Genomic DNA, 72,089 nt, shown 5'->3' on the forward strand with positions numbered 1-72,089 from the left:
CGCGAAAGAATAAGAGAACACCTTTGTATCATAGAAAAAGGCAACAAGGAAACACACCTATACAGACACTTTAGAGAGGTCCATAATAACCGACTTAAAGACTTTAAATTCTGGGGGATTTCGAAAGTCAAGCCAGAATGGAGAGGAGGGAATTTTGAAACAAAGCTCCTAAAAAAGGAAGCCGAACTGATATATACCATGAAAACACTGCACCCATTAGGCTTAAACTCAGAACTTGATGTAGCTCCTTTTATGTTTGACTAAAACTTCCCCTAAGGGTCTCTATTAGATATGCCTTTTAAAAACAATCGGAACCTCCTTTCATTATTTGCCCAAATATGCAACCACCAAATGCAAAACTTTGGAATAGTCTGTCTACATTTTATGTCATATACACATATGTGTTTAACTTTTACCTATGTGTTTAATTTTACCCCTAATACACTAAGAACCGTTTTTTCATAACTAACTTCCGTTTGCAAGTACCAAATGTAAAACTTTGGAATAGTCTGTCCATGTCATATACACACATGTGTTTAACTTTTACCTATGTGTTTAACTTTACCCCTAATACACTAAGAACCGTTTTTTCATAATTAACTTCCGTTTGCAAGTACCAAATGTAAGATTTTATAACATTTATCAAAAAGAGAACAAATATCGACATATGTGTTTAACCTTTAACTATGTGTTTAATCATACTATCCTCCTCCAAACAATACTGACTCTTGATCAGATAAGTATGCCCCAATATGCAACCACCAAATGTGAAATATCTAGAATGTCTGTCTATTTTCTGTATATTATACACATATGGGAAAAATTCTTTACCTATGTGTTTAACTTTAACTCTAAGACAATGAGAACCCCCAGTTCTCTCTTTTTGTCCCTAATTTACATCTGTTTGTAACTATCAAACGTAAAACTCTGTAAAAACTCTAGATTTCCTGTACAATACTGACATATGTCTTTTACCTCTACCTATGTGTTTAATCAAATTGAAGACTCCAAAAAATACTAACTCGTGAACAGACTTTACTCATAATTTAAGTCTATTTCACTTGACATCATGGATGTGACCATATTACACGTATGGTTGTTCCTTTCCGGAGCAATATGTACTTTTATTATACTAGTTGTTAAACTAAAATTAACAACGGGACATTTCCAAAAAACTACAAGAGACAATAAGATACCTCCTTAAAAGTTTAAGGGATATAACTCAATTTCCACCTTAACTGGGATCACACACCCCTTTTGAACTAACCAGTAAGGATACAGGATAGCCCTATAAAAGAATACCTGCCAGCAATGAGAACACATCTTGAAAAAGCCCCAAGTGAGGGGAGAAACCGGTTGATGACTGTGTCTCATTTCCTACAAGAAGAACTATTGCTAAGCTGAACTCCTTTAAGGCTTGTGAACTTGATACAGCCGCCGAAAGGATCGCTATTGTGTTGAAAAAGCACACAGGACAACTACCAATGCCTGGCTCACTACCCCCAAGGCCTGTGAATTTGAATACAGCCCTCTGAGGGAGTGCACCAGTGTACAAATTGAATATACTGCCAGATGATCTAGTACCTGCACTAAGCACCACGGAATAAGAGTGCCTTGAAGTTACTATCTACCATCATCTAAAGGATTGCTATTACCCCAGAGATCGTTTACATTCTGTTCCTCCCGAAATCAGCTGGACATTTTCAGAAAGGGTGATGTAAGCGGACTACGCTAGGAGTACACACCCACCTCCAGAAGATCACCCACCTACAGGATGAACAATATTCAATCTGTGCTCCACAGATTAGCGCAAGGTACCTCACTCGCCCTTTAGCTTGATCCAATGCTATTAGTATGATCATCTAGTCACAAGTGTTTTCGTTCACTATAGTGCACTTTCAGGTTAATACTGTTTTAACCCCTGATTAATACTGTTTTAACCCCTGGTTTTTATGCTGGACGTCCAGTTATTAAGTCTGTTTGTATTGCTATTTGTTTTTATTTATACTGTTTGAATATCTCTGCCCTTTTTATACTTATATTTATTTGAGTATAATTTTCTTCTATCCTCAATCACAGTATATATATATAGATTTGTGGTTAATCTTTCCCCTTTCTGTATGTTTTTTCAAACTAATTTAAAGGGCCCCTTTAATTACTTTTTAGTATATATGTACTGATTTTATTAACACTGATTTTATAATCTTGATTGTATTGTAATTTTACACTGTTAAATATATTTTCTTAGATATATTTTAGGCTATTACTATTTATATACTTTTATTACGATTATATTTCTGCTAAGGTAGACCCTTTTAGGTTACCCGTATATTGTATTTGTGTACTACCCTGCTTTCAGCTCCAGTATTTCCGCTTAAATTATTCTACATGCCAAGCTAGTGCCATGTGCTTTTTTAGGTGTGCACTTTACAGCACTGAATACTAAGCCCTAACTCAGCATCCAGTAAATCCCACTGCATCAGAAAAGGTCCTGCTGTGGTTACCACTGTTACCAGGTAACTACTCTGGTGGTGGGGATTGTTCAAGGTAGGGCTGACTGTAGGCGCATGGAGCAGAAAGCTGAAGTGGCAGGCATGTGAGGATTTGAACATCTGTGCAGCTGCAGACACTGCTCTTTTCAGTCTTGAGGCTGTGTCATCTCACACTGTATCCCTGCTGCCTTGGATAGACAGCATCCAGTTTGCTTGTCCCCTTAGCCATGCTCTTTCTGCTGTGACCATCAGATCAACTAACTGAAACTTGTTAGGGGAACAGTGCTTTGTAGGAAGGTGTCAGTGGGAAGAATAAGTGAGTGAACACACGCCCCTCCCCCATGCAGCAGCATCTAGTGCATGGTGAGAGGGAACTTGTTCCTAGCAGAGAAGTGACATGTGCTGCTGTAGCTGATGTATATTGTCATGATGATACTTCACACATTAAGGTAAGGTTTATTTTAATGCATTTTTTTCTCTCCGTCTCAGATTTTACAGCTTCCCATAGTAGTTCTGCTGTTCTAGTCAGTAAACTTATATTTGTCTGCACATTCATGCTTCCTCATTTTTTTACCTTGCTTTGCTCCTGGTGGCTGCCCTAAATCTCTTTAACAGCCCTAAATCTCTTTAACCAGCCCTAAATCTCTTTAACCAGCTAACCTCACACCAGAATCACATTCAAAAGCATCAGCTTGATTAATTAGATGATCCATACCTGATCTGATTCTCCTCAAATTTCAGGATTCCCCCTTACAGGTCAGAGACACCTCCGTATACTGCACAGTGCACACATACTTTGTATTTTTAATATTGGCCCCAGTACAGATTAGCAGAGCCTTTTTCACTTTCATTGGAAATAAAAAAATACCCCATCTAAATGAATTCTGTGAGATGCCATTTAGTTGTTTTGCTCTTTGTTATGCCAAGTTTGGTTACATTATTATGTATGCTGTAAAGTATATGTGTGTAAGAGGGAATGTGTGTGTATGATTATTTAGAGTGTGTATACATAAATTTGTGTATGCTCTGTAGTGTGTGTTTGTGTGTACATGTATATGTTTTGTAGTGTGTGTTTGTGTGTACATGTATATGTTTTGTAGTGTGTGTTTGTATGTATATGTGTATGCTCTGGAGAGTGTGTGTTTGTGTGTACATGTATATGTTCTGTAGTGTGTGTTTGTGTGTACATGTATATGTGTATGCTCTGGAGAGTGTGTGTTTGTGTGTACATGTATATGTTCTGGAGAGTGTGTGTTTGTGTGTACATGTATATTTGTATGCTCTGGAGTGTGTGTTTGTGTGTACATGTATATGTTCTGTAGTGTGTGTTTGTGTGTACATGTATATGTGTATGCTCTGGAGAGTGTGTGTTTGTGTGTACATGTATATGTTCTGGAGAGTGTGTGTTTGTGTGTACATGTATATGTGTATGCTCTGGAGTGTGTGTTTGTGTGTACATGTATATGTGTATGCTCTGGAGAGTGTGTGTTTGTGTGAACATGTGTATGTGTATGTTCTGGAGAGTGTGTGTTTGTGTGAATATGTGTATGTGTATGCTCTGTAGAGTGTGTGTTTGTATGTACATGTATATGTGTATGCTCTGGAGTGTGTGTTTGTGTGTACATGTATATGTGTATGCTCTGGAGAGTGTGTGTTTGTGTGTACATGTATATGTGTATGCTCTGGAGTGTGTGTTTGTGTGTACATGTATATGTGTATGCTCTGGAGAGTGTGTGTTTGTGTGTACATGTATATGTTCTGGAGAGTGTGTGTTTGTGTGAACATGTGTATGTTCTGGAGAGTGTGTGTTTGTGTGTATATGTGTATGCTCTGGAGAGTGTGTGTTTGTGTGTACATGTATAGGTGTATGCTCTGGAGAGTGTGTGTTTGTGTGTACATGTGTATGCTCTGGAGAGTGTGTGTTTGTGTTTACATGTGTATGCTCTGGAGAGTGTGAGTTTGTGTGTACATGTGTATGCTCTGAAAAGTGTGTGTTTGTGCGTACATGTGTCTGCTCTGGAGAGTGTGTGTTTGTGTGTACATGTGTATGTGTATGCTCTGAGAGTGTGTGTTTGTGTGAACATGTGTATGTGTATGCTCTGATAGTGTGTGTTTGTATGTACATGTGTATGTGTATGCTCTGGAGAGTGTGTGTTTATGTGTATGCTCTGGAGAGTGTGTGTTTGTGTGTACATATGTATGTGTATGCTCTGTAGAGTGTGTGTTTGTGTGTACCTGTGTATGCTCTGGAGAGTGTGTGCTTGTGTGTACATGTATATGTGTATGCTCTGGAGAGTGTGTGTTTGTGTGTACATGTGTATGCTCTGGAGAGCGTGTGTTTGTGTGTACATATGTATGTGTATACTCTAGAGAGTGTGTGTTTGTGTGTACATATGTATGTGTATGCTCTGGAGAGTGTGCGTTTGCATGTACATGTGTATGCTCTGGAGAGTGTGTGTTTGTGTGTACATGTCTATGTGTATGCTCTGAGAGTGTGTGCTTGTGTGTACATGTGTATGCTCTGGAGAGTGTGTGTTTGTGTGTACATGTGTATGTGTATGCTCTGGAGAGTATGTGTTTGTATGTACATGTATATGTGTATGCTCTGGAGAGTGTGTGTTTGTGTGTACATGTGTATGCTCTGGAGAGTGTGTGTTTGTGTGTACATGTGTATGTGTATGCTCTGGAGAGTGTGCGTTTGCATGTACATGTGTATGCTCTGGAGAGTGTGTGTTTGTATGTACATGTATATGTGTATGCTCTGGAGAGTGTGTGTTTGTGTGTACATATGTATGCTCTGGAGAGTGTGCGTTTGCATGTACATGTGTATGCTCTGGAGAGTGTGTGTTTGTGTGTACATGTCTATGTGTATGCTCTGAGTGTGTGTGCTTGTGTGTACATGTGTATGCTCTGGAGAGTGTGCGTTTGCATGTACATGTGTATGCTCTGGAGAGTGTGTGTTTGTGTGTACATGTGTATGCTCTGGAGAGTGTGTGTTTGTGTGTACATGTGTATGTGTATGCTCTGGAGAGAGTGTGTTTGCATGTACATGTGTATGCTCTGGAGTGTGTGTGTTTGTGTGTACATGTGTATGTGTATGCTTTGGAGAGTGTGTGTTTGTGTGTACATGTGTATGTGTATGCTTTGGAGAGTGTGTGTTTGTGTGTACATGTCTATGTGTATTTTCTGAGAGTGTGTGTGTTTGTGTGTACATGTGTATGCTCTGGATGATCCACTGCTGGTCTAATCATTTAAAAAAAAAAAAAAAAAAAAAATTGATTTACTTGTTATTTGAGATGTGGGGGGGGGAGAGCGAAATTGCATGGTGAGTTGGCAAGAAAATGTTTGCCCAGGGTTCAGCCAATATTAAAGACGGCCCTGATCTTAGTAGTGGTGTATTTGTCTAGAAACGCTCATTCAGTCTTCTGTCTAAGAGTGTGTATACATAAATTTGTGTATGCTCTGTAGTGTGTGTTTGTGTGTACATGTATATGTTTTGTAGTGTGTGTTTGTGTGTACATGTATATGTTTTGTAGTGTGTGTTTGTATGTACATGTATATGTGTATGCTCTGGAGAGTGTGTGTTTGTGTGTACATGTATATGTTCTGTAGTGTGTGTTTGTGTGTACATGTATATGTGTATGCTCTGGAGAGTGTGTGTTTGTGTGTACATGTATATGTTCTGGAGAGTGTGTGTTTGTGTGTATATGTATATGTGTATGCTCTGGAGTGTGTGTTTGTGTGTACATGTATATGTTCTGTAGTGTGTGTTTGTGTGTACATGTATATGTGTATGCTCTGGAGAGTGTGTGTTTGTGTGTACATGTATATGTTCTGGAGAGTGTGTGTTTGTGTGTACATGTATATGTGTATGCTCTGGAGTGTGTGTTTGTGTGTACATGTATATGTGTATGCTCTGGAGAGTGTGTGTTTGTGTGTACATGTATATGTTCTGGAGAGTGTGTGTTTGTGTGAACATGTGTATGTTCTGGAGAGTGTGTGTTTATGTGAATATGTGTATGTGTATGCTCTGTAGAGTGTGTGTTTGTGTGTACATGTATATGTGTATGCTCTGGAGTGTGTGTTTGTGTGTACATGTATATGTGTATGCTCTGGAGAGTGTGTGTTTGTGTGTACATGTATATGTGTATGCTCTGGAGTGTGTGTTTGTGTGTACATGTATATGTGTATGCTCTGGAGAGTGTGTGTTTGTGTGTACATGTATATGTTCTGGAGAGTGTGTGTTTGTGTGAACATGTGTATGTTCTGGAGAGTGTGTGTTTGTGTGTATATGTGTATGCTCTGGAGAGTGTGTGTTTGTGTGTACATGTATAGGTGTATGCTCTGGAGAGTGTGTGTTTGTGTGTACATGTGTATGCTCTGGAGAGTGTGTGTTTGTGTTTACATGTGTATGCTCTGGAGAGTGTGTGTTTGTGTGTACATGTGTATGCTCTGGAGAGCGTGTGTTTGTGTGTACATATGTATGTGTATACTCTAGAGAGTGTGTGTTTGTGTGTACATATGTATGTGTATGCTCTGGAGAGTGTGCGTTTGCATGTACATGTGTATGCTCTGGAGAGTGTGTGTTTGTGTGTACATGTCTATGTGTATGCTCTGAGAGTGTGTGCTTGTGTGTACATGTGTATGCTCTGGAGAGTGTGTGTTTGTGTGTACATGTGTATGTGTATGCTCTGGAGAGTGTGTGTTTGTATGTACATGTATATGTGTATGCTCTGGAGAGTGTGTGTTTGTGTGTACATGTGTATGCTCTGGAGAGTGTGTGTTTGTGTGTACATGTGTATGTGTATGCTCTGGAGAGTGTGCGTTTGCATGTACATGTGTATGCTCTGGAGAGTGTGTGTTTGTATGTACATGTATATGTGTATGCTCTGGAGAGTGTGTGTTTGTGTGTACATATGTATGCTCTGGAGAGTGTGCGTTTGCATGTACATGTGTATGCTCTGGAGAGTGTGTGTTTGTGTGTACATGTCTATGTGTATGCTCTGAGTGTGTGTGCTTGTGTGTACATGTGTATGCTCTGGAGAGTGTGCGTTTGCATGTACATGTGTATGCTCTGGAGAGTGTGTGTTTGTGTGTACATGTGTATGCTCTGGAGAGTGTGTGTGTGTACATGTGTATGTGTATGCTCTGGAGAGTGTGTGTTTGCATGTACATGTGTATGCTCTGGAGTGTGTGTGTTTGTGTGTACATGTGTATGTGTATGCTTTGGAGAGTGTGTGTTTGTGTGTACATGTGTATGTGTATGCTTTGGAGAGTGTGTGTTTGTGTGTACATGTCTATGTGTATTTTCTGAGAGTGTGTGTGTTTGTGTGTACATGTGTATGCTCTGGATGATCCACTGCTGGTCTAATCATTTAAAAAAAAAAATAAAAAAAAAATTGATTTACTTGTTATTTGAGATGTGGGGGGGGGGGGGGGAGCGAAATTGCATGGTGAGTTGGCAAGAAAATGTTTGCCCAGGGTTCAGCCAATATTAAAGACGGCCCTGATCTTAGTAGTGGTGTATTTGTCTAGAAACGCTCATTCAGTCTTCTGTCTAAGAGTGTGTATACATAAATTTGTGTATGCTCTGTAGTGTGTGTTTGTGTGTACATGTATATGTTTTGTAGTGTGTGTTTGTGTGTACATGTATATGTTTTGTAGTGTGTGTTTGTATGTACATGTATATGTGTATGCTCTGGAGAGTGTGTGTTTGTGTGTACATGTATATGTTCTGTAGTGTGTGTTTGTGTGTACATGTATATGTGTATGCTCTGGAGAGTGTGTGTTTGTGTGTACATGTATATGTTCTGGAGAGTGTGTGTTTGTGTGTACATGTATATGTGTATGCTCTGGAGTGTGTGTTTGTGTGTACATGTATATGTTCTGTAGTGTGTGTTTGTGTGTACATGTATATGTGTATGCTCTGGAGAGTGTGTGTTTGTATGTACATGTGTATGCTCTGGAGAGTGTGTGTTTGTATGTACATGTATATGTGTATGCTCTGGAGAGTGTGTGTTTTTGTGTACATATGTATGCTCTGGAGAGTGTGCGTTTGCATGTACATGTGTATGCTCTGGAGAGTGTGTGTTTGTGTGTACATGTCTATGTGTATGCTCTGAGTGTGTGTGCTTGTGTGTACATGTGTATGCTCTGGAGAGTGTGCGTTTGCATGTACATGTGTATGCTCTGGAGAGTGTGTGTTTGTGTGTACATGTGTATGCTCTGGAGAGTGTGTGTTTGTGTGTACATGTGTATGTGTATGCTCTGGAGAGTGTGTGTTTGCATGTACATGTGTATGCTCTGGAGAGTGTGTGTTTGTGTGTACATGTGTATGTGTATGCTTTGGAGAGTGTGTGTTTGTGTGTACATGTGTATGTGTATGCTTTGGAGAGTGTGTGTTTGTGTGTACATGTCTATGTGTATTTTCTGAGAGTGTGTGTGTTTGTGTGTACATGTGTATGCTCTGGATGATCCACTGCTGGTCTAATCATTTAAAAAAAAAAATAAAAAAAAAATTGATTTACTTGTTATTTGAGATGTGGGGGGGGGAGAGCGAAATTGCATGGTGAGTTGGCAAGAAAATGTTTGCCCAGGGTTCAGCCAATATTAAAGACGGCCCTGATCTTAGTAGTGGTGTATTTGTCTAGAAACGCTCATTCAGTCTTCTGTCTAAGTTTTTTGATGAGAATACCTTCTAATTCAGACATCAAATCTCCTAAATAAGTTGTGTTTGTAACATTTTCATTGCTAGTGTCTATACAAACATTGGTGAGTAATTTATCTCTCAGGGAAAACAATTCCATAATTATAGGTTACTTGCAGCAAACACTTTAATGGGAAAGGTATAGAATTGTAAGAAATAGGTTAAGTGTTGCGCTGGTAGACACCCTTGCACACATACAGCTCTGATCCCAAAAAACAGAAATAAATACAAATATGTTTATTATAGTGTCGGTGACGTTGGGGGCGGCAGATTAGAGGTTAATAAGTGTAGGTAGGTGGCAGCAACATTGGGGGCGGCAGATTAGGGGTTAATAAAAATAATTAGGTATGTGTACCGAGCGCTAAAGTTTATAAAAAGGCCTTAAGCTTACTAACAGATTAGCCTCCTAGCAGGCTAAATAGTAGGTAACAGAATAGGGGGCGATAGTAAGCGCTGAATAGCTTAAAAGGCTGGAAACTAAATTCTGGCGAATAATTTATTCCATATACATTCAAATTAAAATCACAGATAAAATGTTAAAACACAATGTTCATATATAAATACAGTAAAATTCTGTTCATGGATCCATGAAATATTCCAGGAGTTTTGTACCTGGCTACTTTAGTTATACAAAACCTTGAATGTAGCTATCTTCAAAGTTCTTATGTGTGTTTAGGATAGATTAATAAGTCGGTTACCTGACTTTGGCGTTCTAGATATAGTTCTATTGTCAGTGGATGAAAAAAATTTGTGGACTGTGGTTCAGATCAGACCAATGTGATGTGTAACAATAAACAATAAACAATATACCAACTTTCAAATAAACATTAAAATCTCAGCACATGATGGTGTAAAAACATTCGTTCAAACTTCAATATAAAATTAAAAAAATAATGCAATAATCAAAGGCGTGTGAGATCCGTTACCGGACCAAGTGGAGGAGGGGCTGTGAAAGAACGTGACGTTGATGCAAAAAGTAGGTGTTTAACCCCAGAGAAATGTGAATCCACACTAGCGCTAGTGAAAAAAAAAAAAAAGAAAAGAAAAAAATATATAAAAAATATATATAAAAATAAAGAAATATAGAAAAATATATATATAGTTCAATGTAGATCAATCTTGAACAGATGAAAAAATGTGAGACAGATGAAAATAATGTGAATCTTCAAAAATAAATGAATAATCCCCTTGAAAAATAAAACAAAATTATCCGCAATCCAAAAGTGTAAAATTACGTAAAACAAATATAAATGGGCAAAAGTCTAAATTGGTAGAGATTCTATATAGGTGCTCCTAAACACAGAGCCGCTTCAGCACCCTAGGTTTTTCATCATTTTATATTTTTACATTTTTGTGATATTGACTTTATGAACAACATTTCTATATATACTATATGGACTTCCATCATAGACACTAACAATATCACTTACCAGTTGGTAACTACCACCTCCGGATCTGGCACCTAGGGTGCTGAAGCGGCTCTGTGTTTAGGAGCACCTATATAGAATCTCTGCCAATTTAGACTTTTGCCCATTTATATTTGTTTTACGTAATTTTACACTTTTGGATTGCGGATAATTTTGTTTTATTTTTCAAGGGGATTATTCATTTATTTTTGAAGATTCACATTATTTTCATCTGTCTCACATTTTTTCATCTGTTCAAGATTGATCTACATTGAACTATATATATATTTTTCTATATTTCTTTATTTTTATATATATTTTTTATATATTTTTTTCTTTTTGAATTTTTTTTTTTCACTAGCGCTAGTGTGGATTCACATTTCTCTGGGGTTAAACACCTACTTTTTGCATCAACGTCACGTTCTTTCACAGCCCCTCCTCCACTTGGTCCGGTAACGGATCTCACACACCTTTGATTATTGCATTATTTTTTTAATTTTGTATTGAAGTTTGAACGAATGTTTTTACACCATCATGTGCTGAGATTTTAATGTTTATTTGAAAGTTGGTATATTGTTTATTGTTTATTGTTACACATCACATTGGTCTGATCTGAACCACAGTCCACAAATTTTTTTCATCCACTGACAATAGAACCATATCTAGAACGCCAAAGTCAGGTAACCGACTTATTAATCTATCCTAAACACACATAAGAACTTTGAAGATAGCTACATTCAAGGTTTTGTATAACTAAAGTAGCCAGGTACAAAACTCCTGGAATATTTCATGGATCCATGAACAGAATTTTACTGTATTTATATATGAACATTGTGTTTTAACATTTTATCTGTGATTTTAATTTGAATGTATATGGAATAAATTATTCGCCAGAATTTAGTTTCCAGCCTTTTAAGCTATTCAGCGCTTACTATCGCCCCCTATTCTGTTAATAAAAATAATGTAGGTGTTGGCGATGTTGGGGGCAGCAGATTGGGGGTTCATAAGTATAATGTAGGTGGCGGCGGTTTCCGGAGCGGCAGATTAGGGGTTAATAATTTTATTTTAGTGTTTGCGATGCGGGAGGGCCTCGGTTTAGGGGTTAATAGGTAGTTTATGGGTGTTAGTGTACTTTTTAGCACTTTAGTTATGAGTTTTATGTTACAGCGTTGTACCATAAAACTCTTAACTACTGACTTTTAAATGCAGTAGGACTCTTGACGGGGTAGGGTGTACCGCTCACTTTTTGGCCTCCCAGGACAGACTCGTAATACCGGCGCTATGGAAGTCCCATAGAAAAAAGACTTTACAAAGTTTATGTAAGTTGTTTTGCGGTAATAGGCCAAAAAAGTGTGCAGTGACCCTAAGCCTTCAATACTTGTAATACCAGCGGGCATAAAAAAGCAGCATTAGGACCTGTTAACGCTGCTTTTTTACCCTAACGCAAAACTCGTAATCTAGCCGATCGTGTGCTAAAAATACAATTTGATCCTGGGTACATAAAAGCACAAGTTAATCCTGGATATGTTAAAGCAACAGAATATTTTTTAAAACAAATGCATAAATGTTATAAAATTATATATACATAGTGTATATGGTCATGATATAAGGTTATGACCCTTTCATCAGATGAATCCCTAGCTCCCAACTCAAATTAATAAATAAACACTAATAGTAGTAACAGATAGACAATGTTCAATCTGATTATAGGGTGGAAAGGCTTCTAAAGGCTTCTAAAGTTAAAAGCTAAAAGAGAGAGGCAAAGTTAAAATTAATATAGGATATAGTCATAACCTCTAAAATGATAGATTGTTGGGTACACACTACATCACAGAATACCAAAAACCTAATATGCACCATTACGATAATAGATCAAATGGGTACAGACCAACCAATTAAAAAAAAATGGTATCTTTAATTTAAGTCAGAAAACACTCACAGAAGATGAGAATAAAGTTTTAAACTTAGGAATTACCTTTGCCCCAACAGCCAAATTAAATAAATTCAAGACCCACATACCTAAGGTAAGGTGCATATATCGCACAAAATTGCTACAATTAATGCTAACCTGTGCTAAACGATTGATCCCCAGGCTTTGGAAGCAACAGCAAACAATTACATTCCCTCAATGGGAAGCTAAAATGAACCATGTCCTTTCTCTGGAAAAGAGACATTACTGTTATATTAGTAAACAAGATTATATCCTTTATATAGTTTTTATTTGGGAACAAAGACCACGTATGTAACATTTAAATTACTATCTGTTTTTAACGTCCATTGATATACTGTTCAAAAGGATGTGTTATGCTCTTGCAATTATCTATATGCATCAAGGTTTTATCTCCATATATGATTACACTATATGTCCAAAGTATAAGATGTAAACTTCCCCTCCCTTTATTCCCTTACCTTTATCCATTTAAACATTGGTTGCCACTATACATGAGTATACAAGATGTAATTGTTTTCATTGTTCTCTGTGCTTATGGTATATTCTTTTATTTCTGTTATTTACAATTGTTCAACCTCAATAAAAATTATTTAAAGTAAAAAGGTACTTCATAAAGAATCCTTTAGAAAAACTAGTTAATAAAGAGAATGCTACTCACAATGGAATTACATTTACAGATCTCAAACCGAAATCAAAATTGTATCCAGTATACAACAAAGGGAGAAACATAGAAGTCCTTTGAGAGGTTAGTTTCACAAGAAATAGCTAAAATTAATACAGAAGATAATAAAAAGACTAAGTACAACATGAGTAGAAAAGAAAGAGATAATTTAACAAATTTACAAAAGGATAAAATATTACTATAAAACCGTCTGACAAGGGTGGCGGCCTAGTAATAATAGACACGGTAAAGTACATACAAGAAGCTAATCGCCTCCTAAATGATATAATCAGATTGTACATTGTCTATCTGTTATTACTATTAGTGTTTATTTATTAATTTGAGTTGGGAGCTAGGGATTCATATGATGAAAGGTTCATAACCTTATATCACAACCATATATGTATATATAATTTTAGAAGATACATTTATAACATTTATGCATTTGTTTTAAAAAATATTTTGTTGCTTTACATATAAAGGATTAACTTGTGCTTTTATGTACCCAGGATCAAATTGTATTTTTACCACATGATTTTATTTATTTTGGCTAAGTATAATATCCACTTGCAAATACTTCCACCTTTAATATTCCACCTTAAAAAATATTCACCAGATGTATAGCAATAACGTTCAACCAATCACTCTGAAGGCTACTTCTTTATAAGGACATTCATAACTGTTGCAATCCATCTTGATAAAGCCGTGGAACACAGTGAAACTCGTTGATGGTGACAGTGTTGATTGTGTTAAGCACAATTACAAAGAAAAGCGAAGGATTGCTTCAGATTCTACGAGGACTCTTTTCTTTAAAGATCTGTTGTAAATTCTCTGCGCAGAGTAAAGATCTTCATCACTCATGGTACTACATTCATCACCGCTACTCCAGGATTGGTCTCTGAACTACTACGTGGGTGTTAAGTGATCATCCAGGAAACAATGGATGGAGCCAGGGCCATCTTTAACACAGGGCAAAAGGGGCAGCTGCCCAGGTCCCAGTCTTTGTTGTGGGGCTCAGGAATCCTAAAAAAAAAGTTAAAATTTGTTTTGGTTCATGCCAGACTGCTGAAGTCATTTGACATGAGGGGCACACACAGTCAGTCCTAATACTGTCACAGTCAAAAGTTCTCTGCTTATATTTACTTGTGAAAAACTGTGCAACTGTGCAAGACCGTGCCGGTGTCATGTGACATGCCAAGCTAGTGCCATGTGCTGTTTTAGGTGTGCACTGTACAGCACTGAATACTAAGCCCTAACTCAGCATCCAGTCAATTCCACTGCATCATGTTATTCTTGAATGCATTTATTTAAATTTACCCAATAATGTATTTGCCTTCAATGACAATTTGTATTAGCAAATACGAGGCACAGCAATGGGTACAAGGTTTGCACCCAGCTATGCCAATTTATTTATGGGTAAGTGGGAGCAACAATTCATTCAGGGACATAGCCTGGGTGTAAACCTCATACTCTTTAAGCGCTATATAGATGATATCATAATTATCTGGAAAGGGAACCAAAATAGTCTTAAACAATTTTTTGAGGATATGAATAACAATGACCTTAATCTACAATTCACATATACCATTAGCAAGGAAGCAATTAGTTTTGTAGATCTCTAGATATTTTTATAGATAAGGGAGAAATAAATGCAAAGAATTATTTTAAGGCTGTCAACGCCAACAACTATGTACACGCTAACAGTTGTCATTTAAAGCATTGGATCAATAATATCCCCAAAGGGCAATTTCTTAGAGTTAGACTCATTGATTATGACTCACAAGTATAAGAAAAAAAATTCTTGAAAAGGGATATGGTGCATACGAACTAAAATCATTAATACTAACAGTAAGAGACTTACAGCTAGATTACAAGTTTTGCGGTATGAGTGAAAAAGCAGCGTTAAGGCTATTTTTCACTACCGCTGGTATTACAAGTCTTGCAGGTATATCTGTACTGCACACTTTTTTGGCCGTAACGCAACGTAACTACCGCAGCTTTCAAAAAGTCCTTTTTCAATGGGACTTCCATAGTGCCGGTATTACCAGTTTGCCAAGGTTGGGAATTATTCAAGCATTACTTATACCAGAATGCCACTATACAATTAACTATTTGTAGACCTATATCTTAGAACTCCAGGTTACATATAGAGACATCAAACCAATTTTGGTAAAATTATATTCAGTTGCCATATAGAAATTTTCTAACAAGCCATACATAAGGCTAGCAATTTGTAGAAAATACATCAAAAAATGGGTACAGACCAACCAATTAAAAAAAATGGTATCTTTAATTTAAGTCAGAAAACACTCACAGAAGATGAGAATAAAGTTTTAAACTTAGGAATTACCTTTGCCCCAACAGCCAAATTAAATAAATTCAAGACCCACATACACATCAAGCAATTTGTTAGGAGGCTCACATTGCTAAAATCATCGCCAATCGCCTTAACCCCTTAATGACCGACGACATACGCCTTACGTCCTCAAAAAAAATACCCTTAACGACCGAGGACATACGGTGTCGGTCTTGGAAAGCAGTGGAAGCGATCCTGACTTACTTCCAGCTGCTTTCCGGTTAGAGGCATCCTGCAATAACATTCTTTACCCCTCTCTGTGCTGGTAATCGATGGCCGCAATCGATGGTGGGAGGGAGCCGAAGTGGGAGGCGGGTGGGCGGCCATCGATGGCTTCTGTGATTAAGAGGGCGGTGGGATCGGGGGAGGGGTCACCGGGGAGTGCACGGGGGGTGGCGGGCGCATGCACAGGGAGGGAGCGGGTGGGAACCGCTGCACTACAGAAAAAAATTATAATTATAAGTGGGAGAAAGGGGGGAGGGAATGGGTTAATAAAATAGCTAAGGGATCTGGGAGGGGGTGGGGGGATGGTCTTTGGGGGGGAAGCTACACTACAGAAAAAAAAAACATTTTTTTTTCTGTAAACTGGATACTGGCAGACAGCTGCCAGTACCCAAGGTGGCTCCAAGTAAGGTATATGGGGGAGGGTTAGAGAGCTGTTGGGGGGGGATCAGGGAGGTTGGGGGCTAAGGGGGGACCCTACACAGTAGCATATGTAAATATGCTTAAAAAAATATACCTTTTATTTTAGTACTGGCAGACTTTCTGCCAGTACTTAAGATGGCGGGGACAATTGTGGGGAGGGAAGAGAGCTGTTTGAGTGGGATCAGGGGGTGTAATGTGTCAGGTGGGAGGCTGATATCTACACTAAAGCTAAAATTAACCCTACAAGCTACCTAATTAACCCCTACACTGCTGGGCATAATACACGTGTGATGCGCAGCAGCATTTAACGGTCTTCTAATTACCAAAAAGCAATGCCAAAGCATATATGTCTGCTATTTATGAACAAAGGGGATCCCAGAGAAGCATTTACAACCATTTGTGCCATAATTGCACAAGCTGTTTGTAAATAATTTCAGTGAGAAACCTAAAGTTTGTGAGGCCAAAGACAATACTACAAGAGTGCTCCATACCCTCCAAGATTCATATAATCAAACAGCCCCCTTATATTCCTCTCTACTGATGCTGAAAAAGCATTTGACAGGGTCGACTGGCATTTTATATGGTCGGCCCTGTCAAAATTCATGTTTTTCCAATAAATTTATATCTAGGGTTCAGGCACTGTACACTAACCCTCAAGCCAAATTAAAAGTTAATAATTATATCTCACAATCCTTCCCTATATCCAATGGTACCCATCAGGGGTGCCCATTGTCCTCTTTATTGTTTGCCCTCATGTTTGAGATATTAGCAATCCAAATTTGGAACAATACAGCTATTAAAGGTATTTCGTTTAGCACTATTTCTCAAAAATATCTTCTTTTTGCTGATGATATTATTTTTACTTTTCAGTCTCCATCATCCTCCCTGCCAGCAATACTACAAACACTTGACGATTATAAAAAAAAGTCTCCAATTACTCCATAATTATAGGGAAATCTGGCCTTATCCCCATAAATCTAGACACTAAGGATTTAGAATATTTATCTCAAAATGCTTCTTTCCCTGTCACCAGATCTCTTAGATATTTTGGACTGAATGTCCCTGAAAATCCCTGTGACCTATATCAAGAAAATTATGTAAAATTCCAAACTAATTTCTATTCTCTACTAGAATCCTGGCATGAGCAGGGCCACCTATCATGGATAGGACGAATACATCAAATGATGATTATCCCTAAATATATATATACTTTCCAAGCACTCCCAATTTTATTACCACGTCATTATTTAGCTACCCAACAAAAAATGATAGAATCCTTTATCTGGTCATATAAAAAACCAAGAATAGCATGCAATACTCTTTATTAAGTAAAGAGGATGGAGGGTTAAACATACCCAATTTAACACATTATTATAAAGCAGCACACCTTTCATGTATAATAGCATGGGACCATAACTCTCCATCTAAACTGTGGATAAAAATTGAAGCTAACCTAATAAAATTACATCAGATGAGGGACATTTGTTGGGTGCCTAAACTATTTAGAGGTAAACAAATTATGTATAACAATTATATTAGAGCTACACTTGATATCTGGGACGCTCTTGTCCAACACCTCAATATACTTTCCACACCAGTCTCACCCTTAACACCATTACTAGGTTATCATCTTTTTTTACCCAGAGTCTTTTTAAATGCGATACAGACAATATATTACGCGAAAATTATACCTTTATTCCTATTGATTGATTCCTCCAGGTTAAAGAGAGAATTTTACTACGGGACAATTTAGGTTCAGCATTTCATAGTTGGTTCTCATATTTTCATATTCGCCAAGCAATAAATGACAGCCCATATAAAACAGAGGTTACCCGTGTACTGAAACCATTTGAAAAAATCTGCATAAACCCCGATATTAAGAAAGCTCACTTATCACTGCCTTATAAAATGCTTAGAGGTTCTTCCCATATACAAAACCAACATATACTTCTAAATTGGAAACAGAATTACAGTCTCAATTTACAGATGTTATTTGGAAACGAGGATTTAAAATGACCCATTCCTCATCTGTATCACTGACCTTAACCGAACTTAACTATAAAATACTTGCAGGCTGGTATCTTACTCCCAAGAGAATACATTAAATCTTCTCCGGTGCCAACTCAAGTTGTTGGAGGCGGTGCGGTTAAATTGGTACACACTCTCATATTTGGTGGTCATGCCCAACACTGAAGACATATTGGTCTCAAATAGAACGGTGTATGAATCACCATTAGATACAGATCTCTCCCTCTCAGCCGACATTATCTTACTTAATCATATACCTAAGGTAAGGTGCATATATTGCACATAATTGCTACAATTAATGCTAACCTGTGCTAAACGATTGATCCCCAGGCTTTGGAAGCAACAGCAAACACTTACATTCCCTCAATGGGAAGCTAAAATGAACCATGTTCTTTCTCTGGAAAAGAGACATTACTCTTATATTAGTAAACAAGATTATATCCTTTATATAGTTTTTATTTGGGAACAAAGACCACGTATGTAACATTTAAATTACTATCTGTTTTTAACGTCCATTGATATACTGTTCAAAAGGATGTGTTATGCTCTTGCAATTATCTATATGCATCAAGGTTTTATCTCCATATATGATTACACTATATGTCCAAAGTATAAGATGTAAACTTCCCCTCCCTTTATTCCCTTACCTTTATCCATTTAAACATTGGTTGCCACTGTACATGAGTATACAAGATGTAATTGTTTTCATTGTTCTCTGTGCTTATGGTATATTCTTTTATTTCTGTTATTTACAATTGTTCAACCTCAATAAAAATTATTTAAAGTAAAAAGGTACTTCATAAAGAATCCTTTAGAAAAACTAGTTAATAAAGAGAATGCTACTCACAATGGAATTACATTTACAGATCTCAAACCGAAATCAAAATTGTATCCAGTATACAACAAAGGGAGAAACATACAAGTCTTTGAGAGGTTAGTTTCACAAGAAATAGCTAAAATTAATACAGACAATAATAAAAAGACTAAGTATAACATGACTAGAAAAGAAAGAGATACTTTAACAAATTTACAAAAGGATAAAATATTACTATAAAACTGGCTGACAAGGGTGGCGGCCTAGTAATAATAGACACGGTAAAGTACATACAAGAAGCTAATCGCCTCCTAAATGATATAATCAGATTGTACATGGTCTATCTGTTATTACTATTAGTGTTTATTTATTAATTTGAGTTGGGAGCTAGGGATTCATATGATGAAAGGTTCATAACCTTGTATCACAACCATATATGTATATATAATTTTAGAAGATACATTTATAACATTTATGCATTTGTTTTAAAAAATATTTTGTTGCTTTTACATATAAAGGATTAACTTGTGCTTTTATGTACCCAGGATCAAATTGTATTTTTACCACATGATTTTATTTATTTTGGCTAAGTATAATATCCACTTGCAAATACTTCCACCTTTAATATTCCACCTTAAAAAATATTCACCAGATGTATAGCAATAACGTTCAACCAATCACTCTGAAGGCTACTTCTTTATAAGGACATTTATAACTGTTACAATCCATCTTGATAAAGCCGTGGAACACAGCGAAACTCGTTGATGGTGACAGTGTTGGTTGAAATTAAGCACAATTACAAAGAAAAGCAAAGGATTGCTTCAGATTCTACAAGGACTCTTTTCTTTAAAGATCTGTTGTAAATTCTCTGCGCAGAGTAAAGATCTTCATCACTCATGGTACTACATTCATCACCGCTACTCCAGGATTGGTCTCTGAACTACTACGTGGGTGTTAAGTGATCATCCAGGAAACAATGGATGGAGCCAGGGCCATCTTTAACACAGGGCAAAAGGGGCAGCTGCCCAGGTCCCAGTCTTTGTTGTGGGGCCCAGGAATCCTAAAAAAAAAAAAAAGTTAAAATTTGTTTTGGTTCATGCCAGACTGCTGAAGTCATTTGACATGAGGGGCACACACAGTCAGTCCTAATACTGTCACAGTCAAAAGTTCTCTGCTTATATTTACTTGTGAAAAACTGTGCAAGACCGTGCCGGTGTCATTTGACATGCCAAGCTAGTGCCATGTGCTGTTTTAGGTGTGCACTGTACAACACTGAATACTAAGCCCTAACTCAGCATCCAGTCAATCCCACTGCATCATGTTATTCTTGAATGCATTTATTTAAATTTACCCAATAATGTATTTGCCTTCAATGACAATTTGTATTAGCAAATACGAGGCACAGCAATGGGTACAAGGTTTGCACCCAGCTATGCCAATTTATTTATGGGTAAGTGGGAGCAACAATTCATTCAGGGACATAGCCTGGGTGTAAACCTCATACTCTTTAAGCGCTATATAGATGATATCATAATTATCTGGAAAGGGAACCAAAATAGTCTTAAACAATTTTTTGAGGATATGAATAACAATGACCTTAATCTACAATTCACATATACCATTAGCAAGGAAGCAATTAGTTTTGTAGATCTCTAGATATTTTTATAGATAAGGGAGAAATAAATGCAAAGAATTATTTTAAGGCTGTCAACGCCAACAACTATGTACACGCTAACAGTTGTCATTTAAAGCATTGGATCAATAATATCCCCAAAGGGCAATTTCTTAGAGTTAGACTCATTGATTATGACTCACAAATAGAAGTATAAGAAAAACAATTCTTGAAAAGGGATATGATGCATACGAACTAAAATCATTAATACTAACAGTAAGAGACTTAGAGCTAGATTACAAGTTTTGCGGTATGAGTGAAAAAGCAGCGTTAAGGCTATTTTTCACTACCGCTGGTATTACAAGTCTTGCAGGTATATCTGTACTGCACACTTTTTTGGCCGTAACGCAACGTAACTACCGCAGCTTTCAAAAAGTCCTTTTTCAATGGGACTTCCATAGCGCCGGTATTACCAGTTTGCCAAGGTTGGGAATTATTCAAGCATTACTTATACCAGAATACAATTAACTATTTGTAGACCTATATCTTAGAACTCCAGGTTACATATAGAGACATCAAACCAATTTTGGTAAAATTATATTCAGTTGGCATATTGAAATTTTCTAACAAGCCATACATAAGGCTAGCAATTTGTAGAAAATACATAAAAAAACAACGTTATAATTCCCAATAACCTGATAGCCCATACAGTTATATCCAACTAAAGAATGAACAAAGTATGAATATTAACATAAAGGAGATGTGTTTTTAACTCAAGTGAGAACAGCAAAACACCAAAAAAGCTGTCTTTTTAACCAACTAAATAAAAGTTATATTTTAAACCTAACCTCAACTTCTTTAGACTAGACACATAATTCAAGACAGTGTATAGAAGCATACCCTTTCTGACAAAAGTCACTTCAATGTGACCTATGTAATTTCAGTGATAATTAATTACTCTATACTCATGGGAGATTAGGAACTACTCGAGGGTCCTCTCGGAGGGTCTATCAACTGTCTCCAAGAGTCACAAATCTGGGAGTGTAAGGCCACCTTGTTCTGTTGGGTGAATATTGGGCATTCCATTTGTTCAAAGTAGGGCATGATCTTAGCTACTTCTGCCCATCTCTGGGCTGTCTTTTGTTTCCAGAGTCTTGCAACTGCTAGCTTGGCAGCCAAAAACAGGTAAATGCTCAGAAAAATTGTGGAGATGGAGTGTGACTTGATGCCTATATGGAATAACATAGTTTGTGGGGAGTTGCCAATCAGAGGGTTCAGAGTCAAGCACTTGTTTAGGATTGTAGACCAGAAAGGTCGTAATGTCGGGCATTCCCACCATATGTGGGCTGGCGATCCCACCATCCCACACTCCCTCCAGCACAACGGTGAGTTGGAGTGGGAAATTTTAAAAAGCCTAAGTGGAGTGAGGTGCCATTGGGTGCATATTTTAATGTATAGCTCCAAGAGGGTTACGCAGTGAAGCGACTGTTTAGTTTGTGTGGCGGCTTTAGCCCAGTCCGCTTGCTCTGCGTGGAATTTTAAATCCCTTTCCTAGGCTATAATGTAAGCTGACTTGAAAAAAGTGGAGGAATTCAGCAGGTCCCCATAAGAGATCGAGAGAGCCCGTGGTAGGACTGTCAAGGAATCCCCAGGATTTTAAAAGGCTGCAAAGCCTCCAGAATTCAAATTGTAGGAGGGGTGATGGGTTATAAGCTGAAATGAAATGAGAGGTGGCTATAAACCTGCCTCTGGGAAACAAGTCAGCTACATAATTAATGCCGCATTCATGCCAGAATTGTGGGTGTGAGTCTTTGAGGGTCAGAAGAAGTCCCGACAGGGAATGTATGGGGGAAGGATGCGGGGCGATTTGCTTTAACGAGCGCAGCCTATCCCAGAAACGTAAAGAATGTAGGATGATGGTATTATGTATGTTATATGTAGATCTGACATATTTAGGGTGCCAGATGAGATCTGAAAGTAATAAAGACTTAGGCAAAGTTGCTTGTTCCAATGTCTGCCATCTATTAGGAGTGGAGGTGACATTCCAAGCAAGGATGTGTGCTAGACGTGAAGCCTCGTGGTAAGTAGCTATGTTGGGGGCGCCAGTGCCCCCACTACAAATCGGTTGCTGCATGATACGAGTAGCTACTCTGGGGTGTTTGTTTCTCCAGATAAACTTATTACAGACTTGTTGGAATTTACCAATGAGGGACTTGGGTATCGGAATAGGGAGTGAGCGAAAAAGGTAGGTCAGCTTAGGGAGTAGCACCATTGTAAATGCTGCCACACGACCCAGCCAAGAGATACAGGGGACACTCCATGTATTCGCACTCTTCTGGAACTGCTGTAGCAACGGGTAGAAATTAGATTCGATGATAGTGTATATGTTGGAAGAGAGATAGACACCTAGATGTTTGATTTTCTGTTGGGACCAATTGAATGAATATGTCGCTTTAAGAAACTCAATTTGTCCTCCAAATTGATGGCATAAGCATCAGTTTTGTTAAGGTTTAACTTATAATGGCTAAGCTGGCCAAAGTGGTTCAGTAACCGGAACAGGACAGGGAGAGACCGTACAGGGTCATTTAGAAAAATAGTTAGGTCATCCGCAAACAGCGCAGTCTTTTGTGTAGTTCCCTCGATCTCTACTCCCCTAATCTCCGGGTTACTCCTAATGGCTTCCACAAGTGGTTCCATAATCAAAGCGAATATCAGCGGAGACAGAGGACACCCCTGCCGGGTCCCATTAGTGATTTGAAAAATCGTAGAGCGAAAACCCAGGCCTTTAACTGAGGCTGAGGGGGCTGAGTAAAGCGATTTAACACAGAAAATAAAGCTGGGGGGGGGAGCCAAAGTGACTAAGGACTTCAAATAGGTATGACCAATTCACCCTATCAAAGGCTTTTTCAGCGTCAAGCACCAGCGCTGTGCAGGGGATAAGTCTTTGTTTAGCCTCAAAGAAAATATTGAGCAGTCTTCGGGTGTTGTCCGGTCCCTCCCTGCCCAGGGTAAAACCAACCTGGTCCTCATTGATAAGTGACGCAAGAACACAATTAAGTCTAATAGCCATAACCTTAGCCAGTATTTTGACATCCGTATTGATTAATGAGATAGGGCGGAAGTGTTCACACCTGTCCGGGGTCTTTCCTGGTTTAGGGATTGTCACTATAACCGCTTCAAGCAATTCCGGAGGGAGGGAGCTAGTTTGTCTGGCAAGCGAACAGATTCTGGTAAGTAGGGGGGAGAGCTGCGCAGAAAAGGTTTTGTAAAAAAGGGCGCTGTACCCGTCTGGACCCGGGGATTTATTGAGCTTTAGGGATTTAATAGTTGAGGCCAGAACTGGTAAGGACAGAGGCTTTAAAAAATCCTGGATTTGTTGAGAAGACAGGGCAGGGGCTTCTGAGGATTTTTGTAGGTTAAATAGGGAAGAATAATAGTGCACAAAAGCGTTCCCAATATCCACTGGGAGGCGAACAGTGCCCTGCGGCATTATCAAATAAGGAATACGAGCTTCTGCAGTGCGCTGCCTAAGCTTATTAGCTAAAAGACGGTCTGCTTTGTTTCCTTTGGCATGAAAAGTTTGTTGAAACCGACGAACCTGTGACTGATAGCATTTAAGTTCTAGGGCTTCTATTTTCAGTTTGGTGTCCTCTATTTGCAAGAGGGTCAGTGGATCTAAGGAAACCATGTGAGATGCGGTTAGAGAGTGAAGATTTGTGTGCAACTGGGCCAGAGAGCCCCCTAGTTGTTTGTTATTGTCTGTTTTCAATTTAAAAAACAAACCTTTAATAAAAGCCTTGAGTGTGTTACATAGACAGAAGTCATTAACAGAGCCATCATCATTTATCTGGAGAAACTCATTTATGTTCCTCTGAAAAAACAGAATATGCTCTGGGGTTGAGAGCAGATACTCCGGGAGTCTCCAGGAGGGCCTAGAGGACAGACAGGTTGGAACTTTTAAGGAGAACTGAACCGGGGAATGATCAGACCAAGGGCACCCCGGCATAGAGACCTGCTGAATGAGATCAAGAAGGCATGGCTCGCAGTAGACATGATCGATTCTGGTATATGTGTTATGTACCGTGGAATAGTAGGAATAATCTCTAGATGTGGGGTGGTGGGACCGCCAAATATCAAACAAATTATATTGTACAAGAAGGCTATTAAATTGCCTAGCGGACCGTGAGGTTTGGGGGTCACATGGTTTAAGTTTGGAGATTGTCTATCTAAGGTGGTGTCTGTAATCATGTTGAAGTCACCTGCAAGCAGAAGGTTTTGGGACCTCTTAGAAGCTAATAGTCTTAAGAATTTCCTGAGCATTCTAGTTTGGGCTGAGTTGGGAGCATAGTAACTAGCTAGGGTGTATGGGATGCTATCTAATTTGCAATTCAAAATGAGGTACCTGCCTTTTGGGTCTGTGAAGGAGCTGACTTATGAACCATGATTGCAACACCTCGCGACTTAGAGTCAAAGGAGGCCGTTTCAACTATTGGAAAGTGTTTGCAGTGCAAGGGTATGGGCATTCCCTGAACCCAATGGGTTTCTTGTAAAAAGACCACTTTAGACTTGGCGTGATAAAGATAGTTCAGTAGTCTACTCCTTTTGTTCGGGGTATTAAGACCCCTTACATTTTGAGAGGTACAGATGAAGGACATCCTGTAGTGCGGGTTGGCTCAGGAGGGAAAAAAAAAAGGGGGGGGGGGGAGGGGGGGAAGGAAGAGAAGGGAGGAGTGAGGCAAGGAGCAGGGGAGAGGGGATGTAAAGGAGGGACGTATAGAGGGTGGGATACCGTGTAGCTGTAGTGTGGGTCACCTGATACACAAGGAAAAAAAAAACAAGCAACTATATTACAGTGGTTGTACTCACATTCTATTGGTTGCGGTATAAACAAGAAAAACCGCTTAGGTAGACCCCCTACTGGGGGGGGGTATTTTGTAAGTTAAGGGATAGGGAAAGCTGGGGGAATAGTAGTCTATTATAGAGGTGATAGGAAGAAGGGAGGGGGGGAGAGGTTGGAAGGAGTGGGCTATATTTATTAGATTCTCTTAAAAAAAGTAAGGAGATAGAGGGGTGAGACTGGATCAATCAAAGAAGGGAGGGGGGGAGAAGGAGAGGGAGAAGAAAAGGGAGGAGGTGGAGAAGGAGGAGGAGGATGGAGGTGGGAGGAGATGAACTGTGTTAATTAGATTTTCGCACAGAAGTTAGAGAGCAGAAGGAAAAGGCTATGAGGGGAGGAGGTTACTTTTAATGAGGGAGATGAGGTGTAGATCAGAACGGCCATATCGCCTGCCTCGTGTTATAGAGGTCTAAAGAACTGGAGATTTGTCAGTGTATCAAGAGTTAAATGAGAAGAAAAAGTAGGTAAGGGACACAGTTAGCAGCCTCTGATTGTAGGGGTATGATACATTATAGGAAGAGGAGACATAGAAAAACAAATTGTTTCCAATGACAGGTACTAACCAGAAATGCAACAATATAAACACAAAGTTCAACAGTCAACAACATAACATTTGACTAATAGACACTGCGAACCCCATCTGAACCAACATAGATTAATGTGCACCCAAGGCTTTGAGCATCTATCTAGGAAGGCCAATACATGGGGGTAAGTACACCATTGGCTTGATTTAATCTTGGTATTAAGAGAAAAGAGAAACCTGGTCAAAGGGGCGCAATGCAATACTATAAGACCATTTCCTACTAGGATGGACCACATTTGTGTTTTCAATGAACGGACGTCTACGTCCACTGCAGCAAGTGGCTAAGTATGCTTTGGGGGTATGAGCCTATCCGTGGACTGTGTATTTTATACTGTTTACTAGTGACCTCGTGTATGAATTAGTGTGGGACCCAGTGCATGTAATAGAAATCATAGATCTGTGTGCATAAACACGTTATTGTAGAAACCAGCAAACATAATTAGGTACAAATAAGGTGTGACATATGTTCTGCTTAGAGCAGACATGGGGTAAATGAGCTTAGTAACTCTTAGTGGCAGCCCAGTAATTGTAAAACATCTATATATCTACACTTAAGCTAGAATTTGAAGGAAATAAACAGTGATATTAAAGTTGGTCTATAGGGGCTGTATTGACAAAGTATAAATCGGAATAGAAACCAGGCAATACAACAATCTAGAGGAAAAACCTAAGCTATAGTGCATATTTAATACCTCAGGAATCAGCCAATATGAGTAAAGATCACAGGTATCAGCAAACATAGGTAATGATAGCATTATAAAAGACAGCACAAACAGTCAATAGGCACAACATTGCATATACTTATCTGACAGCAAGCGGGCTCATACAGATACATTTCGCAGCAGTCAACAAGCAATTAGAGGTCTATCAGCAGGGGCCAAGATGTCCATAAGTAGAAATTAAGGTGACCCTTCAGGATGATGAACCTGATCTGTGTCTTGGAGGGAGAGCTCCCCATTCGTGCCTATCAGGTTGCCTGTGGCGAATAGGGCCATGGGGATCTGCAATCGACCACTCTGGGTCAGCGGGTCTATGCGGCTGTTGAGAGGACTGTCGATGTGGTGGAGAAGACGCTGCTGACCACTCCTCAGCAGAGGCTCGAAGTTGGCTGTGTTGAGGCTTAGATTTCTCTTTACTCAGGGGGAGTAGATTCCACCTCTGGAGAAGTTCATATCCTTTAATTGGCTGATGAACCGTAAACATCTGGTTATCCTTAAAAATCAAGAGCTTAATGGGGTACCCCCATCTGTACCTGACGTTGTTCTTTCTGAGCGCATATGTAATTTCAATGAAGGTTTTCCTTTTTTGTAAAGACCGTGTAGACAAGTCAGGGAATATTTGGAGGTTCTTAAATCTGTCTGGTAATGCAGGATTTTCAAAATGAGCTCTTTGGATGCGCTCTTTGTAAGTAAAGTAGTGGAGGCGCACTATAATGTCTCTAGGTTGGTCATCCGATAGGCCCTTGGGTTTGAGGGACCTATGAGCTCTGTCAATTTGATCCTCTGACTTTGTGGTTGGAGGAGCTAGGGTGTGGAACAGCTCTTGTAGGTATGTTTGCAGGTCAGCTGTGGAGACAGTCTCGGGCACACCTCGGATCCTAAGGTTGTTGCGCTGAGATCTATCCTCCAGGTCAGCGATTTTGTCCTCAATGACATCAAAATGGTCAGATAGACGCTGTGCAAAGTTGAGAAGATTGGATTGCTCTGTGGAGAGGTCCTCTTGTCTCCTCTCTAGGGAGTCTATGCGCTCATTAGTGGAAGATATTTCTTTCTTAAGCTCCGCTATAGATGCTGCAATTTTAGCCGTGAATGAGGCATGGTGTTGATCTAATAGGTTTTTCAGGGACTCCATGATGAATTAAGGAGTGACTTCTTCTGATGAAAATTGCTGGGTGCTCTGCATAGCGGCTGAGGTTAATTCAGAACTATCAGATCTAGGCGATTCAGGTGCCTCTGCCTCAATTAGAGGGGTTGCACAAGTGGGACCAAAATGGTCCATAACTGTCTTTTTTAACGGGAACGTCTGCTTATTCTTTTTCCTAGCAGATTGTGACATTGCAGGGGACCAGCAAGCAAAAGTGAAGTGAAAACAGCGGGAGTAGATATACTTATTTCAGAGATTGCTTGAGCAGATCAGGGTGTCAGCAGAGGCCAATTTACACTGAGTGGTAGGCAGGCGTTAGAGGCCTAGGAGGGCTTACTCCATCTTTTAACTAGGTTTGTAGCCTGAAAAAAGAGAGAATATAGGGAGAGATATACACTGCTGCACTTCTAACTGAAGTTTACTGTGTGACGAAGTTAGGGTATATCTATGATTTAAGTGACTGCGGCCTTCCGGATCACAGGAAAAATGCCTCTTTGAATATGGATGTTATGTATGATTTACACTATGTGCTATAGGACTGGTCTTACAGTGTTCTGTTCTATAGCGCCATGTGGGCTGCAAGTAACATCTGGACTTTGCTTAGGACACCTACTCCAAGCTCTAACTGGTGAACCGTAGTGGAGGTTTTTTGGAGATGTTCACTATGAATGGTTTAGGTCAGTTGTAGCGCCACACCTAAAAATGTGCAAACACCAAGGTCAAATTGAATATTATCAGAGCCAACAGGTGACTCGCAGCTTCAACAGGCGAGATACAAATAAAAGAAGACACACAAGTTAACCCCACCAGTGTCTCTTATTGAAAGTCTGTGACAAGTTTGTTTGCTGATGTTCTACTGCTCACTCAGGTGGCCCTGAGGATATGCTGTGATATCAGTGTGAGTTGGAATATTAGAGAGTCTTTTTGATGCAGTATGTTTCCACGTGGGAGTAGAACTGCACTAGTCTGTACAGCAGGCTTTCAGAATAGGTGAGAAAACAACTGTTTGATAGCTAGTAAAACGCTATATTTTGTAAAAGTCCAAGGTGTCCATTCCGGGGAGTTACCCCTCTACCTAAATTTGGGATCTGTATGAGGGTTTCGCTTTATGTGATATCAGCGTACTGTTTGTAAAGCTGCAGCACTAAGCCGGTATATGAAATGAAAATGGCGTTTTCGTGCCAAAACCTGGGAACAGCAAACAAGGAAGGTAATTAAATGTTTGTCCAAAATATTGTAAGTGTCTCACTCTGCCATCTATAACGTTGCCCAGTTTTGTGTGTATCGGACACTAGCCGGTGTCCACCCGGTGCCTACTCACTGCTGGTTCTGCAACTGCGGTCCGGAAGAGACTTCTTTAGTGGCGTCCTGAGAGCAGCTTAACGTCTCGTACCGGTATGTATAGCTGGGCTCCGGAGCGGATCCCCGACCCTCCGGAGCTAGATGCGGTGTAGTGCTGCAGCGAATGTGTCACTTAGTCAGGCGTATCACAAGTTGAAGTTGGCTGTAGAGCTCTGAAGCGCCTACGGATCTCAGGCCTGTCAGGACCGGGTTAGCTGGTAACAGAGCCTCAGGTAGCTCTACGTACTCCAAAAACTTGATTTACAGAAGCTAGATGGTAGAAGTAGCCTTAATATGTCACTTGGCAAAACTAAATCTCTCAAAAGCTAGATTAAAATGTAATTGTGCTGGGTAGGATACAGGAGCTCTATGAGAATGCGTCTGCTCTGTGCGGTAGTTGGCTCCGCCCCCTCTGACTAGTTAGTAAATAGTTATTAACTATTTACTAACTACCTAGCTAAAATAACTACAAATTTACCTGTAAAATAAAACCTAACCTGAGTTACACTAACATCTAACCTTACACTACAATTAAATAAATTACATTTATTAAATAACTAAATTACAAAAAAAAAACACTAAATTACACAAAATAATAAAGAAATGATCAAATATTTAAACTAATTACACCTAATCTAATAGCCCTATCAAAATAAAAAAGCCCCCCAAAATAAAAAAAACCTAACCTAAACTAAATTGCCAATAGCCCTTAAAAGGGCCTTTTGCGGAGCATTGCTTCAAAGAAATCAGCTCTTTTACCTGTTAAAAAATACAAACAACCCCCCAACAGTAAAACCCACCACCCACACAACCAAACCCCCCTAAATAAAATCCTAACTATAAAAATCTAAGCTCCCCATTGCCCTGGAAAGGTCATTTGTATAGGCATTGCCCTTAAAAGGGCATTTAGCTCTTTTTCCGCCCAAACCCTAAGCTAAAAATAAAACCCACCCAATATACCCTTAAAAAAACCTAACACTAACCCCCAAAGATCCACTTACAGTTTTTGAAGACTCGACATCCATCCTCAACGAAGCCGGGAGAAGTCTTCATCCAAGCAGCAAGAAGTCCTCATCGAAGCCGGGAGAAGTCTTTATCCAAGAGGCAAGAAGTGGTCCTCCAGACGGCCAGAAGTCTTCATCCAGACGACATCTTCTATCTTCATCCATCCGGCGCAGAGCGGCTCCATCTTCAAGACATCTGGCGCTGAGCATCCTCTTCTTTCCACGGCTCTTCTCGAATGAAGGTTCCTTTAAGTGACGTCATCCAAGATGGCGTCCCTTGAATTCCAATTGGCTGATAGAATTCTTTCAGCTAATCGAAATTAAAGGTGAAAAAATCAATCCTATTGGCTGATCCAATCAGCCAAGAGGATTGAGCTTGCATTCTATTGGCTGTTCCAATCAGCCAATAGAATGCAATCTCAATCCTATTTAGTTTATGCTAGGGTTTTTTTTGGGGGGGGGGGGCTTTTTTATTTTGATAGGGCTATTAGATTAGGTGTAATTAGTTTAAATATTTGATAATTTCTTTTTTAATTTGTGTAATTTAGTGTTTGTTTTTGTAATTTAGTTAATTGTATTTAATAAATGTAATTTATTTAATTGTAGTCTAAGGTTAGGTTTTAGTGTAACTCAGGTTAGGTTTTATTTTACAGGTAAATTTGTATTTATTTTAGCTAGGTAGTTAGTAAATAGTTAATAACTATTTACTAACTAGTCTACCTAGTTAAAATAAATACAAACTTACCTGTGAAATAAAAATAAAACCTAAGGTAGATACAATGTAACTATTAGTTATATTGTAGCTAGCTTAGGGTTTATTTTACAGGTAAGTATTTAGTTTTAAATAGGAATTATTTAGTTATTAATAGTAGGTTTTATTTAGAATTTTTTAATTACATTAAAGTTAGTGGGTGTTAGGGTTAGGGTTAGACTTAGGGGTTAATAACTTTAGTATGGTGGCGGTGATGTTGGGGGCGGAAGATTAGGGGTTAATAAATGTAGGTAGGTGGTGATGTTAGGAGAGGCAGATTAGAGGTTAATAAGTGTAATGTGGGTGTCGGCGGTGTAGAGGGTGGCAGATTAGGGGTTAATAAGTGTAATGTAGGTGTCAGCGATGTCGGGGGCAGCAGATTAGGGGTTAATAAGTATAATGTAGGTGTCAGCGATGTCGGGGGAGGCAGATTAGGGGTGTTTAAACTCGGGGTTCATGTTAGGGTGTTAGTTTCCCCATAGGAATCAATGGGGCTGCGTTACGGAGCTTTACGCTCCTTTATTGCAGGTGTTAGGCTTTTTTTCAGCCAGCCCTCCCATTGATGTCTATGGGGAAATCGTGCACAAGCACGTAAAACCAGCTCACCGCATCGCTGGTATTGGAGTGCCGTATGGAGCTCAATTTTGCTTTAATCTCACTTATCGCCTGCTAATGCCGGGTTTTTGCAAACCTGTAATACCAGCACTGTAGGGAGGTGAGCGGTGACAATAACTTGCAAGTTAGTATCGAGCAGCTCTAACCGCAAAACTCGTAATCTAGCCGATAGAGAGGAAAAGATACTTTAAAGAGAACTATCAATGTCAAAGATAATAAAAATGAAGATGTTATAAAAGTGCCTTTTGTAACGAATTATAACTGCCATTATAAAAAATTGGTTCAAATATTAAATAAACATTGGCACCTTATTAAATCTGATTCTATCAAAGGTAAGTCAATCACAGAAAAACATACTGTGATAAATAGAAAAGCTAAAAAAATGAAAAACATGCTTGCACCTAGCGATTTTAAAAAGAAAACACAAACATTTAGGGAATAAATTGAGCGGCTATTACCCATGCTATAGTTGTAAAGCGAGTCAACACAGTACTAAACTTAAAAGTTACACCTCCACCAATACAAATAAAGAGTATAATATTAAAGATACTATCAGGTGTAGTGACAAAGGAATAGTATACCTTATTCAATACACTTGTAAAAAGCAATATTTGGGGGAGACCTCAAGAACCTTACGCAGAAGAATAAGAGAGCACAAATTTAATTGAGAAAGGTGACCAAGACACAAGGTTTTATGAACATTTTAGAATTGTCCATAAAAATAATACTAATGATTTCAAGTATTGGGGTGTATGCAAGGTCAACAAACCCTGGCAAGGGGGGGATTTCGATAAAATATTATTACGGAAGACAGCCAAAATGATCTATGAGATGGTGACACTTTACCCACTAGGACTAAACTCAGAACTTGACTTAAATCCCTTCATTTTAGACTGATTTTTAGATTTGCGTCCCTTATGATTTTTTAGAACTTATTATGTACACTTTTAAAAATATTGTAGTTAGTAAACAATCATGTTATTATTTTTTTACTAAATTTACTATACAGTATCATTATCAATTTAACACTAATAATAGTTACTAATTTATGAACTGTTGATTTCTTTTAGACAGACAATAATAGCTTTAGATATTGTTTATGGAAATTACCTCTATATAAATGTTTACCCTATTTATGTACACTAACTGTTCTAAAAAGATTTCTATTGAGGAACCCTCAATTATACCCTACACACCTGGGTACCCTACAATCTATCATTTTAAAAGTTATGACTATATCCTATGTTCATTTTAACTTTGCTTCACTCTTTTAGCTTTTAACTTTAGAAGCCTTTCCACCCTATAATCAGATTGTACATTGTCTATCTGTTATTACTATTAGTGTTTATTTATTAATTTGAGTTGGGAGCTAGGGATTCATATGATGAAAGGTTCATAACCTTATATCACAACCATATATGTATATATAATTTTAGAAGATACATTTATAACATTTATGCCTTTGTTTTAAAAAATATTTTGTTGCTTTTACATATAAAGGATTAACTTGTGCTTTTACAGGGAGTGCAAAATTATTAGGCAAATGAGTATTTTGACCCCATCATCCTCTTTATGCATGTTGTCTTACTCCAAGCTGTATAGGCTCGAAATCCTACTACCAATTAAGCATATTAGGTGATGTGCATCTCTGTAATGAGAAGGGGTGTGGTCTAATGACATCAACACCCTATATCAGGTGTGCATAATTATTAGGCAACTTCCTTTCCTTTGGCAAAATGGGTCAAAAGAAGGACTTGACAGGCTCAGAAAAGTCAACAATAGTGAGATATCTTGCAGAGGGATGCAGCACTCTTAAAATTGCAAAGCTTCTGAAGCGTGATCATTGAACAATCAAGCGTTTCATTCAAAATAGTCAACAGGGTCGCAAGAAGCGTGTGGAAAAACCAAGGCGCAAAATAACTGCCCATGAACTGAGAAAAGTCAAGCGTGCAGCTGCCAAGATGCCACTTGCCACCAGTTTGGCCATATTTCAGAGCTGCAACATCACTGGAGTGCCCAAAAGCACAAGGTGTGCAATACTCAGAGACATGGCCAAGGTAAGAAAGGCTGAAAGACGACCACCACTGAACAAGACACACAAGCTGAAACGTCAAGACTGGGCCAAGAAATATCTCAAGACTGGTTTTTCTAAGGTTTTATGGACTGATGAAATGAGAGTGAGTCTTGATGGGCCAGATGGATGGGCCCGTGGCTGGATTGGTAAAGGGCAGAGAGCTCCAGTCCGACTCAGACGCCAGCAAGGTGGTGGTGGAGTACTGGTTTGGGCTGGTATCATCAAAGATGAGCTTGTGGGGCCTTTTCGGGTTGAGGATGGAGTCAAGCTCAACTCCCAGTCCTACTGCCAGTTTCTGGAAGACACCTTCTTCAAGCAGTGGTACAGGAAGAAGTCAGCATCCTTCAAGAAAAACATGATTTTCATGCAGGACAATGCTCCATCACACGCGTCCAAGTACTCCACAGCGTGGCTGGCAAGAAAGGGTATAAAAGAAGAAAATCTAATGACATGGCCTCCTTGTTCACCTGATCTGAACCCCATTGAGAACCTGTGGTCCATCATCAAATGTGAGATTTACAAGGAGGGAAAACAGTACACTTCTCTGAACAGTGTCTGGGAGGCTGTGGTTGCTGCTGCACGCAATGTTGATGGTGAACAGATCAAAACACTGACAGAATCCATGGATGGCAGGCTTTTGAGTGTCCTTGCAAAGAAAGGTGGCTATATTGGTCACTGATTTGTTTTTGTTTTTGAATGTCAGAAATGTATATTTGTGAATGTTGAGATGTTATATTGGTTTCACTGGTAAAAATAAATAATTGAAATGGGTATATATTTGTTTTTTGTTAAGTTGCCTAATAATTATGCACAGTAATTGTCACCTGCACACACAGATATCCCCCTAAAATAGCTATAACTAAAAACAAACTAAAAACTACTTCCAAAACTATTCAGCTTTGATATTAATGAGTTTTTTTGGTTCATTGAGAACATGGTTGCTGTTCAATAATAAAATTAATCCTCAAAAATACAACTTGCCTAATAATTCTGCACTCCCTGTATGTACCCAGGATCAAATTGTATTTTTTCCACATGATTTTATTTATTTTGGCTAAGTATAATATCCACTTGCAAATACTTCCACCTTTAATATTCCACCTTAAAAAATATTCACCAGATGTATAGCAATAATGTTCAACCAATCACTCTGAAGGCTACTTCTTTATAAGGACATTCATAACTGTTACAATCCATCTTGATAAAGCCGTGGAACACAGCGAAACTTGTTGATGGTTACAGTGTTGGTTGAAATTAAGCACAATTACAAAGAAAAGCGAAGGATTGCTTCAGATTCTACGAGGACTCTTTTCTTTAAAGATCTGTTGTAAACTCTCTGCGCAGAGTAAAGATCTTCATCACTCATGGTACTACATTCATCACCGCTACTCCAGGATTGGTCTCTGAACTACTACGTGGGTGTTACGTGATCATCCTGGAAACAATGGACGGAGCCAGGGCCATCTTTAACACAGGGCAAAAGGGGCAGCTGCCCAGGGCCCAGTGTTTGTTGTGGGGCCCAGGAATCCTAAAAAAAAAAAAAAAGTTAAAATTTGTTTTGGTTCATGCCAGACTGCTGAAGTCATTTGACATGAGGGGCACACACAGTCAGTCCTAATACTGTCACAGTCAAAAGTTCTCTGGTTATATTTACTTGTGAAAAACTGTGCTAGACCGTGCCAGTTTCATGTGACATGCCAAGCTAGTGCCATGTGCTGTTTTAGGTGTTCAGTGTACAGCACTGAATACTAAGCCCTAACTCGGCATCCAATCAATCCCACTGCATCAGAAAAGGTCCTGCTGGGGTTACCACTGTTACCAGGTAACTGCTCTGGTGGTGGGGATTGTTCAGGGTAGGGCTGACTGTAGGCGCATGCAGCAGAAAGCTGAAGTGGCAGGCAAGTGAAGATTTGAACATCTGTGCAGCTGCAGACACTGCTCTCTTCAGTCTTGAGGCTGTGTGACTCGTCTCACACTGTATCCCTGCAGCCTTGGACAGACAGCATCCACTCTGCTTGTCCCCTTAGCCCTGCTCTTTCTGCTGTGGCCTTCAGATCAACTAACTGAAGTTTGTTAGGGGAACAGTGCTTTGTAGAAAGGTGTCAGTGGGAATAAAAAGTGAGTGCCCACACGCCCCTCCCCCATGCAACAGCATCTAGTGCATGGTGGGAGGAAACTTGTTCCTAGCAGAGAAGTGACATGTGCTGCTGTGGCTGATGTATAGTGTCATTATGATACTTCACACATTAAGGTAAGGTTTATTTTAATGCATTTTTTTCTCTCTGTCTCAGATCTAACAGCTTTCCATAGTCGTTCTGCTGTTCCAGTCAGTAAACTTATATTTGTCTGCACATTCATGCGTCCTCCTCATTTTTTACCTTGCTTTGCTCCTGTTGGCTGTCCTAAATCTCTTTAACAGCCCTAAATCTCTTTACCCAGCCCAAAATCTCTTTAACCAGCTAACCTCACACCAGAATCACATTCAAAAGCATCAGCTTGATTAATTAGATGATCAATAGCTGATCTTATTCTCCTCAAATTTCAGGATTCCTCTTTACAGGTCAGAGACACCTCCGTATACTGCACAGTGCACACATACTTTGTAATTTTAATATTGGCCCCAGTACAGATTAGCAGAGCCTTTTTCACTTTAATTGGAAATAAAAAAATACTCCATCTAAATTAATTCTGTGCGATGCCATTTAGTTGTCGTTTATTTAACGTGTGCTTTTTGTTATGCCAAGTGTGGTTATATTATTATGTATGCTGTAAAAAGTATGTGTGTAAGAGAGAATGTGTGTGTATGATTATTATTTATTGTGTGTACATAAATTTGTGTGTGCTCTGTACTGTGTGTTTGTGTGACTGTGTACATGTATATGTGTATGCTCTGTAGTGTGTGTTTGTGTGTACATGTATATGTTTTGTAGTGTGCTTGTGTGTACATGTATATGTGTATGCTCTGGAGAGTGTGTGTTTGTATGTACATGTATATGCTCTCTGGAGAGTGCGTGTGTGTGTGTACATGTATATTCTCTGGAGAGTGTGTGTTTGTGTATACATGTGTATGTGTATGCTCTGGAGTGTGTGTGTTTGTGTGTACATGTGTATGCTCTGGAGAGTGTGTGTTTGTGTGTACATATGTATGTGTATGTTCTGTAGAGTGTGTGTTTGTGTGTACATGTGTATGCTCTGGAGAGTGTGTGTTTGTGTGTACATGTATATGTGTATGCTCTGGAGAGTGTGTGTTTGTGTGTACATGTGTATGCTCTGGAGAGTGTGTGTTTGTGTGTACATGTGTATGTGTATACTCTGGAGAGTGTGTGTGTGTACATGTGTTTGTGTATGCTTTGGAGAGTGTGCGTTTGCATGTACATGTGTATGCTCTGGAGAGTGTGTGCATGTACATGTGTATGCTCTGGAGAGTGTGTGTTTGTGTGTACATGTGTAGGTGTATGCTCTGAGAGTCTGTGTTTGTGTGTATACATGTATGCTCTGGATGATCAACTGCTGGTATAATCATTTTAAAAAAAAATATATAAAATAAATTGATTTAGTTGTTTCTTGAGATGTTAGGGTGGAGAGCGAAATTGCATGGTGAGTTGGTTATACATTAATCTGTCATAAATGTCTAAGTAAATTTAGGATGCTTGTATATCAATGTGTATCATTTTGTACTCTGCCACATCACTGTGATCATATTATTCAAGCAATGTTGCTTTTTTGTTTTTACTCTGTACTGAGTGTGTTTTTAGTATTTCCTGTGAGCAGCAAAGGGTTAATCAATTACTGCTTTGTGCATAAATTGGCTACCTCTTACTTGTACCTATAGTCTATGATTAAGGGCCACAAGGGGATGTGAAACGCATAAGACAATTCTGTTTGGGAACACTCCAGTTTTTAACCAGTACTAATAAAGTATATATTTTTTACTTTATGCTAACCGAGTAGTGCCTGCTATTTGTGCCTCCATTTGCTATTTCCTGGCCTGATATGCTGCCTACTATGGCACTCCGGGTATGTTTGGGCATCAGCAGTTTTTTAGTTTCATTGCACGACCTGTAGTCTTTGACCGTGTACCGGTACACATCTTCTGTCTAACTTAAAGGTGTATAGCCCGTCCGTATGTTCTGTCACAAAAGTTATTTAATAACAGTACTATTCGGAGGACTATAGAGGCTCTTTTTACACTTGGGAATACAGAGAACTTTGAGCGATCAAAGACATTGTCTATTGAGTACATAATAGCTCAAATATCAGCCACTATCTAGATACCTAACGAGTTTTTTAAAAGGAGTGATTCCTAATTGGTTGACCACCTGCTGTCTTCTAAGAGTATAAATGTGTCATTGGTGCAACTCAAGACAAAAGCTGATAACAACTGAACCATATTAAGAATTATGCGTTACTTAAGTATTAAGCACTAGCACTTTATATAATTTTTATATAATTTTCTATCAAGTCTATATTGAATATACATTGTCTCATCTAGTTTTTAATCCCACTGTTCAAAAACACCTAAATAAGGGTTAACTATATTCAGTTTGCCTGTTTTATAAGGGTTTTAATTGACCGGTCTCTTTATCATTTTCTCATATTACATTAATAAGCAGTCACCCCCCACCCTGTAGCTGCTAGAGCACATATACTATTTCTATTTTTTCAGCATTCCTAATTGGATGCTCAAATACCCTTTATGGTGGGGTGTGACTACTAACAAAGATATCTTTTGTGTTTTTACATAGAAAAGTTGATGTGATGTTTTCTAGTCAGTTTATACACATATGCTGCCTCACTTTCAAATCATTCAACATTTTGTTATCATGTCCTTTAAACCCTAAATGAGATATTTATCCATCTCATTAACACCTATGAAACTGACTCCAACCACTATTAATTCTTAGTATAACTCAAGTTGAACAGAGAAAGAGGGAGTTAACACAATTCACTTCCACAAACTACATCATACCCCCAAAATATATAATGAATCTATGCAGTTACATGTTAGCATTTCTCAAAAATAAACTATAAGAAGTATTCCAATTATATCTTGCATAGAGATAAAATATGGATGTAAAAAAATAATATATGTTTGCCTGATAAATTCATTTATTTCATGGTGTTGAGAGGCCACGATCCATTACTCCTGGAAATTACTCTTCTTTAACACTAGGAGGATTCAAAGAGTCCCGAACCTTAAGAGCCCTATGCAACTCCTCCCACCTCACACATACAGTACCTCAGTCTAACATATAGCCAAGCATAGTGAGGTAAGATAAAGGAATAAGAGACAAAAAATGAGCAGAGATAAAAGATGTGCTAAAGAAAAAAATTAACCCTAAAATCATAAGGATGGGGTCTTGTGGTCTCTTATTACTATTAAAGAAATTAATTTATCAGGTAAGAATAAATTATGTTTTCTTTTATACAGGTGGAGAGAGTCCACAATCCATTACTCCTGGGAACTAATATCCCAGCTGTGGAGCCCAAGAGTAATAACATAAGGGAGGGATTTAAAAACATATTTTTCACTGGGAAATTAAATCTACAACATCATTATTGTTTTATTTTTTAATGCACTTAAAATAAATTAAACAGGCAAAAAAATCAAACCGAGAGAGCTGCCAGAAGAACTTTCCTACCAAAGGCTGCTTCATACACCAAAAGGGTAGAATTTTGTAAAATTGATCCTTCAACCATGTTTGAACCAAGATGTCGTTCAAGTATGGAAACACTGTAATACCATGAGTTCTGCTCACAGACAAAAGGGCAACCAGAACCTTTATGAAAATTATATGAGCTGGACCAAATGGTAAAGCAACAAACTGAAAATTCTTGTCCAGAAATGCAAACCTCAGAAACCGTAAATGATCTCTGTGAATTGGAACATGAAGGTAAGCATCCTTTAAATCTATTGTGGATATAAACTGACCTTGCTGAAAGTAAGTCAGAATAGTCTGAATGGTTTCCATTTTCAAATATGGAATCCTTGCAAACTTGTTCATAGCTTTCAGATTCAGTACTGGTCTGAAAGTACCTTCCTTTTTTGGAACAATGAAGAGATTTGAATAAAATCCCATCCCCCTGTTCCTGCAAAGAAACTGGAACAACCACTTTCATAATTTGTGAGAAAGACCGGAAAAAAAGTTTCAGCTTTTATATGATTCCTTGGAACATTGGACAGAAAGAAACTTCCTCTGCTCTGGGAGACCTTGTTCTGAAACCTATTTTATATCCCCTAGAAACTACAGTAAATTCAGAACCCATGGATCTAGAACCAAGCATCTTTAATCTGCCCCCTTCCAGATCTTCTGGATTGGGGGGTACACCTTCATGCAGATTTGGTAGTAGGGATAGATTTCTTACACTGCTTTGACTTGTTCCAATTAGCAATAGGGCTCCAGACTGAGCCAGAGGTGCCTTGCTTCTGAGCAGATAAGTCAATATTTTGTGCCTTATTCTAGCAATAGTAACAAAAACAATTTATATCCCTCTGGAATTTTTGTCTTGCGGAAGAAAGCCCCTTTAACTCCAGTAGGAGAAGATATTATAGAATCTAAATCAGAACTAGAAAGATATAATAATTTGGATTTTACACCATATCAGCAAACCAGGAATTAATCCATAAGGCCCTCCGGGCAAGGACTGCTAAAGACATGCTTTTGACATGAATTTTCATAATATCAAAAACAGAATCACAAATAAAAGAATTGCCACTTTTGAGTATATCTTAAATATTCGCAGTAGCAGAGTAATCAGAACACTCTCCTGAAAGACTAGACAACCAGTAGGTTGAAGCAGCAGCCATATCAGCAATAGAAATAGCTGGCCTGAGAAAACACTCTGCTATGAAAAGACTCTAATTTCCTATCTAAACGGTATTTACAAGAGTGGAAATGGCCCCATCTACCAGTAGATCTTCCAGCGTTGTAAGTAATAGTTTAATATTTAGAGCCATATTCGATAAGAGACTTTGCTGACTAATAGCAGTAATGCCTAAAGCAAAAAATGTAGGTAAGCTTAATGAGCTGCTCGCTATTGTCGAACCGATTTGTAGGAATAATACTGGAGTTTCCTAAATAGGGAAATACCCCAAAATAAAATATCCGGCACTGAGGGCTGGCAATCCAAAACTCCTTTATTTTGTTAAGAATGCATGTTTTATGTTTACGTTTAGGTGTGGGTGGCCTTAGGTTCTAGTAGGGTCCCTTTGATGTTAGAAGGTGGCTGCGCTGGGGTGTCTCTTTAAGAAAGTCCAATGTGTCCTGGAGTGCTGGAGTGAAAAGCAAATGGGAGCATATTTTATATGGAAAAATTGTGTGGTAGCAGGTAATGCCTCTTGGGAAAGTTATGGTTATCTTGTAATTGGGTTCCTAGAGATAGGGGCAATAGTCGTAACTTGCAGAGGAGAGATCAGGAGTTAGGGTGGTAATTATAGCAAGGGAAATCTTTTGTGGTTTAAAATTTTACTAGGTTATTTGAGAGCCTAAGGAAACCAGAGTATATCCGTATTGCAGTGATGGTTCTGGTTCCTATGTAACATAGCATTTAACATACATACCACTGATTATTATATGGAAATGGTTATTTATCCTCATGGCTTCTGTAAAATATGTCTTACAGAACAGTTGATACATTTCCGAGACACATTATAAGTGCCCCCAGATTAAGATTGGAGGTCAAACGTTTGCATGCAAGGGATATTGGGTTTTCGCATTCGTTTACGCTCATATTACAAGTTAAAAGTGAACAAAATCAATTGAGCGCAATTTAAGTTAATACACGTCGGGTTAGTCCTCAGAGCTCTTGTTAACTGTTTCACAAAGCCAAAAAGTTTCACAAAACACATAGAAAATGCATTACACAATACAGTTACTCAAAGATATGAGACCTTGGGTGTTAGGGAAAAAATGCAGCCAAAGGGATGTAATATAGACCTACATACATATACATGTCTAAATATGTACATACAGTGGATATAAAAAGTCTACACACCCCTGTTAAAATGTCAGGTTTCTGTGATGTAAAAAAATGAGACAAAGATACATAATTTCAGAACTTTTTCCACCTTTAATGTGACCTATAAACTGTACAACTCAATTGAAAAACAAACTGAAATCTTTTAGGTAAAGAGAAATAAAAAAACTAAAATAATATGGTTGCATAAGTGTGAACACCCTTAAACTAATACTTTATTGAAGCACCTTTTGATTTTATTACAGCACTCAGTCTTTTTGGGTATGAGTTTTTCAGCATGGCACATCTTGACTTGGCAAGATTTGCCCACTCTTCTTTGCAAAAACACTTTAAATCTGTCAGAATGCGAAGGCATCTCCTGTGCACAGCCCTCTTCAGATCACCCCACAGATTTTGAATTGGATTCAGGTCTGGTCTCTGACTGGGCCATCCCAAAACCTTAATCTTCTTCTGGTGAAGCCATTCCTTTGTTGATTTGGATGTATGCTTTGGGTTGTTATGCTGAAAGATAAAGTTCCTCTTCATGTTCAGCTTTCTAGCAGAAGCCTGAAGGTTTTGTGCCAATATTTTCTGGTATTTGGAACTGTTCATAATTCCCTCTACCTTGAATAAGGCCCCAGTTCCAGCTGAAGAAAAACAGCCCCAAAGCATGATGCTGCCACCACCATGCTTCACTGTGGGTATGGTGTTCTTTTGGTGATATGCAGTGTTGTTTTTGCGCCAAACATATCTTTTGGAATTATGGCCAAAAAGTTCAGCTTTGGTTTCATCAGACCAGAACACCTTTTGCAACATGCTTTTGGGAAACTTCAGATGTGTTTTTGCAAAATTTAGCCGGGCTTGGATGTTTCTTTTTGTAAGAAAAGGCTTCCATCTTGCCACTCTACCCCATAGCCCAGACATATGAAGAATATGGGCGATTGTTGTCACATGTACCACACAGCCAGTACTTGCCAGATATTCCTGCAGCTCCTTTAATGTTGCTGTAGGCCTCTTGGCAGCCTCCCAGACCAGTTTTCTTCTCGTCTTTTCATCAATATTGGAGGGACATCCAGTTCTTGGTAATGTCACTGTTGCACCATATTTTCTTCACTTGATGATGACTGTCTTCACTGTGTTCCATGGTATATCTAATGCCTTGGAAAATCTTTTGTACCCTTCTCCTGACTGATACCTTTTAACAATGAGATCCCTCTGATGCTTTAGACGCTCTCTGCGGACCGTGGCTTTTGCTGTAGGATGCGACTAACAAAATGTCAGGAAAGACCTACTAGAACAGCTGAACTTTATTTGGGGTTAATCAGAGGCACTTTAAATGATGACAGGTGTGTACTGACTCCTATTTAACATGATTTTGAATGTGATTGCTTAATTCTGAACACAGCTACATCTCCAGTTATAAAAGGGTGTTCACACTTATGCAACCATATTATTTTAGTTTTTTATTTTTATTTCCCTTTACCTAAAAGATTTCAGTTTGCTTTTTAATTGAGTTGTACAGTTTATAGGTCACACTAAAGGTGGAGAAAGTTCTGAAATGATTTATCTTTGTCTCATTTTTTTATATCACAGAAACCTGACATTTTAACAGGGGTGTGTAGACTTTTTATATCCACTGTATATATATATATATATATATATATATAGAGGACAACAACATTGTGTTGCGTGAAGCCGATAAAGGGGGTTCTGTGGTCTTGATGAATTACAGGGACTACAGGGAGGAAGTGTTGCGACAACTAGAGGACCAGTCCACATATAGATGCCTAAAAGGGGACCCGATTATGCAATTTAAGAAACAGGTTGATGAACTGACTGGTGACCTATTGGTAAGTAATTGCATTGACAAAAATCTAAGTGAATATATGGTCACAGATTATCCTAGAACACCTGTATTGTACATGCTCCCCAAGGTACACAAAAATCTGGAGAAACCACCTGGTCGACCTATAGTCTCTGCCATTAACTCAATTCTACAACCAATAGCAACGTATTTGGACAAGATCCTACAACCCCTGGTACGCAACATGGCATCATTCCTTCATGACTCTACAAGTATGATTCAACTCTTACTCCAACAACCAGAAGTTGATGAAGATCTTCTTGTCAGGATTCCATTTCATGTTTTACTTCTCTCACTTCTCATCACATGGTTCTCTCACTTTCATGTTACTTAAGGCTCCACCTGTCAGCAAACAGGTGCTTAGTTATTTTCATTAGCAGGAGTAACAGCTTACACACAGTCTCTGAGCTGCATTGTTTTTCTCAAACCAACTGCTTTCACAAAGGACTGTTTGCTTGGATTACTCTGTACTATTTTCTACAAGGATTACATCCCCTGAAATATCCTGTTTGCATCCTTGGACTTACAGCTAAGTTACCTCTTAATTTTATTTCTTGCATACTATTTGAGAACTTAACTGCTGAATTGTTATTGTACACTTACAGCATCACTCTTAATTTAACTGGAGCTGACAGGCACTGCAGTTTTCTAAAAACTCTGCACACTATTTCATACTGGGGAATCAATGTCTCCTTTCTCACTTCATAATATATATGCTGCTTTAAGAACAAGACTTTGAACTCTAAGTTACAAGATTGAACTGAAGAGGATTTAACTATTTCAAAATAAAAAGAGTTACTTGGTTTTGCAACTGCAAGTCTGGGCACCTTGCCAAATTCCTCTCTTACTCTGCAGCAGCTGCTCTCAATAAACACAGTTTCAAAGTTGCAGCTACAAGACAACTGAAGCATTCTCTGTGACTTGTTAAAAGTATATCTCTTGCAAACCAAGCTTACTTCTTACAAGGATTAACCAACTCTCTCCTGCATTACATGTTTATTTAATGTAAGCTTAAAATATAATTTTTGTTCTTTCAAGTTCTTTAAATTAGAAGCATATTTTTCTTCAATCATTTTTTCATTATTTTTCCATACTGTGCCAGTCTAACAGTATTGGAAATATTGTGCTTAGAAGGATTCATGTTGTGATAGTACTAACAGCATTGAACCTCTAACTTAATATTAATTCACCACAGGTTTACTGGTCTATGCTCACCTAAATAGCCCAAAAACCCTGGTGATACAAAACAATAATTGATCTGCAGTTGCGTTCCACTTACATAGTTGAAATAGACTTTACACTTCTACTAGTAACCTTGGACGTTACATCTCTATATACGGTGATACCTCATGATGAAGGGATAAGAGCAGTGAGAAACCATCTGCAAGAACACCCGTATATAGGACCTAACATTGATGCACTTACTGAGCTCCTCAGAATCTGTTTGGAATATAACTACTTTCGTTTTCGAAAAAGACTTCTACCTACAAATTGCAGGAACAGCCATGGGGTCCAATGTGGCCCCATGTTATGCAAATTTGTTTATGGCTGAATTGGAAACGAAAATGACAGATCTTTTTAAAGATACAAGAATAACTTTATTCCACAGATATATAGATGATCTGTTTCTTCTATGGCATGGATCAGAGGCTGAATTGTTACAATGGACAGAGGAATTAAATAGAGTGCACCCTACAGTCAAATTTAAATTAACATTCAGTAAGAACACAGTGGATTTCTTGGATCTACGGATATACAAGAAGGAGGGTAAAATCTGCACGACACTTTATTCCAAAGATACTGATAAGAACTCAATACTCCATGCAACTAGTTGTCATCCACTGAGTCTAAAAAGAGCACTACCAGTATCACAATACAGAAGAACTATAAGAAACAACACAGATCCATTGCTGAAAACTAAACAACTTATGGAGATGGAAGAAAAGTTCAGATTGAGAGGGTATCAAAAAGATATACTGAAGGAATGCAAATAAAAAGTCTCTCATTTGACCCAACAAGATACTTTGGTAACTAAAGAATACTCCAAAGAGGATGAGAAAATGACTTTTATTACTACATTCACATTGGGCAGAAATGATTTTGTGCAAGAATTAAGAGAAAACTTTACATTACTATCGTCGGATAAAGATCTACCCTTCCAAAAGATGAACCCACCAAGAGTGGGGTATCGGAGAGCCCACTCTTTAAGGGACAAATTGATAAAAACAGACCCGAGGAACTGTTATACAAAGGATACGTGGTTACGGAATAAACCGGGTTGCTTCAGGTGTTTGGGCTGCACAACCTGTAATGGGTTGACCACAGGAAGCACATTTAATCACCCCTACTGAACAAAGAAATTTCCTATAAAATTCAGAGTAACCTGTACCACTAAATTTGTCATCTATCTCCTACATTGCATCTGTGGTCTTTTTTATGTTGGGAAGACGGTAGATGATCTCAGGACCAGAATGGCCAACCACCGGTCTGCAATCAAGAAAGCTATAGAAAAAGGAGACTCAGAACAGCCGGTGGCTAGGCACTTTGCGCGGGCCAAACATACCATCAAAGACCTTAAATATATTATAATTGATCATATACCACCACTCACACGAGGAGGAGATAGAGCGAAGCTGTTACTCCAACGAGAAGCAAGGTGGATCCACACTCTGGGCACAATGATCCCCCAAGGTCTTAACGTTAATTTAGACTGGCATTGCTTCCTATGAACTATCTCCATATCAGTGAGAATAAATGTGGATGCAGTATATGTTACTTTAGAGCCTTTTTCATTACAAATGTTTGAACATTGGAATATGATTATTTTCCTACCATATTAGCCCTTGCTCTCTTATTTAGGAGTACTCTCTAATTTCTTTCTAAGATTTTTTTCAATCTTTTTCAATTTTTTTTTAATCTTTTTCAATTTTTCTACGAGTAATTTTTCTGAAAACTCTTTTGTATATAATAGTTTTTTTTATAGAAAAGAGTTCTTCCTATTAGAGCTTTGTCTATGAGAATGGTCACCCATGAGCCATTTTCTCTAGAAGATATTTTTAATTTTTTTCAGAAAACCTATAACAATAAAAAAAAAAAAACATATAATAATTTTTTTCGAAAACATCTAATAATTTTTTCAGAAAATCATACAATAATTTTTATTAAATAGTCAAATTTTCAATAAGTAAATTTCCTCTGGAGATTTTTATGAAAAGCTGTTGTCGAAATTTATACTCCCTGAGAGTGATTCCAGATAAGAGCAAGCGCTTTTGGGAGAATCTGAAATTATTGTATATATTTTTTTTAGAGTATATGCCCAATTACAGACTAACTGTACTATAATGTAGTATCCTACGGTAGAAAAGAAAGTATAGAGGCAGGCAATAATACACATGATAAAAAATACACATGATAGAAATTCATTGCAGAATGCACTATAACTTGAAATACAGTCAACTGTCGATAGTACCGTATGCTTTGCTGTCAAGCCATAATTTGTTTTTTGTATCTGTATTTGCAGACGCTGCCGAACAGGCGTCTGGTTGCTATGACTACGCAAGTTACGTAGCGGAACCCTGGTGGGGAGGAGACACTTCCGGACGCTGTCGGCAGCGCTGCGCTCAGACCTTGTCTGATTTTCTGTACATAAAGAGGAGTAAGTTTACCAAATGTGGGTGTTTGTTTTGTATATTTGACAAAGGGGGAGACCCCGAAACGTTATATTAAAGTATCTGTATATTAAGATCCAGTGAGTGCCGTTCCGTTTTTGATGCATATATATATAAATCAATATAAATATTTGCATAGGAAATTAGCACATCTAGGCAAGATTCCCCGCTTGCTTTTTTCCCAGAAATACTTCATATACAATGTTACCAATGCACCAAAGAGAATTGTGGGTAAGATATGCAAATTAGATAAGCAAATTCTCAGTATTTTTGCTTCAAATACTGTTTTAACACAGTGATCCTTTTAACAGGATTATTGCATCATTTGCATATCTAATTTGCATATCTTACCCAGAATTCTCTTGTGCATTGGTAACATTGTATATGAAGTATTTCTGGGAAAAAGCAAGCGGGGAATCTTACCTAGATGTGCTAATTTCCTATGCAATTATTTATATTGATTTAATTTTGAGATATGGAGGATTTTAATTTCAGTTTTTTATCTCCCCCATACGTTTAATGAATGAATATATATATATATATACTGTATATATATATACTGTATATATATATATATATATATATATATATATGTCCATAGATGTATACATATGTATTTATGTGTATATATGCATTTACAGACATATATACACATATAAACACATAAATACATATGTACATTGGAGCCCTTTGCAGTTAAGTACCTAAAAACATGTAAAAATCATATTTATGCAATATTCATATCTAATAGTGTTATACTGTGTATTTACTGTAAATATTACCCGCATAGAAATTGCAAAAATAATTAGAGAGCTTTAGTAAGTGATGAGGAAATTCTTACCGCTCACGGTGACACCCTCCGGTCCTCAGCTTTGTCCTCTTTCTCTCAGAGTAGTCACTCCACTGGTTCCGTGTTATTAGGCTAAACTGCTGTGAGCTTTAGGCGGCTTGTCTGTTCAGGCTATTCGGCTATCCAAACGACGATGACCGCTCTGCTCCAGCTCCTCTCTCACCTCTCACCAGTTGCGGCGTCTGACGTCACTCGGCCCTCCGGTCATGTGACTTTCACTTGCCTCTGGTATCGGGTATCAGGTATCCGGTAGCAGCAGTAGCCGTCACTCGCTGAAGATAGGTTTAGAACTTGGCTGTTCGGGTGTCACCGGTCTTGGCGGTCCTCAGCAGTCCTTAGTAGGTAATGTGGGATACCCCTCCATCCATGGGGATTAATAAAAATAGTTGGAAAACCAGGCCAAACGGCACTCTCCAATGCCGTATATGTAGCTCAGACCAAACAAAAAATATGGCAACTGGTTTAAAAACTAAAAGTCCTTTATTTCATCCATTTAAAAATTCCATAGCTTAAAAATGTAGAAAAACATGGCACAGACAGATAGACACGTCTAACATGTTTCGGCCCTGACTGGCTTTATTCATAGACTCTCCTTGTCAGTCTCAGCTGTGTGGTTTTATTCCACTCTCTGTTGTTTGATTGGTAGTCTGTGCTATGCCTCTATTCTATTGTTAACCCTTTATTGGAAACTATATGTGCTCATATTTGATCAGTGTTTCTATTTATTATGAACTTACTTAATTTACATATGATTGTTATTACTAGATCATATTAATTATGTATGTATATATACAATCCAGTTAAAGCCATTTGCTTCAATTCTTTTTTTATCTAGTTGTTATAATTAATATTATAGCTGGAAATCCTATTAGTATATTGTTAATCGCATCCCTGCAAAACTTTCTGGACTAATATAAATACATGTCTCTGTATATACTGAATTGACATTAGTTCTTATTTTTATACTTTTGTTTTGCAACTTGTACTCCCTATAGCTATAAATATTATTGCTTTAAATTTTACCAAACTCTCTCTTCCTCAAGTTGGAAACACTGCTGAATTATTTATTAATTATGAGTGATATTATTCTCACATTATTTTAGGTTTCTTTTAAATGTCAACACATTCTACCCTAAAGCGGGCCATATACGGACTATTTTTGTGTGTATTCTAAAAAACAAGCCCCAAAGCTCCGCTAGTACCTCATTACTACTATCTATGTGTTTAACACGATTTATTAGACCTAATATCTTATATATTTGGCAATTGTTTGACATAAATGGATCTTATTCAGTGTTTGGCAAAGGAATTTCAAGCTATTGGCTACCAATGATTAATCAAATCTGTCTCAATATTCATGCCATTTGGCATACGTGTATATAGCTTGAAGATCCAAAATGCCTCTTTCTTATAGAGTTCCTTGATTTTACTACCTCCCCTAGGTTTGTTCTTTATGATGTCAATGATCATCCAGGTTAATGTTTTAGCACTACCTCCATGTTCATGGATGAAATGCTTTGATGCCCCCGTAGCTTTCCTTCCTCTCTCAATGTCACTAAGGTGCTCACGTATCCGCTCTCGTGTTTCTCGTGTAGTGCACCCTACATACTGTTTCTGACAAGAGGAACAAGTTATCAAATATATTGCAAACTCTGAACGGCAATTCGTGCAGAAATTACAATCAAAAACTCTTTGCGAGTAGCTTGACTGAAAGACCTTACCAGTTAAAGTATACCCACAAGCTGTACAGCCATGAGAGCCACATCTATAATGGCCCTTACAGCTGAGCCAGCTGCTTTTTTTCTGTGGTTTCCTGAGAGCGCTAGGTGAGACAATGTTACCTATCGTTATGTTCCTCTTGGAAACAAATCGGCAACCCTTGTCTATCACGGTCTTTAGCGCTTCATCAGCCCTTAAGATTGGCAAGTTTCTCTTGATAATGTCACACACTTGTCTGTATTGGTTAGTATAGTTAGTCACAAAAGAAATTTCACTCAACTCTCTATCTGCTCTCTGTGGTTTAGATCTCAGCAGGTCAGCCCTAGGGATTTTCTGGACCTCAAGATACGCTTTACGTAAGGGCCCTTCTGGATATCCCCTTGCTTTGAGCTTTTTCCAAAGTGTCTCACTCTCTGCTTGATAGTCAATTTCTCTTGAACAGTTTCTTTTTAACCTTATAAACTGGCCCTTTGCCACGCCATAATTCATATGGCGTGGGTGGCAACTTTTTGCGTGTAAAAGGGCATTAGCAGCTATAGGTTTTACATATAGTGTTGATATTACTGTTCCATCTACTATATTCCCTTCTAGTTCAACATCAAGGTATGACACTTTTTTATTTTCAAAGATATGTGTGAATTGTAGACCTGCCTTGTTTTGGTTAAGATGTTCAACAAAGGATACACTTTCTTCCTCTGTACCTGACCAAACCATTATGAGATCATCAATATAGCGCTTGTATGCTATAATTGAGCTCCTAAATGGATTATTATCTGCATAGACGTGGGAAAGCTCCCACCAACCCATATATATGTTGGCAAAAGCTGGAGCAAATTTTGCCCCCATGGCTGTCCCACGTCTCTGCAGATAAAACAAACCATTGAACTCGAAGAAGTTGTGTGTCAATAGAAAGTGGAGAGTACGCAATATGAAACTTTTTAGATTGGCATCATATTCGCTAAAGTAATCCAACATGTACTTCACAGCCTCTAGACCTTCCTTGTGGGGTATCGCCGAATATAGGCCCACCACATCTATGGTGAGCCAACTATAATTTGGCTCCCAAACGAAGCTATCTGTCAGATTTAACAGATGCTTAGTGTCTTTGAGAAATGAGGGCAATCTCCAGACGACGGGCTGGAGTAGAGATTCAATCCAATTGGACAGGTTTTCAAATAATGAACCTATGCCGGACACAATTGGGCGTCCCTTAACATTGTCCAAGGATTTATGCACCTTTGGTAGATGGTGGAAGATAGGAGTGACCGGTTCCTCCACCATCAAATAATCAAAGGTGAAAGAATCTATTATGCCACACTCCAGTCCGTCATCCAGTAGATCCCTCATTTCTCTTTGGTAGGTCTGGACTGGGTTCCCTCTTAGCACGAGGTATACCTCCTTATCCTCAAGTTGCCTTAGTGCTTCCTGAACATAGAAGCTCCTGTCCATAACGACAATGGAGCCTCCTTTGTCCGAATTCTTTATTATCAGATTGTCCCTTTGCTTCAAATGTTTCAGGCCTCTCTTGTTTCAATGTTAGATTCTCTTTATGACTTGATTCTTGTGATTTTAATTTCACTAAGTCCTCCTCCACTCTTTTGTGAAATTGCTCAAGTATATTACCCCTTTTCTGGGTTGGATAGAAGTCTGACTTAGATCTATAGCCTGTGTGTGAACCTTTAGTTGTCTCTGGTGTACTGCTTTCTCTTTCTAATTGATGTAATGTTATGAAATCCACAGCATCATTCACCTGAAAATGATCATTCTCCACCATTCTATCAGTAGTTTTCTGTACTGGTACACCCTCGTGTTCAATATTTTCTGCATTGAAAAACTTTTTTAATGTAAGTTTACGTACCAACTTATTCACATCTAACAATGTTTCAAACACATCAAATTCCACTGATGGCACAAAGTTGAGTCCTAATCTTAATACTTCTAATTCTGATTCTTCTAAGATAACAGAAGATAGATTGATTACTTTTACACCTTGTATCTGTTCTGCTTCCCCCTCCTTAGTGTATATCTTCCTGTCTGTGTTAATGGTAGTTCTCCCCCTTGTGATGTCATGGGTTTGTGTATCACTCCTCTTCCCCTCCCTCCTCCTCCCTGTCCGGCCACGGCCTCTTGAAAAACCTGCGGCTGCTCAATATTAGCCCCATATCTATTCTGTTCCTCATTAACTAAGGCTTTGACATATCTATTTTTATTACTAGTCTGTCTAGACTAGTAAATATTCCACATTTCAATGTTCTGCACAAAGCAGAATATGTTCTAGATATTTTAAAATAGATATTCCTATACCGTATCTCACAAAAGGGAGTACACCCCTCACATTTTTGTAAATATTTTATTATATCTTTTCATGTGACAACACTGAAGAAATGACACTTTGCTACAATGTAAAGTAGTGAGCGTACAGCCTGTATACCAGTGTAAATTTGCTGTTACCTCAAAATAACTCAACACACAGCCATTAATATCTAAACCGTTGGCAACAAAAGTGAGTACACCCCTAAGTGAAAATGTCCAAATTGGGCCCAATTAGAAATTTTCCCTCCCCGGTGTCATGTGACTCGTTAGTGTTACAAGGTCTCAGGTTTAACTGGGGAGCAGGTTTTTTAAATTTGGTGTTATCCCTCTCACACTCTCTCATACCACTGGAAGTTCAACATGGCACCTCATAACAAAGAACTCTCTGAGGATATGAAAAAAAGAATTGTTGCTCTATATAAAGATGGCCTAGGCTATAAGAAGATCGCCAAGATACTGAAACTGAGCTGCAGCACGGTGGGCAAGACAGCGGTTTCACAGGACAGGTTCCACTCAGAACAGGCCTCGCCATGGTCAACCAAAGAAGTTGAGTACACATGCTCAGCGTCATATACAGAGGTTGTCTTTGGGAAATAGATGTACACACAAATTGGTCTGCATGGCAAAGAACTATCTGAGGAACTGAAAAAAAAGAATTGTTGCTCTACATAAAGATGGCCTAGGCTATAAGAAGATTGCCAAGACCCGGAAACTGAGCAGCAGCACGGTGGGCCTGACTATAAAGCGGTATCACAGGACAGGTTCCACTCAGAACAGGCCTCGCCATTGTTGACCAAAGAAGTTGAGTGTACATGCTCATCGTCACATACAGAGGTTGTCTTTGGGAAATAGATGTATGAGTGCTGCCAGCATTGCTGCAGATGTTGAAGGAGTGGGGGATCAGCCTGTCAGTGCTCAGATCATATGCCACACACTGCATCAAATTGGTCTGTATGGCTATCGTCCCAGAAGTAAGCCTCTTCTAAAGATGATGCACAAGAAAGCCCACAAACAGATTGTTGAAGACAAGCAGACTAAGGACATGGATTACTGGAACCATGTCCTGTGGTCCGATTAGACCAAGATAAACTTATTTGGTTCAGATGGTGTCAAGCATGTGTGGCGGCAACCAGGTGAGGAGTACAAAGACAAGTGTGTCTTGCCTACAGTCAAGCATGGTGGTGGGAGTGTCATGGTCTGGGCCTGCATGACTGCTGCCGGCACTGGGGAGCTACAGTTCATTGAGGGAACCATGAATGCCAACATGTACTGTGACATACTGAAGCATAGCATGATCCATTCCCTTTGGAGACTGGGCTGCAGGGCGGTATTCCAACATGATAACAACCCCAAACACACCTCCAAGACAACCACTGCCTTGCTAAAGAAGCTGAGGGTAAAGGTGATGGACTGGCCAAGCATGTCTCCAGACCTAAACCCTATTGAGCATCTGTGGGGCATCCTCAAATGGAAGGTGGGGGAGCGCAAGGTCTCTAACATCCACCAGCTCCATGATGTCAACATGGAGGAGTAGAAGAGGACTCCAGTGGCAACCTGTGAAGCTCTGGTGAACTCCATGCCCAAGAGGGTTAAGGCAGTGCTGGAAAATAATGATGGCCAAGCAAAATATTGACACATAGAGGCCTACTTATCAAGCCGTCAACTTACTTGTATTCAACGGCACCAATACGCTCGCCTAACATCGCCTAACATTGCGGCCACGGACCTGAATACGCTCTCCATATTTAACAAAAAGCTGTCAAAAAGCCGCACACCAAGTACGGAGCAATGAGCAGTGGACTGTTATTAACTAACAGTCATCGATCTCGCTGCTATTTGGCTTTTTCCCAGCTTTATTTGTATACTGTCACTAAACACCGCCACTATACTAAAATGTTTAACCCTTATCCCACCGCTACCCGACCCCGCAACAACTAAATAAAGTTATTAACCCCTATCCCGCCGCTCCCGGAGCCCACCGCAACTCTAATAAACTTATTAACCCCTATTCCGCCACTCCCCGACACCGCCGCAACTCTAATAAACTTATTAACCCCTATTCCGCCGCTCCCGGGCCCCGCTGCAACTAACTAAATGTATTAACCCCTAAACCTCTGGCCTCCCACATCACTAGCACTTACTAAACCTATTAACCCCTAAACCACCAGCCCCCCACATCGCCATAAACTAAATTAACCTATTAACCCCTAAACCTAACAACCTGCTAACTTTATATTAAATATTAATTCATCCATATTTTATAATAAATTTAAACTTACCTTTAGATTTAAATTAAACTATATTAAACTAATAATTAATCTACCCTAACTATTATACTAAACTTACATTAAACTATATTAAACTAATAATTCATCTACCCTAACTATTAGACTAAAATTACAATAAACTATATTAAATTAATAATTAACCTACCCTAACTGTTATACTAAAATTACAATAAACTACAAATTAAATTAACTATCTTACATATTTAAACATTATCCCTACTCAAATAATTTAAATCTACAATAAAAAATTACAAAGTTACAAAAAATAACAAACACTAAGTTACACAAAATAAAAAATAAATGATCAAATATTTAAACTAATTACACCTTATCTAAGAGCCCTATGAAAATAAAAAAGCCCCCCAAAATAAAAAAAACCCTAGCCTACAATAAACTACCAATGGCCCTTAAAGGGCCTTTTGCGGGGGAATTGCCCCAAAGAAATCAGCTGTTTTACCTGTAAATAAAAAATACAAACAACGCCCCAACAGTAAAACCCACAACCCACACAACCAAACCCCCCAAATAAAAACCTAACTAAAAAAAACTAAGCTCCCCATTGCCCTGAAAAGGGCATTTGTATGGGCATTGCCCTTAAAAAGGCATTTAGCTCTTTTTCAAAAGCCCAAACCCTGATCTAAAATTAAAACCCACCCAATAAACCCTTAAAAGAACCTAACACTAACCCCCGAAGATCCACTTACAGTTTCTGAAGAGCCGACATCCATCCTCAATGAAGCGGCAGAAGTCCTCAACGAAGCCGGCAGAAGTCTTCATCCAAGCGGCCGAAGTCTTCATCCAAGCCCACAAAAGTCTTCATCCAGACGGCATCTTCTATCTTCATCCATCCGGCGTGAAGCGGCTCCATCTTCAAGACATCCGGCGCGGAGCATCCTCTTCTTCCGACGTCTTCTTCTGAATGAAGGATCCTTTAAATGACGTCATCCAAGATGGCATCCCTTAGAATTCTATCAGCCAATCGGAATTAAGGTTGAAAAAATCCTATTGGCTGTTGCAATCAGCCAATATGATTGAGCTTTCATCCTATTGGCTGATCCAATCAGCCAATAGGATTGAGCTTGCATTCTATTGGCTGATTGCAATAGAATGTAAAATTGGAATAGAATGTAAAATATTCATATTTTCATGGGTTTGGGTGTGAGTGGGGTGTTTTTATGGGGAATAGGTTATGGTGCGTGTGATATTCTAAGTTTCTTTTTGTGCGCTGTGGGTTTGCCCCAAGGCCCTCTGTTGAGTAAGTGTCAGGGTGCCAGGAATCAGACTGAGATGAGAAGTGCAAAAATAATCACACCTTTATTAATAGCAAAAAATTATAAAAAGTCCACAAGTCAAATAACAAGCCAGGAATCAAAACCAGAGCTGGTAGTCAGACGAGCCGAGTCAGTAGCCAAAGCGAATAGTCAGACGAGCCGGAATCAGGAACAAGGAAAACAGCAGAGTCAGGAACAAGCCAGGGATCAGGAACCAGGAAGGACGTCAGGCAGCCACAGGAACTCTCACAAACAGGTCTGAGACAACGCAAAGACAAAGCATACTGAACAGAGGCCCTTTAAATAATAAGTGATGACATCACAATTCTGAGACTGCATCCTGTCTCACGCGGATGATGCACACCAGTCTGGCCATAAAAAGAAGTGCAGGAATTGAGCAGCATCCCCCACAATGCACCATAGTCAGGAAGAGAGGTGAGTAAAATGGCTGCCAGCAGCACATGGCAAACACAACAGGGAAAAAACCCTGACAGTACCCTCCCCTCAACGACCCCTCCCCCGCTGGAGGACAAAAGACTTATTGGGGAAATGGGCATGGAAGGCACGGAGGAGGGAGCATGAACATCAGAAGAGGTAACCCAAGAACGCTCCTCCGGACCGTAGCCTCTCCAGTGAGCCAAATACTGTACACGGCCCCTGGACATACGAGAGTCAGTAATGCTGCTGACCTCATACTCCTCATGGTTATCAATAAAGATAGGATGGGGACGAGGCAACACAGTGGTAAACCGATTACAAACCAATGGTTTCAAGAGGGAGACATGAAAAACATTGGAGATGCGCATAGCAGGAGAAAGGTCAAGAGCGTAGGCTACAGGATTAACCCGTCAGAGTATTCGAAAAGGGCCAACATAACGGGGAGCCAATTTATTGGAAGGCACACGAAGGTTCAAGTTGCGGGAGGACAGCCAAACTCTCTCACCAACCTGGTAGGAAAGTGCGGGCACGCCTACGCCTACGATCAGCCTGGAACTTTTGGCGCTGCATAGAACGATGAAGGCAATCCGGAATCTGCACCCACGTGGAATGGAGATGCCGGAGATGCACCTCCAAAGCCGGAATACCCTGAGATATGAATGAATCGGGCAACAAGGATGGTTGAAACCCATAATTCGCCATGAATGGGGATATCTTGAAGGAAGCATTAATAGCACTATTATGAGCAAACTCTGCCCAAGGTAACAGTTCAGACCAATTATTGTGGTGATCTGAGACATAGCAACAGAGGAACTGTTCCAGAGCTTGATTAGACCGTTCCACAGCCCTATTGGATTGAGGGTGATATGCCGAGGAGAAGGAAAGCTGGATCCCCATTTGAGCACAAAAGGAACGCCAAAATTTGGAGACAAACTGGCTACCCCGGTCCGACACTATCTACTTGGGTAACCCATGTAAACGGAAGACCTCCCGGGCAAAAATTGAAGCAAGCTCCTTGTAGAGTTATATTATTTAGGCCTTGTACTGTGCCTGACTTTATGCTATATTCTTGTACACTGTTATAGGCCCAAATTGGCTTATTTCCCTATTACTGTAAATCTGTAATTTTCCAGTAACATAACTTTATGTTGTTTTGCATGTATTGCTCAATGTTCTGCTTTGCTGACAACCACATATTATCATTTATATGGCAGCTGTTAATGAAAGAGTATATTGTTTACTGATGAGAAGCATATTAGTAATATTCTTCTAAATGCTGACAATAATATTATGTATTATTATGTATTTCTGATAGACTCACATGATATATCTAAATGTGATACACCCATATATGGCAAAATCCTAGTCACTTCTGCTTTTTGTAAACATTTTGTAACCCTATAAAACTATGTTGTTTCTACAAATAAATCAGAATTACCAAGAAGCTATACTGTGTCTGTGTCAGTTTCTTGGGATTTCTCTAGAGCTCTGTGAAAGAAGGTATCAGCAACTCTCAGTCAGGGGCTCTCCGGCTGGAGACCTAAGACCCCTAAAAAGACCCCTACAACTTGGCAGCAAGCGGTGGGATAGGATAACGCGATCCCGTGAGGTAAGTGTTGATTGTTATTATTATTTATTTTTTAAACCCTTCACTTATTTACGGGATCCACAAATATCCTATCCTATTTGAAAATATGAAAATAGGAGTTAAATAGGGGTAAAATAATTTGATGTTAATAGTCTATGGGAGACTTGTTCTTTTTGGTAAAGAACCGTGGTTTTTAAGGATTATATACTTTCTAAGGGAGAAAGATAAAGGAAATGCAATGAAATACTGGGACCTGGCTGAGAGCTTGGCTGCCTGATTTCAGGCTTTTTGTGTTTATGTGGTGTATCATTCTTTTATGTGTACTAAGCTGCTTGATTGATGTATTGCTTATATGTATATCTCTAATAGTGTATACATAATATTTACTACTTTATTTTTCATAAAATTGTTTTTTGTACTAATCTGTTTATACGTAATATATAGAATAAAGTTATGACATCTTCCGTGACGTTTCAAGATGCAAAGAGGCAACTCTAGAGCATGGTGGTTACTAACCGGAAGATAGATGAACTATTATAAAAAATGTACCCTTTTGCACAAATTAAGTGTTAAGCACGATATTTAGTTACGGTATTAACGGAGACCTTCACGGATTCCATACAGCCGGGCTAAAATAGTACAGTTTTTTTGCAAAAGGATAGATTACTAACCTTGCTGTTGTCATTTTGTTGTTGTGCATGAAATTGTTGTTGCCTGTATGTTAAAATAAGAGTTGATAAGTTAAGAGTTGAGAATGGGCAGACCCCAGTCAAAAACCTTTCCATCACCTAGTCCCGGGGAGACTTGTAAAGATTATGTGGGGAGAGTATCACCTGACGGGTACGCGTTCATCGTACCCTGGCTGGATTGTATCGCGGGCTGGACGGAGGCCATGAGAAGCTCCGATCCATTCCCTAGAGATGGGGCTAATGATAAATTTCATATGAATATGATAAAAGGGTTGTGTCTGGGTGATGAAGAGGTTTTTCCTTGTTATAAGGGTGATCCCGGCTGGGATATGGAGTATATGAGAAAGGGTGGGGAGAATTGGTTAGCTGTTGCCCCACATTGGCAGTACACTAACACTAAAGGGAATAAGAAGGGAAACAAGAAGACTCATAGACAAATAGTGTATGTACATCCTTCGGCCCCACATCAGTCACATCCTCCTTTACCATCATATAATACATTATATCCTAGTTTAGTGATCCCCCAGATGATGAACTCCAAACTATTGCCGTAGCATCCCTCCGGCCAAGGCAAGATAATTTCTTCTGCTCAAGGCAAGATAATTTAAATGCTTCACTAATTTCTGATTCTTCTTCCTCCTCTACTGTTCCTGATACTCTCCCCTATCACCCCTCTACCCCACTAACACCACCCACTAACTACTCTACCCCACTTTACCCACCCTACCCTCTGATTCAAGTAGTTCTTCTCTCCTTTCACCTAATTTACCAATGTCCCCACCACCCATGCCCCACCCTGCATCTCACCCATGCCCTGCTATATCACCCCCTTTGATGCCTTTAACCCCTTAACGACCGATGACGTGCAGGGTACGTCCTCAAAAAAAAGGCAGTTAACGCCTGAGGACGTACCCTGCACGTCCTCGGTGTGGAAAACAGCTGGAAGCGATCCTGCTCGCTTCCAGCTGCTTTCCGGTTATTGCAGTGATGCCTCGATATGGAGGCATTCTGCAATAACCTTAAATGGCCATCCGATGCAGAGAGAGCCACTCTGTGGCCCTCTCTGCACCGGACATCGATGGCCGGTATCGTTGGTGGGTGGGAGCGGACTTGGGAGGTGGGTGGGCGGCCATCGATGCACCGTGTAATGTGCAGGGGGGCGGGATCGGGGACGGGAGCACCGGGTGCCTGCGCGTGCACGCGGGGGTGGCGGGCGGGAGCGGGAGGGAACCGCTACACTACAGAAAACAAATCTGAAAATAATTATAATAAATGTGAGAAAAAAAATAATATTGTTAAGTATATGTTATCTGCAAGTGGTGGGAGGTTGGTGGGGGGGGGGGAAGCTACACTACAGAAAAGGGGATTTTTTTAAAAAGAAAGATTACTTTTTTTACTAAACTGGGTACTGGCAGACAGCTGCCAGTACCCAAGATGGCGCCGCTAAGTCAGAGGGGGAGGGTTAGAGAGCTGTTTGGTGGGGGATCAGTGAGGTTGGGGGCTAAGGGGGATCCTACAAAGCAGCATATGTAAATATGCTTAAAAAAACCTACAAAAAAAAACAAATATACCTTTTATTTTAGTACTGGCAGAGATTCTGCCAGTACTTAAGATGGCGGGGACAATTGTGGGGTGGGGGAGGGAAGAGAGCTGTTTGGGAGGGATCAGGGGGTCTGATGTTTCAGGTGGGAGGCTGAGCTTTACACTAAAGCTAAAATTAACCCTGCAAGCTCCCTACAAGCTAAACAATTAACCCCTTCACTGCTAGCCATAATACATGTGTGATGTGCAGCGGCATTTAGTGGCCTTCTAATTACCAAAAAGCAACGCCAAAGCCATATATGTCTGCTATTTCTGAACAAAGGGGTTCCAAGAGAAGCATTTACAACCATTTATGCCATAATTGCACAAACTGTTTGTAAATGATTTCAGTGAGAAACCGAAAATTGTGAAAAATGTTACGTTTTTTTTTTTATTTGATCGCATTTACGGTGAAATGGTGGCATGAAATATACCAAAATGGGCCTAGATCAATACTTGGGGTTCTCTACTACACTACACTAAAGCTAAAATTACCCCCAAAAGCTCCCTACATGCTCCCTAATTAACCCCTTCACTGCTAGGCATAATACAAGTGTGGTGCGCAGTGGCATTTAGTGGCCTTCTAATTACCAAAAAGCAACGCCAAAGCCATATATGTCTGCTATTTCTGAACAAAGGGGATCCCAGAGAAGAATTTACAATAATTTATGCCATAATTGCACAAGCTGTTTGTAAATAATTTCAGTGAGAAACAAAAAGTTTGTGAAAAAATTTGTGAAAAAGTGAACGATTTTTTGTATTTGATTGCATTTGGCGGTGAAATGGTGGCATGAAATATACCAAAATGGGCCTAGATCAATACTTTGGGATGTCTTCTAAAAAAAATATATACATGTCAATGGATATTCAGAGATTCCTGAAAGATATCAGTGTTGCAATGTAACTAGCGCTAGTTTTGAAAAAAAAAAATGGTTTGGAAATAGCAAAGTGCTACTTGTATTTATGGCCCTATAACTTACAAAAAAAGCAAAGAAGATGTAAACATTGGGTATTTCTAAACTCTGAACAAAATTTAGAAACTTTTTAGCATGGGTGTTTTTTGGTGGTAGTAGATATGTAATGATTTTGGGGGTCAAAGTTAGAAAAAGTGTGTTTTTTTCCATTTTTTCCTCATATTTTATAAAAAAATTTATAGAAAATTATAAGATATGATGAAAATAATGGTATCTTTAGAAAGTCCATTTAATGGCGAGAAAAATGGTATATAATATGTGTGGGTACATTAAATGAGTAAGAGGAAAATTACAGCTAAACACAAACACAGCAAAAATTTAAAAATAGCCTTGGTCCCAAACGGTCAGAAAATGGAAAAGTGCTGTGGTCATTAAAGGGTTAACAAGAGCACAGGCTACAGGGTTAGGAAATATGAAACACAGGGGAGGGATATCAAGACAGAGGAGGAAGATGAAGATTTATTGTGTCAAATGCCTTTTCTTACTGTAGGTGATCAGCTCATAATGAAACCTTTGACACCTAGTGAGTTGCGTGAAATTACTAAAGGAGCACCCAACCCCCGACAACACCCATCTGCATGTATTCAGTATTTAAAGCATATGTTAGAAGGACAGAACATGACACAGACAGACATGCATATTATTATAGACGCACTATTAGATCATGACACTGAATCGGGATGGGATTGGGAAAGGGTTGGGTCCATTAATGTAATTGACACTGATACCTCTACGAGGTATTCATTAAATAATCCTGTAAGAAGAGCAGCTATGTGGGAAGAGTTGTCTGTAGAAATGCATAGAGTATGGAAAGATAAACAAAGTATGTCAATTGCATTAGCTTATAAACAAAATCAGAAGGAAACATTGGTTGAGTTTGTTAAGCGTTTTTATAAATGTTGGAAGGAGGAGGCTGTGATGGAATCAGATGATGCAATGGGTTCTTTAAAGATTCAGACTTGCATAGGTAATATGCAGCCTCAACTTTCTTTGTTGGTAAAACAGCTCATCTCTGAATGGCTGGAGTTAAAACCCGGTGAATTCTTGAAAAGAATTCATGAAAAGGAGGGGGCAGGCTGTTTTGACATCAAAAAACTAGAGGGAAAAAATGTTGCTTTTTATCAAAAGCAAGGGTTGCAGCACTGTGTCCCATTCCAAGCCAGAGAAAGAGATAATTCAGGTGGTTATAGAATGTATGGGAGAGGACGAGGTAGAGTGAGGGGACGTGGACGGGGTAATTATCCTTCTAATAGGACACAGTGTTTTAATTGTGGGGAGCAGGGTCACTGGAAAAATGAATGCCCAAACCCTCCCAGTAATTCAGGCCCCCCTTACAATCCCCGACAATGGAACAGACAGCCTTACATTACTCCATCTCCTGCACCCACGGACGCGCCCAAACATAACATACAGTGGCCATAGGGGTGCCTAGAAGAAGGTAGCACTCCACTTTTTCCAGTGGTGTCCACAACTTATAGCGAGCAACCATACGTAGTCCTAGAGGTGGAGTGTCAACTCCTTCCATTTCTAGTAGACACCGGAGCAACATATTCTGCTTTATGCTCGGATATGTATGGGGGCACTACTGGAAAAAACTGAACCTTCTTTAGGGATTAATGGAGTGCTGACTCAGACTCGTATCACACCACTGCTTGAAGTTAGGGTACCCCTTACTGGCCAATATATATTTCACCCATTTCGCATAATAACTGGGTGTCCCTGAACCTTTGGGTCGGGATCTTATGAGTCCCCTGGGAGTAAAACGTAAATGTCACCAAAAAGGGTGGGTTAGATGTAAGCATGGGATCCACAAATTGGAGTTTTTACAATGACTTATTGAGTAAAGTCCCACCTTCAGTGTGGGGCTCCTCTAAGTTAGATGTCGGGTTGATTAAATGTACCCCATACAAGGCTAGGTTAAAACCCAACGCTACTCCAGTATACATAAAGCAATACCCATTAGACATGTGCGATTCGGTTCGGTCCGAATCGAAATTCAGATGAATTTTGCCAAATTCGGAATTTGGATCGATTTGAATTTCCGAATTGCGGCAGTGCCGAATCTACCGAATAAATCTGAATCGATTCAAATTTATTCGGATGGATTCGGATGGCCATGTATTACACTAGTATTGTACAGTATACTAGTGTAATACACAGCACATCCCACTTAACAGTGCCGAAATTCCGAAAAACCGAATCGAACCGAACCGAATTTCACACGAATCCAAAAGTATCCGAATGAATCCGAAACAAATTCATTCGATTTTTTCCGAATTCGAATCGATCCGAACCGAAATTCGAATTGGCCCGAATCGATCCGAACCGAACCAAACCGAATTTTTTGCGGCTGCACATGTCTAATACCCATTATCAAGGGAAACGATAGAGGGTATTAGGCCTATGATCGAGGAGTTCCTTGACAAAGGAATTCTTCACCCAGTGGTTTCCCCCTATAATACCCCGATAAATCCAGTCCCAAAGAAAGATAATGAATATAGATTGGTCCAAGATTTAAGGGCCATTAATGACATAGTGGTACCTATTTCCCCTATTGTCCCTGATGTTACAACCTTACTCACAGCGATTCCACATGATGCCCGTATATTTACAGTGATTGATTTAGCTAACGCATTTTTCTCGGTCCCATTGGACACTGAGACAAAACTACTTATGGCCTTCTCTTACGGTGGCCGGCAGCTGGCGTGGTGCCGCCTTCCTCAAGGCTATGTCTCATCACCGGCAGTGTATTCGCTGGTGCTCCAATGTACCTTGCAGGCATAGACATCCAGCCAGGGTTAAGTCCTCCTTCAGTACGTCGATGACCTACTGTTGTGTAGTCCTAATCAGGAAGCGAATACAGCAGACACTGCCAGTCTGCTTAAACACCTCGCTGCTGAAGGTCACAAAATAGCTAAACATAAGTTACGAGTAGGAGTGAAAGAAGTAGAATATTTGGGTTTTGTACTCTCCCAGGGTCACAGGTCCATTAGTTCTAAATGCATACAAGCAATCCAAAGGGTCCCCAAACCTAACACTAGAAAAGACATGCTCACTTTTCTAGGCATGATAAATTATGGAAGACAATGGATTCCTGAGTGCTCCCATCACGATTCCATACTAAGACAAGCCACAAAAAGCAATAGCCGAGAACGCATACAATGGACCACAGACATGACTAGATAGGCCGAAACGTACGTCTGGGGTTTTGCTGTTTATCTCGTTCAGAGAGGGATTGCCTGGTATTTCGGGGCTGTACTGTACTGTGAAGTCAGGATCAGACTGATATGCTTCAGGAAAGTTCTTCTCTGTGAAAGGCACATGTTGAGCAAAAAGAGGCTGCTTCTTGGGTGGTAACTAGCCATAGAACATGCTATTATGCTATTGTTCGTTCTCAGGTTGAGCGCTTCTCTCTTTTTATTTATGCAAATTATGACACTTAGGGAAGTCTCCCTCAGTGTGATGCGGGAATCCAGACGTGGACCCGTTGCTCAGTGTGCCTAGAGGGATATGGCTGCACCTCAATGACGAGGCCCACAATAGGCTGAAACGTACATCTCTGGTTTTGCTGTTTCTCTCGTTCAGAGAGGGATTGCCTGGTATTTCTGGGCTGGACTGTACTGTGAAGTCAGGATCAGACTGATATGCTTCAGGAAAGTTCTTCTCTGTGAAAGGCACATGTTGAGCAAAAAGAGGCTGCTTCTTGGGTGGTAACTAGCCATAGAACATGCTATTATGCTATTGTTCGTTCTCAGGTTGAGCGCTTCTCTCTTTTTATTTATGCAAATTATGACACTTATGGAAGTCTCCCTCAGTGTGATGCGGGAATCCAGACATGGACCCGTTGCTCAGTGTGCCTAGAGGGATATGGCTGCACCTCACTGACGAGGCCCACAATAGGCCGAAATGTACGTCTGGGGTTTTGCTGTTTCTCTCGTTCAGAGAGGGATTGCCTGGTATTTCGGGGCTGGACTGTACTGTGAAGTCAGGATCAGACTGATATGCTTCAGGAAAGTTCTTCTCTGTGAAAGGTACATGTTGAGCAAAAAGAGGCTGCTTCTTGGGTGGTAACTAGCCATAGAACATGCTATTATGCTATTGTTCGTTCTCAGATTGAGGGCTTCTCTCTTTTTATTTATGACTAGATTCTACATTGCACTTAAGACCAGTATTATTAGTGCCCCTGCTTTAGGACTACCTGATTATTGTAAACCATTTCATTTGTATGTGAGGGACAATTGTAAAACCATGGCTGCTGTCTGTGCCCAAGAACATGGCGGAGGCAATATGCGTCCCATAGCTTTCTTTTCCAAAGTAGTCCCAGTTCTGGTACAGGGGATGCCGGCATGTCTCTGAGCATTGGCGGCATGCGCCATGGCTGTGGAGATGGTTGAAACAATCACACTGGGCCACTCGGTAGTACTACACACAAGTCACAAAGTTTTACATCTTGTAGAAAATGTTACCACACAACACATGACTGCTCAGAGACTTTCTGGTTATGAGTGTATATTATTAAATAACACTAATCTTACTATTAAATATAGTAATAGCAACTCGGGTCCAGCCCAGATTCTGAATGCCCTACTTTTGGGCTCACCGGACCTGGCAACTGACCATGACTGTTTAGAGGTAATTCACCTGACTTAATGGACAAACCCTTTGACCATGCAGATAACGTATTTGTTGACGGCTCCTGTTCCCGACCTAGCGACGGGATTTTCAAGACAGGGTATGCCGTCATACAGTTAACAGACATTGTGTTAGATGCAGGATCTATTGTTTATCCTTCTGCACAAGCTGCAGAACTGATAGCACTCACAAAAGCATGTAAAATGTTTAAGGGTAAATCTGTTAATGTTTACACTGACTCTCGCTATGCTTTTGGGGTTGTGCATGATTTTGGTATGATATGCAAACAACGTGGGTTTGTTTCAGCAGATGGCAAGACCATCTCTCATACCAATCTCATTAATGACCTTTTAGAGGCCATACAACTCCCAAAAGATATAGCGATTATTCATTGCTGTGCACACACACATAGGACTGATCCTATTTCTATGGGTAATGCGCTGGCAGATAGAATTGCTAAAGAAGCCGCTTATGCTCCAAATACATCTGGACTATCCGTCCCGATGTATGCTGTTTTAGCCCCACCTTCATGTCCCACAGACCCCATGCTTCATGAACTCCAGGGACATGCCACCGTGGGCGACATGTCTTTCTGGAAAATGAATGGGTTAACTTTAGATGAAAATGGTTTGTTTTCCAAAGAGGGGAAGGTGGGTATACCAGAAAGCAGCGCACCACTTTTTATAGCTCAAGCCCATGGGATAGGACATTTGGGGATAAAACCAACAATTACCTTGCTGAAACAATTCTTTTATATTAACAACATAAGTGAACACTGCAAAGCATATATAACAGATGTGTATACTGCTTACAGGCGAATACCGTTATTCCTAATAAGGCTCAGCATGATCACTTACCCCCACCTACGGCACCCTTTACACACTTGAAAATTGATTTTACACATGTACCAAAGACTGGCAATAAACAATTTTATTTGCTTGTCATAGTTGATCAATTTTCTAAATGGCCAGAAGCATTTGTTACCCAGAGGGAAGATGGAAAAACGGTTGCTAAAATTTTAGACACTGAAATAATAACCAGATTTGGTTGCCCACTCCAGATTAATTCTGATAACGGTCCCGCTTTCATTAGTAAAGTTACCCGAGAATTAGTACAATGGTTACGAATTAACTGGAACTTTCGCATCCCATATCATCCTCAGAGTTCAGGAATAGTAGAAAGAATGAATCATACTAATAAGGAAAAACTTTTAAAGGCAACAGCAGGTACATGGTTTAGATGGCAACAGTATTTACCTGCAATTTTAGCAGAAATTCGTATGACCCCAAATCGGACAACCAGGTTGTCTCCATTTGAGGTCCTAATGGGAAGACCATTCCCAACTCCATGGGTAAAAGGCCCGCTTATCATTAAGAAGGGTGATTTAGATTGTATTAAGGAACAATATGTAAAGCAATTGATTGATAGGTTGAATGGCATCTATGGTGATGTATCCTCTCATTTACCTCTCCCCGCACAGGAACCAATGCATCCTTTCAAGCCTGGAGATCTGGTCTGCATTCGACAGCTGAATAGATCCAAGAAAGGAGGTTTCCCTTCAGTAAACCCGTGACCGTGATAGCTGTGACAAGGACTGCGGTACTGACTGACAACAGAGACATCTGGATACACGCTTCATGAGTCAAACTCTGTCCAAAGAGGGGAGAAGCGGGTGACAAGGTATCGGTCACCCCTCATAAAGACACAGAAGAAGAGTATGCCCAGGACTGGGCATGCCTCATAAAGATACAGACAACGGACACAGTGAACAGTATTACAGATCCCCACATCCAGCTTCCCGTTCCACCCATCCCAATACCAGATCTTTCAATGGTGGTATGTACTTTATGGGTAATAGAGGACATTGATAATACCCTGAACACTAAATCAACTACCATCAACAGTGTGGACAGTATTTCAGCACCCTTCACTCAGCACTCCTCTAAGCATTTATAGTACCTGTGATTTTTGTGATATTTTATATTGGTACCAATGTTAAGTGATTAGACACATGGGGGGAAGACACCAAATACACAACACAGACACGCTTCTATAGGGATTTTTGTTCCTTGACAAATAACCTTACAAAACTACCTTCTAAAAACTACCTACTCAGCTACTTGAATTCTTTCAATGAACTCTGAACCCTCTTCAACTAACTTATCTAACAAATTATCATCCCCTACTTTAACTATCTTGTCTAACGAATCTAGTTCGACAAATTCTACTAACTTCCCCCATATATTTGTAGTCCCTAAAACTTCTCCCCAAGAGGCCTCAGAGCAACCTATATTAGCCGCTACCTCAGCTACACAACCTTTATTACCCACAACTTCAGCTACACTTAAAAAGTGCCTAAGAAATAGGGAGAAAGCAACAAAAAGGTTATCAAACGCTGCTACAGAAGAGGTTAAACGTAAGTTGAGTGTAGAGAAAGATAACGTTGGTGATCATAGGGGTTGTCGTAGAATAAAGGAACTTTTTACGCAGGCCCAATATAATAGTACCATTTTTAAGGAACAAAGGGACTGGTTGTTACAGGAGTTAGGACAGAGGCCCAGACCTTTAATAAAGTGCTTATACAAAATGTGCACGAGCACTCTTTGATTTGTCCCCTAATCCAGTGTCCAGAAATTACACCACCCCCACAATCTACTTCCTGTGCTCCCACCACCAATACCGTCCCATCATCTATTTTATCCAATGACCTCTGAACGTTCTACTACTTCAAAAACCTGTAGAACCTAGTACTTCAGCTTCTCTCGCTTCTTTATTATTAGAAAGGAAAAGAAAGAGTGAAGGGATTGTTACAAATCCTGCTGAGGCACCTTGTCAAACACATCTAGGAACTCTCGGTACTCCTCTGGCAATTGAGAAACCGAAGAAGTGCACAAGACTTTAACTGGTTTCCGAAGACAAGTGGAAATACATTGCAGGGACCACGACAAAATTTCGGACCTGCGTCAGTCGAGACTGGGATTGTGCTTTTGGAGCCAGGGATAACCCAGAACAAACGAAAAATGCAGAGAGTTTATCACCTGGAACTGGAGGGTTTCCAAATGTAGAGCCCCAAAAGCCATGGACAACGGAGCAGTTTCGTGAGTAACAAGTGCGGGCTGAAGGGGCCTGCCATCAATGGCCTCAATAGCAAGGGGAACGGACCGAGGCAAAACAGGAATGGAGTGCTTTGATACAAAAGCACTGTCAATGAAATAGCCTGCAGAGTCAACAAGAGCCTGGGAGACTATGGAGGAGTCCACCCAGGAAAGGACAACCGTGACCAAAGGTTTCTCCTTAAGCGGTTCCGGGGACAAGGATAAACCACCCAAGGTCTGCCCCCAACAGGACCTTAGGTGTGAGCGTTTCCCGGCCGTGTAGGAAAAGACTTCAAAAGGTGGCCCTGTAAGCCACAATAGAGGCAGAGCCCCTCCCTCCTCCTAAAGGCCCTCTCCGCCATGAAGAGACGCGTGAATCCCAGCTACATCGGCTCAGCAGTACCTGGTGACTCGGGACCAGGAGGCATGGGAGGAGAGGGAGGCATGGGTGGGAATGAACATGTAGGAGACAACGAAACAGGAGGCTTCCGCAAGCGCTCCTTGAAATAGGGCCTCTCTCTGAGTCTGATGTCAATTAGGATAAAAAAAGACACCAATGCCTCGAGATCCTCTGGTAAATCCCTGGCAGCAACTTCGTCTTTAATTGCATCAGAGAGCACATGAAAGAAGGCGGCAACAAGGGCTTCATTGTTCCAACCTACCTCTGCGGCAAGCGTACGGAACTCAATAGCATACTGAGAAACAGATCTTGTACCTTGCTGAATGGACATGATTCATTTAGCAGCAGAGGAGGAGCGAGCCGGAACATCAAATACCCTTCGAAAGGAGGCCACAAATTAAGGGTAATTTGAAATCACAGGTTTATTAGTCTCCCACAAGTGATTAGCCCAGGCAAGAGCTGTGTCAGAGAGTAATGAGATGAGAAATCCCACCTTAGCTCTGTCAGAGGGAAACGCCTGAGGTGACATCTCAAAGTAAATGCCCACCTGGTTCAAAAACCCTCTGCACTGAATAGGATCACCTCCATATCGCTGAGGTAGAGGTGCAGAACCGGACATGCTCCTGGTAGGCATAGGTGCAGCAGCAGAAACAGGAGCAGCCATAACTTGCGGGACACTTGTGCAGCAGGGTTTGCAGGGCTAGTGCAAATTGATCCAAGCGGTGAACCTGTACATCCATCCTGGAAATGATGGCAGGTAAAGGTGGATTATTAGCACCATCAGGGTGCCAGGAATCAGACTGAGACGAGAAGTGCAAAAATAATCACACCTTTATTAATAGCAAAAAATAATAAAAAGTCCACAAGTCAAATAACAAGCCAGGAATCAAAACCAGAGCTGGTAGTCAGACGAGCCGAGTCAGGAGCCAAAGCGAATAGTCAGACGAGCCGGAATCAGGAACAAGGAAAACAGCAGAGTCAGGAACAAGCCAGGGATCAGGAACCAGGAAGGACGTCAGGCAGCCAGGTAATACACAGGAACTCTCACAAACAGGTCTGAGACAACGCAAAGGCAAAGCATACTGAACAGAGGCCCTTTAAATAATAAGTGATGACATCACAATTCTGAGACTGCATCCTGTCTCACATGCCAGCAGCACATGGCAAACACAACAGGGAAAAACCCTGACAGTAAGTCTGCTACTGATAATATTTGCATAGGGTACAAATCCCTAAATCCAGAATGCCAAAATCCAAACATTCTGAAATCCAAACTATTTAATAAATATTTATTTAAAAATAAAATTATAAAAAATTACTATTTTCCCCGCCTGTAAGTCACAGTTTTCTTGGCCTTGTCTTTGGTTTGTTTTTGTGTTTTAAATTGCAAAAAAATTGTCTATATTTATTTATAACAAACAATATTACCTTTCTCATTATAGTACGGTACTTTCTTTTTAAGAGTAGTAAATATATATATATATATACAAAAATAGTACAAATGATAAAAAACTACCTTTAGCTTACATGCATAAGATGTATTGTGACGGATAAATATTTTCTGAATGACTTAAGATGTTGATTAGCCCAGGCAAGAGCTGTGTCAGAGAGTAATGAGATGAGAAATCCCACCTTAGCTCTTTTAGAGGGAAACTCCTGAGGTGACATCTCAAAGTAAATGCCCACCTGGTTCAAAAACCCTCTGCACTGAATAGGATCGCCTCCATATCGCTGAGGTAGAGGTGCAGAACCGGACATGCTCCTAGTAGGCATAGGTGCAGCAGCGGAAACAGGAGCAGCCATAACTTGCGGGACACTTGTGCAGCAGGGTTTGCAGGGCTAGTGCAAATTGATCCAAGCGGTGAACCTGTACATCCATCCTGGAAATGATGGCAGGTAAAGGTGGATTATTAGCACCATCAGGGTGCCAGGAATCAGACTGAGACGAGAAGTGCAAAAATAATCACACCTTTATTAATAGCAAAAAATAATAAAAAGTCCACAAGTCAAATAACAAGCCAGGAATCAAAACCAGAGCTGGTAGTCAGACGAGCCGAGTCAGGAGCCAAAGCGAATAGTCAGACGAGCCGGAATCAGGAACAAGGAAAACAGCAGAGTCAGGAACAAGCCAGGGATCAGGAACCAGGAAGGACGTCAGGCAGCCAGGTAATACACAGGAACTCTCACAAACAGGTCTGAGACAACGCAAAGGCAAAGCATACTGAACAGAGGCCCTTTAAATAATAAGTGATGACATCACAATTCTGAGACTGCATCCTGTCTCACATGCCAAAAGCACATGGCAAACACAACAGGGAAAAACCCTGACAGTAAGTCTGCTACTGATAATATTTATATAGGGTACAAATCCCTAAATCCAGAATGCCAAAATCCAAACATTCTGAAATCCAAACTATTTAATAAATATTTATTTAAAAATAAAATTATAAAAAATTACTATTTTCCCCGCCTGTAAGTCACAGTTTTCTTGGCCCTTGTCTTTGGTTTGTTTTTGTATTTTAAATTGCAAAAAAATTGTCTATATTTATTTATAACAAACAATATTACCTTTCTCATTATAGTACGGTACTTTCTTTCTAAGGGTAGTAAATATATATATATATATATATATATATATATATATATATACAAAAATAGTACAAATGATAAAAAACTACCTTTAGCTTACATGCATAAGATGTATTGTGACGGATAAATATTTTCTGAATGACTTAAGATGTTGTTTGCAACTCGTCCCATCCCCTCTCTAAACTGTCCCATTTTAAAGATGCAAATATTCCAAAATCCATATTATAAAGGATATACCACCACCTCTGCCATCTCATAGCAGCTAATATTTGTAATCATCATGTAAATATATTTTTCACAAGAGGGTGCTGCAAACTATATCAAGCATTGTAAATAACTTTGTCCCTTTTTACAAAAACGCACTGTGTATTTTTT

Source organism: Bombina bombina, chromosome 6 (assembly GCF_027579735.1).
Source record: "Bombina bombina isolate aBomBom1 chromosome 6, aBomBom1.pri, whole genome shotgun sequence".
Classification (NCBI taxonomy): Eukaryota; Metazoa; Chordata; class Amphibia; order Anura; family Bombinatoridae; genus Bombina; species Bombina bombina.